Raw genomic sequence first — 72,089 nt, 5'->3', positions numbered from 1 at the left:
CTTTAGCACAGACCTGAAGCACGTTAAGTATACAAAAATATGCATTAACATTACAAATCATTTTAGGAATTGGAGCTGCCTCTCTATGCTTTGAGACTTTCTGTAAAATAATCCTGTTGTGAGAGGATGAACAATTTATGCTAGCTCTGACCTTCCAGTGAGAGCCCATCTGGTTTTGTGAAACCCCCCAGGGGAGCAGGGCAGTTCTCACTTTTAAAATCTTGAGAGAACCTCACTACTTTCTAACTCCTTTCCCATTGTAATGAGAGAAAGAAATTGGATTCCATATGAGGAAGGTTTTCATATAATCCAAATAAAAAAGTTTGAGTTTGGCCCAAAACAAGCATATTAGTAATAGTTCCACGTAGAAACGGTGTCAGATGTCTGGCTATAGAACCTCTCCTGGCTGCTTCCTGTAATTATCACCCAGTTTTCTCAACAAAGTAAGTGGCATTAATTTTGAGAAACTTTTCTCCCTCCCCCGAACTCCCTCATATCTTCCTTTTCTGTTATATAACACAATTTTGGTTATTTAGAAGTTATAAAAATCAAGCTCCAATTAGATTAAGTAAATACAGTAATTATTGATTAGATTAATAAAAAGATTGGAATATAACCAGAAATGAAAAGAATCAAGAGTTCAGTGTCACCAGTACTCTCCGATTTTCAACTTTCCTTCCTTTCTTCTTTCTCCCCTTCCTTCCTTCCTTCCTCCTTCCTCTCTATCTCCCTCTCTTTCCCACTTTGTCTCCTGCTCTCCCTCTCTCCCTCCCAGCTACCTCCTTCTCTCCCTTCCTTTGTTCCACTCATGTTCCCTTGTTAGAGCCACAGTTTAAAGAACAAGGTCCAATATAAATAATAGTTTTGTATACCTCATAACAACACTGTGAGGTAAGGAATATTACTATCCCCATTTTACAGATAAAGAAATTGAGGCATGGCTACCCAATTTCTGGAAACACTGAAAAAAGGAAAAAAGGAAAGAAAGAAATTGAGGCACATAGAGGTTATGTAGCTTGCCAAAGGTCACACACTTGTGCCTGGATTTAAATGGAGACAGTGTAATTCCAGGGCTATTTTTTTGTGTGTGTATGAAATAAATGACATCTCAAGGCATATTTCTTGCACAGGGTAAAATATGAGTCTCAGAGGAGGTTTTATAACTATTCCAAGATTCAATGATATTTCTAAGATCACATGGCCTAAACAACATTTGTCTTTACCCTTCTGCACATGCATCTAGGTATTTAGCAGGAAGTGCAAGGGGAGGCCCCTAGTGAGTTCTACAGTAGTGAGATAATCTGAGATGCAGCTTCAGGTTGCATTTTAGTTTCCTTAGATAAATCCCATCTATGCCACCACATGTCATCTGGGAACCGTCTTGTCATTCTTTAGCCATGTATTTCATTTTTGTGTGATTCCATGTTTATCCAAATGTGGAACTCAGCACTTTCACCAGGTTCAACAGGAAATCCATTACACCACACATTTGGAATTATCCATGGACAGCTGAAAGTCACAGGGAAATCTGCAAAGGGTCATACCATTCATTGCATACCCTCCGCCATCTAACAAATCGCTGTTACCGTCTCACCAACTCCTTCCTGCCTTCCCCTTTCTATCTGTTCTCTCCTCCATCTACAATATATCTCCTCTGTGCACAGCATTTTCCCACCTTCCCCTAAACTTTGATATCAGATAGTTCTGTGGGGCTCTTGAGGTGAGATCTTCTATAGCACATTTATTTGGAATTTTTACCTATAAAGACATCTCTCTTTAAGAAGAATTTTTTTACCCATCTACACAGAGAATAAACTTTCATCTCATTATAAATGATAATCTGTATGAATAAATGAATAGCTTTCATGTTTATTTGTATATGCCTTTGTGTATTCGTGTGTGTGTGTGAGAAAAAGAGAACAGCATGATGCAAATACGCAGGATAGTGGTATGACTTAATAAAGATAGATGATGGTGACCAATTATTTTAGCCAACATTCTCCAGAAAACATAGTCTGAGGCAAGAATAAAGATGCTGATACTTTATTAAGAAAATGAAAACCCAGAGAGGCAAGAAAAGATGCGAAGCAGTGCCAAGTAATGCGCTGTTGTGCTGTGCACTGCGTGTGATGGTCTACAAAGACACATTCATGAAGCTTCTTAGGACTTATTGACCCAGAAACTATGCCTTGGAGGAAAAAGGGTGGGAAAACTGACTCACACAGCTATGTCTTAAGTCCCACTATAAAGAGTTAACTTCACTTAGTTTTCTCCTTTGAAAGAGAGAGAGAGAAAAGAGAGACAACATCTTGCTTTCCGAAAAGAATGGCTTCCAATTACAGTCTCCTTAAATATAGAACCAAAAGTGGAAGGCAGAACGCTCACGGGGTGGGACTGTGCAGCTCATTCCTGGCATTCTTGGGCCTTGCTCATTGATGCAAGTTGCACTCTCTGTTACTGTGATGTCCAGAGATGCCCTCACACATTTCTTAGGGTTGGACAAGTGCCACCCTTGTTTGTGATCCATTGTTAATAATCTAAATCATTCTATATTTTAATTAGTGAACAGTTTCGATTGAATTCTGTTATTATTTGTAATTTCACCTCTAATATCTAATTGGTTATAGACCTTTTTCCAGATACAGTATTGCAAATTTATCATATTATCTAGTTAACTTAGGAACCAAAAGCTCTTTTTTCATCCTTTGTCTAGTCCCTAAAATGTTAATTTACCTTGGGATTCTATCTTTGGCTTTGATCTTATTCTCTCTACCATATTAAAATGATGTAATCTACTCTCCTAATTTTAACTTCCATCCATATACTGAAGACTCCTAGAAATAAATTTACAGCTGAGAATTCTCCACTGAGCTTAAGAAATGAATGCCTAATGTGCTCTGGACACCTGCACTTGGATATATCAAAAGCACCTGAAACTCATTATCTGTAAAGGCAAATTCATATTCCTTGCCCCTAAACTGGTTTATATTCCCATACTTTCTGTCTCATTTGGTGGAAAATACATTTTCTCTCTTACCCACATTAGACTCTAGAAAATTGTACTTGGCATTTTTTTTTTTTCTTTCCTTCACCTCCCACATCTAATCCTTCACAAAAATATTGGGAATCTTATTTTTGTACTGGAAAAGGCAAAGACCACTTTTTTAACAGCCATTAGTCACTATGCAAAGCCTTAAGTACTGTAAAATCAAGAGCTGTTAATTTGTAGCTGGATATTTATGATATAAACAGTATCCAGTTGCTGTTCTCTAATTTCACAGTATATCTGGAGTACTTGCTGTGTCCAGGTTTGTTTTACCCGCTACCAGGAGCACATACATTATAGGGAAACATTTTACAATTACAGTCAGCAAACACAATGTAAAACCAACATGAGAAGCATTATTAGTTTCTTTGTTGTTCTGACATCTGTATGTGGATCTATGAGCCAGGTTTGGAATGGACAGCTTTACTTAATTTTAAAATTTTTTGCTGTCTGTGATTTACTTATGCTGGTTTCAATACACTTTTCTGGAGCAATGAAGATACAAATATTTTAATTTATTAAAACAGACTATCCTTCTTGAACAGCTAGCCTATCATCAAAATTTATTATGGTTACTTAAGCCAGGCTTTCAATTTGTACCTGAAAGGCCCTCATGCTGGCCACAATAAAAACTTAATTGTGAACAGACAAGGAGATGAATGGACGTTTTTCTCCAGTTTTCTCTCTCCTAATATATATATCCTATTTGGATCCCTGTATCCAAGCTCTCATGCTATTAGGAAAAATAAGATTTTATTGTTACTCCTTGTATGCTCTTTCTTCAAGCGAACTAGCAACCTTTATAGTATATAGTATTAAATCAGGCAGAAGCTTCAGTACTGTGTTCCACAGCAACTTTACTTTTCAAATATAGCAAATGACATTATATGGCCAGTTGTTGCTGAGTCAGTGCAGTTTTCTGGTGGAACTGGGTAAATAATAGCAGAGATTCTTATAGTCCCAGAGATTAAAGAGAAATTTAGATAAGAGTAGCCTTTCTGCATGCCATTTTGCTGGCACTAGTTATCATCAGGGTAACTCAGAAGAGGCTGTCATCGGATAAAGGGTGAACATTGCTAAGCTAATAAATCATAAAAGATAAAATTTAAGGGAGGTGTTTTTGTTTTGATTTTCTTTTCCCCTTCAAAATACTTTACTAGTACTGGAGTCATATAGCATCCAAGGCTAGAGGAAGCCATTATGTTGTATGCAGGAAGCCATTATGGTGTATGCAAGAACATTCCTCAATCCTAGGATTAACCATTCACTCATTAGTAGTCTTTTAGAATGCTTTTAGACAAGAAACAACAGCATTAAAAATTGCAAGCACATTAGGTTATGATTGAGGTACTTTGGGCTTTAATTTCTTAAAAAATACTGACTTTGCTTTTGATTTCATTGTTTCTTTGGTTTGGCATTTACATCTAGGAAAATGTAACATCTGAAGATAATTAGATCATGAAAATAAAATATTGACAAATAAAAATGGCAAGTAATAGGATATATTGGAGTATATGAGGAAGCTGTTTGCTGTAAACCTAATTTGGCCTGAGCTTGTCTTTCCAAAAGGGCCTGACCAGGGCCATTGAGCATGCATTGTATATCTGCTTTAGATATTCCCTATGGCAAGAACAAAGACCCTTGAGATAAAGGTGCAACTTCCCTCCCCCTCCCAACATTGGCATTCCTTAAGGATTAAGCATCTTTCCTTAGGCTAGGAACTGACTGTTGTGCTCACCTGTGACCACCCAGCTCAAGACAATAGACTTGCCTCCTGCTACACCCTCCAAGGTAGCAGACCACTACCTGCTGTGTCCATCAAGCGCTGTGCTGACAGGGCAATCTTGTGACTATTGTGGGAGGGACATTTCAATCATATGTGAAATATCCTGCTTGGGGGTATATAACCACTCTGTATACCTCTCTTCTTCGGTGCCCTTTCTTCCTTCGGGAAGAAAGGCCCCAGGCCATGGTCCTCAGATTTTAGCTCAGAATAGACTCTCCCAAATTTTCACTTATAGATTGGTTATGGATTATGTTCGTCGACAATATTAGCTAGGTAAATTTTAGTTCATTAAAAGAAAAACAGAAATGGGAGAGTAAATTTTTAGGAGTTAAATTTGACTTGCACAATATTTTATTTACAATTCTCTGATTTATAGTTATAGATCATCCCCAGAGACTGGCTTACCTAGAATGAAAAGTCACATATTCCCTTCCTCAGGTCTCAGCTTCCCAGGAAGGAGAGGCTGTGGTTCTTGCCCTGCTGAGGCACCTCTGTGCTCTCTCTCTCAGCACGTGGTAAGGTTGGGCAGAAGCATTCGTCATTCTCAAGGAGCTGGAAAGCTTTATTATGCCCACTTGACAAACAATGAAAGCCTATTCATAATTTCTTGAATATGATTATTAGCTCATAGCCTTTATAGTTTTGATATTTTATAAATATTTGTAATCTTATTTGTTTTCAAACTGGAATACTTTAATTGGACAAAATCTAGGCAGTTTATAAAGATGCAGTTACTGTTTATTTTTTAACACAAAGTTATTTTAACACATCAATGTTAAATTTCACATTCAGTAAAGGATGAAATTATTTTTAAAAATACATTTCTTGAATGCATTTTTCCTAAGTAAAAAGCAGATGGCATATTTAATATGAAGCTATTTCTAAAAATATTTTATTTTACATATTCTAGCATATATTAAATTTAAATCATATTATCAATATCAGCATTAATTTCTGAGAAAAGGAAACATGATAAGAGGTCATTCTTAGAGAATTATTTGCATATTACAGCCTCTTTAAAGAAAAGAGAATTCAGCTCTGACTATAAAGATGGCTAAAAAAATTTTAGTATAAGTCAGATTAATATTGATTTAGCAAAGGCCTACCAAAGATTTTAACACTATAGATATAAAGATTATTTCAGTTAAATATAACAATATATTATTTAAATTTTTTTTTAGTGATATATTTATTTCTTAAGTGGAATTTATTCTTTAAAAAAACTGAAATGTCTCATGATGTTTGTTTTATTTCTAAGATAGATACAGTCCAAGACAAATCTTTTTGTAGCTTATCTTCTAGTCCATTTTGCTTATGCTTGAAATAATTTCTTTCTTTTATGGCAGGTAATTAGAGACAAAATATGATTATCTCACCCATGGGCCTTCACATTTGTTGCTTTTGTCTAGAATGCTCTTCTCCAATATATCTGCAAGGTTCACTCCCTCACCTCTTTTAAGCTCAAAAGGTTCGTTCCCACTTAAGCCTTCCCTCATAACCTTATTTCAAATTGCAACCCCTTCCATCTCTTCTTCCTGCTTTACTTTCCTTAAGCACTGAGCGCCAGCTTAGATGCTATATTTTATTTCTGCATATTATATAATATTTACTTACTGTCTCCTTCCTGCTAGACTGTAAACTTTATAAAGGCCATGATTTTGTCTGTTTTGTTCACAACTGTGTCCCATGACATAAATTAATTGTTCAAAGAATATTTATAAAATAGATGAATAAGTAAGTAAAAATACAAGGCTCAGGGAGAGACATGATTTCATTGCTAATTGTCTTTATAGGTCTGTCTACACAGTATGACTAAGAAGAGAATATGAGTCATGAGCTTTTTTAAAGAATTTTTAATCATTGGGTCAATGTTAATCATACTAAATTGAGATAAATCAATTAGATTATAATGTTTTAGACAGTATGCCAATTGTCTTATGGAATTAATTGCCGATGAATGATGATAATTTCAGATTTTATTGATCAGATTTCTTTTTGCTCCTGTTCTATTTTCATTTGCTTTTTAAGTGATATTAGGCAAGAAATATGGGGAGTCCGGTTTGTGGAGAGCTAGTTAACTGACCCTGGAATGCTATGGGCAGTTGGAGTAAAATGAGTATCTGGTCTTTCCCCCTTGGTGCAGTTTCTATTTTTTGTGAACTTGAATATGTGAGAAGGCTAAGTCTTCTTTGGGGAAACAGCTAAGCATTAAAACCTAAAAGAGTTTACTCGTATCTGATTCAACCTTGGTTGTAGAAATAGTAAAAATAAAAGGAATTTCCAAGGGACATGATGAGCACAAATTCTGTTGGATTTATATTAATAAAAATAACATTGAAAACAAATAACATGTAGAGGTCTTATAATTTCCAGAAGTTTAAATTTAAAACATTTTTCTCGAATTAAAAAATTTCCTTTAAAGTTTTCAAACTCCCAGAGTTTGTAAGCGGATCTGAATGAAAGGAGGGAGTCTACAAGCTGGATTTTTCATGGTATAGAAATTTCATTTATTTTAAATTTATAAGATTTCTAAAGCTATTTCAGCTTTTTTTCTTAATGTATTCACGTGAATGTTGGCATTTTTAAAGGTAAAAAAGGGCCCCTTTTGTGTTATCTATTACCCAAAATTTTACATCCATTCTAGTCATGACATGAATTTACAGAATTCTTTCCCAGTGACCTAGGTATTTTCTTTGCTGGCTCTTCCAAAGCGCATTGGATGCCGTTAAATTACCTGACAGAAACTTGACCAGAACTTGACTAATGTCGCTTCTAGCATGCTGGCACCCTGACCCTTGAGTCTATCTGGCATCTTTCTTGACAACTTGAGTTCACTCCTGGCGTCTCTCATGGGAGACCTGACAGCTCATAGATTCATGACAATCTTCCCATGAGTTCATCACCTGACAATTGTCTGACTGATATATTTGATCTCAAGCTTCAATTCCTTCCTGGCCTCTGGTTTGCTGACCTTCTGCAGGAATACCCAAGAGGCAACTGCTCATCAGTCAGCATCCACAACTCAAGCCCAAGTCGGTGTTGGCCTTGGTTGCCAACTCTCTAACCTGAAAAACCAGAAAAGAAAGCACAGAAAACTGGAACTGACAGTCACTTGACGGATGACTGCCCAGCTGTCTGTCAAGTGACACTCTGTGATAAAACCAGTGCATATCTGAGATCCCAAGTGGGGAAATTGTGAAATGGATATCTTGTTTATTTCTAAATGCACACTGGGGATATCCAAGATCAGAATGTTAACTTCTGGTGTATTTTCCCTATTGGATTCTTCTTTGCATTTTTATCAAGCTTCCTTTTTATAGTGTTGGCAATGCATTAGTAATTTGACTATTAGATACATTATTTTTTAAAAATGAGATCTGTACTGTAATCATCATCTTCTGGCCATCCTTGACTCTCTGATACATATTTGCCATGAGTTATCTTTGTGATTCATTGACTAGGTGAATCTAGGTTTACATTACCTGAGATTTGTTACTTTTTTTAATATAGTCTGCACAAAGTTGCAAAGGAATCATTTTCATAGACATGACTGATCAACTCATACAAAGAGTCAAATTTTCAAATAATAAGTTACAACAAACTTATTGCTCAACCCACCTGTCAAGTATTTGATTTAGTCTGATTCACTGATTGAAATCACTCATCAGAATTGATTATAAATATTTAGAGAGAATAGCTATAAACTCATCCTTGAGAATTTGTTATTTCAAAATGATTCAATTTCCTGAAGCTCTATGTAAACATTTGAATCTAATTTATAGAACTTTGAGGTATTCATGTGAATGCATAAAGAAAATTGGATAAATCACTGGGTGATGCTCATAAGGGAAGATATACATCCCATAAAGCTTCAATAATAGAATTCAATGGAAAAATTTTAGATAGTTTTACTGAAAATATGGCATATGCATCTTTTACATTATAACTATATCTTGAAGAAAATGTTATGGAATATCCACACTAGTAATTAATAAGGTCAGGAATGTATTCAGGAAGGAAACATTCAAGTTTACATTAATAAGTTCAGAAAGAATTTTTATCCCATATATATGTCTGCCCTTTAGATCTTACTATCAATTCAGAAAGAGTCTCTAGATTATTTTACTTCACATTTAGTATATAGTGAGTGAACAATAAAGTAACTCTTTGCTTTCATTTAAAAGTCTGAATGATTGATTTTAATGTTTAGAAAATTACAGGAATATTTTACTGTTATATTTCGTGTGTTCATGCTATGCTAGTTGAACACCTCTGCTGTGTTAGTAGCACAAAATGGGTAAGAAGAATTCTCTGTCCATAAGATGGACATTATTTTACTAGGATAAGAGGATAAACAATAAGGAAGGCAGGATTCGTGTCTGGGAAACTTGGTAGTAGCAGTAGTAAGATCCTGGGTGGATTTGTGAAGATTGGTCTCACTTCAAGGAAATACTTGCTTTCTAAAACCTGGCAATTATTCTCTGCAAAGGAGCAAACCCTGGTCCAAAATGGGATGTTTTGACTACCAGATAACTAGGAAGTTATGCAGATAGCACATCCTTGCCTGTTATTACACAAAGTCAGATATACTGTTTAACAAGCAATTTCTTATTACCAAATTAATTGTGAAAATACCCAATTTCATGTTTGATTCAGAAAGAATCATCATTTTCACTATCTTTAGGTTAAAAATCTTAAAAATATTAAATAATTTCATGGCATTTCTTTTTGGAAGTAAATATCTAAATATTGTATTTGTTTTTAGGAAAGGTGAAACATTTATTTTTATCTTTTCTAAGAAATTTAGGTAAACAATTTTATTTCTATGAAACTCTACAAAAAGAAAAGAAGCTTTTTATTCAGATGACAAAATGATATACAGTCCTATTAGATATGACAAACTTACATTGTGAAATAAGTAAATTAAATAGGAAACAGCTATAACTTATACCCATTCCAATTTAGAATTCTCATGGCCCCCATGAAGCAAACTGAGTGATCCATAATTGCATCTTAAATTAGACTTTTGAAGTGATTAACCTCTCTAGCCCTGCCTGTTTCATGAATATATTATTTTTGCATTATCAAAACAGTCTTCTCTTTTGAGAAATGTTAAAGACTTGTTACTATTTTTCTATTTTATGGAAATGCTTAAAAAGAATTTATAAGTGCACTTAAGAAAGGGCTAATAGAAATGTTCTTCAAGTTTTATCCGAACGAGCACAGCTCACCAGAAAAGCAGATGCTTTAACAACAGGGGAAGGGAAGCTGGAGTTTAAATCCAAAGGATTATAATGTGGGACATTTACTGAAGACATCCTCTTTGATCCCCTAATGCAGAAAGAAAATGTGAGAATTAAAAGGCCAAAGAATAAAAGCTGAACTGTGAATTTAATGACTCCCCATGTTTACATCCAAAGAGCTATGAAAAGCACAACTTAGAAATTCACTTTTCCTCCAGACCATGTTTGCTTCTTGGAAAACTGATGAAATTTTTAATGCTAAGTTTTAGGCTATTGAAATGTGAGTAAATTATAAGGGATGGAAGGGCAGTGAATTCCTCGTTATTATGATTATAAAGAAACAGGGTTTTATTCTAAGAAGATGACATCAAATTCCGTAATGTTTGTTTTTTATGAAAATTCTTTTTTGCTTTCTTCCTTACATCGAATCTCACCATATTAAGAAGCTGTCTCACTATAGATAAAAAAATGAAACCAGTGTTGACACAGATTGGGGAAAGAATTCTTTCCCCTAATACTTTCTCTCCAGCTGTCAATACTTTTATTTTGTTCACAGGTCTGTAGATGTCTTGGCAATTAAGCTGTTATAAATACCAGGTATACACTGAGTGAGATCAAAAAGAAGAACTAATGCAATAGTTTAAAATTACATGCTTATGAAAGGAAATACTTGAAGTGGGTTCACATTCATTTAAAATTAAGCATAATAGAGGAAGATAGGTAAAATCAGTAATACTTACAGGAGTAAGAGATTAAAAAAAGAGACAAGGAGCAGCCAAACATGAGTTGCAAGATGAGTTGCTTAAATTGGGTCCACCTTCCAAATAACTAATTTCTTCCTTTGTATTATATTGAATGCCAATGAAAGAGAGAATCAGGGACTATCTTTGTCATTGTTCTTCGAATCACATCAGAAATTTACATCCAGCAGGTGCAGCTATCTTTCAAAAACCACTGTAAATCAGAAAATGTTACTACTTTTGTCTTAAAATAGATATATGTATGCAATGTTAAAATACATGAATGTTCATCCACATTCGCATACAAATAGATAACACTTTTTAGAATGTTTATAATCATGACTATTAATTTACTTGAAATAGATATTTTATAGAAGCCCTGCAAGATATAGTAATTATAAAATAAATAACAGGTAAAAATGCTTAACAAATCCAGAAATGTTAGCATATACATTGACATAAAACTAACAGAAAATACATAAGAAAAGACTAATGTTCTTAATTATCATCGATCACTTTGGAATGAATATCCCTTAATACTGTAATTTTCTAATGTTAATATAGTTTAGGGCTATCTATTAGAAATAAAGGAGAGAGCTAGAGAATTTGAATAGACCAATCACCAGCAAGGAAATCAAAACAGTAATTAAAAACCTCCCACAAACTAAAAGTCCAGAACCAGACAGCTTCCCTGGTGAATTCTACCAAATATTCAAAGAAGACTTAATACCTATCCTTCTCAAACTCTTCCAAAAAATTGAAGACGAGGGGAGGCTTCCTAACTTATTCTATGAGGCCAACATTATCCTGATACCAAAACCAGACAACGACAATACACTAAAAAGAAAATTATAGGCCAATATCACTAATGAACATTGATGCAAAAACCCTCAAAAAAAAATACTAGCAAATCGAGTACAACAACACATTAAAAAGGTCATACACCATGATCAAGTGGGATTTATGTCAGGGATGCAAGGATGGTACAATATCCACAAATCAACAAACATGATACACCACATTAACAAAGTGAAGAATGAAAATCGCATGATAAAAATGCAGAGAAAGCATTTGAAAAGATACAGCATCCATTTCTCATAAAACCTCTGAATAAAATGGGTATAGAGGGAAAGTATCTCTATATATTAAAGGCCATATATGCCAAACCTATGATTAATATAATACTCAACACAGAAAAACTGAAAGCTATCCCTTTAAGAACAAGAACCAGACAAGGATGCCAGCTTTCGCCACTCTTATTTAAAATAACATTGGAAGTCCTAGCCAGAGCAATCAGGCAAGAAAAAGAAATAAAAGGGATCCAAATTGGAAAGGAAGAAGTAAAACTGTCACTGTTTGCAAATGACATGATTTTATATGTAGAAAACCCTTAGAAATAATACATGAATACAGTAAAATTGCAGGATACAAAATCAACATACAAAAATCAGTTGCATTTCTATACACTTACAGCGAAGTAGCAGAAAGAGAAATTAAGAATACAATCCCATTTACAATTGCAACAAAAAGAATAAAATACCTAGGAGTAAATTTAACCAGAGAGGTGAAATACCTGTGCACTGAAAACTATAAAACATTGTTGAAAGAAATTGGAGAAGACACAAAGAAATGGAAAGATATTCCATGCTCTTGGATTGGAAGAATTAACATAGTTAAAATGTCCACACTTCCTAAAGCAATGTACAGATTCAATGCAGTTCCTATCAAAGTTAAAATGACATTTTTCAGAGAAATAGAACAAAGAATCCTAAAATTTATATGGAACAACAGAAGACACTGAATAACAAAGGAATCCTGAGAAAAAAGGAAACAGCTGGAGGTATCATACTCTCTGATTTCAAAATATACTACAAAGCTATAGTAATCAAAACAGCTTGGTACTGGCACAAAAACAGGCACACACAGATCAATGGAAGAGAATTGAGAGCCCAGAAATAAACTCACATATCTATGGGCAGCTAATTTTTGACAAGAGAGTCAAGAACATACAATGAAGAAAGAAAAGTCTCTTCAATAAATGGTGTTGGGAAGAATGGACAGCCACATGCAAAAGAATGAAAGGAGACCATTGTCTTACACCATACCCCAAAATTAACTCAAAATGCATTAAAGACTTGAATGTAAGACCTGAAACCATGGACTTCTAGAAGAAAACAGAGGCTGTATGATATTTGACATCAGTCTTAACAGCATATTTTCAAATACCATGTCTGACTAGGCAAGAGAAACAAAAGGAAAAATAAATGAATGGGACTACATCAAACTAAAACCTTCTTCACAGCAAAGGAAACCATCAACAAAATGAAAAGACAATAGTACAATTGGGAGAAGATATTTGAAAATCATATATTTGATAAGGGGTTAATATCAACAATATGTAAAGAACTCATACATCTCAACAACAAAAAAATGAACAACTCAATTAAAAAATGGGCAAAAGATCTGAACAGAAATTTTTCCAAAGAAGATAAACAGATGGCCAACAGGCAGATGAAAAGATGTTCAACATCACTAATTATTAGGGAAATGCAAGTCAAAGCTACAGTGAGATATCACCTCAAGCCTATCACAAAAGCCATAATTAACAAGATAAAAACTAACAAGTGTTGGAGAAGATGTGGAGAGAAGAGAACTTTCATCCATTGCTGGGGAATGCAAACTGATACAGCCAAAATGGAAAACAGTATGGCAATTTCTCAAAAAATTAACAATAGAGCTACCATACAATGCAGCTATTCCTCTGCTGGATACTTATCCAAAGAACGTGAAAACATAAATACATAAAGATATATGCACTCACGTGTTCTTTGCAGCATTATTTACAGCAAGCAAGACTTGGAAACAGCCTAAGTGCCCACCAAGGGATGAACGGATAAAGAAAATGTGGTATATATACACAATGGAATACTACTTAGCTATAAAAAAAGATGAAATCTTGCCACTTGCAACAACGTGGATTGACCTTGAGGGTATCATGCTAACTGAAATAAGTCTACAGAGAAAGTCAAATACTGTAGGAGCTCACTCTCAAATAGAAGATAAAAACAACATCAACAATGAAACACATGGATGCAGAGATTGGATTGGCGGTTACCAAAAGGAAAGGGGAGAGGGGAGGAGGGTGAAAGGGGTGACTGGGCACATGTGTATGGTGATGGATGATTATTAGTCTTTGGGTGGTGAACATGATGTAATTTACCCAGAAATCGAAATATAATGATCTACAGGGGCTGGCCCTGTGGTGTATGGGTTAAGTTCACACATTCCTCTTTAGTGGTCCAGGGTTCACCAGTTAGGATCCTGGGCGTGGACCTATGCACCACTTGTCAAGCCCTGCCATGGTGAGCATCCCACATTTAAAGGAGAGGAAGATGGGCATGGATGTTAGCTCAGGGGCAGTCATCCTCAGCAAAAAGGGGAGGATTGGCAGCAGATGTTAGCTCCGGGCTAATCTTCCTCAAAAAAAAAAAAATATATATACAATAATATATAAAATTATATATATAAAAATATATATAATGTTGTCTGCCTGAAATTTATATAATGTTATAAACCAATGTTACCTCAATAAAAAACAACACAAAAAAAAAGAAAGAAAGGAGATATTTGTGTATGTGTATGCTTCTAAGTACTTTTGCTGTCAGCATCTTTGCCATACACATCTTTGCCGCAAGCATTTTTGCCTTATAACTAATTGGATATTAGACAATTTTGCTGTAAAAGGCAAAATAACAAAAAAATAAAAGAAGAACACTGAAAAGACATAATGTGATATGTAGTGCATATCTGGACCACATTTAAATGTTCCATCACATGCCCAGTCCTTATATTTCACCAAATCGTCGAAGCCAGATTCTGTGCCAAGTACCAAAATTCTGTCCACTTTATGATCTCCACTCTTGAACAGCAATAAACTTTCATGAAACCTATAAGCATCAAGAATTGCAGAATCGTTTCTTTTGGCGGGGGGTGGGGGGGGTGGGGGGGTGATAGGAGGAGGAGCTTCATTCCTTTTGTGCTTCCAACTTCTACTATTCTGTGACAAATTTGGTAAAGACGGCATTAAAGAACTAGCTGTTGTATCTAAATTAGCTAAATAATGGATAGTTAATGCTCTGGAAGACGGCTGTGAATGACTAGCTGCCTCTTTTGTATTTACTATAGCTTGGTGAACTTTTGGTTTCAATGGGTAGGAGGGATTACCGTGCTCACCCAAGGATATGCAAGCTGCTATCTTATCATTTTCTAGAATAGTATGCAATCTGGCTTTAAACTCTCTTATTTCACACTTTCAGTGAGTTTTATTACTGTATTTTCTAGTTGAAACCAAACTGTCAACCAGTTATTTTATCTTTTACAGCAAAATTGTCTGATGGCCGATTAGTTACGCAGCGAAAATGCTTGTTGCACAAATGTCTATGACAAAGATGCTTGCAGTGAAAAAGCTAGACATGGTGTGTGTATGTATACATATGTATGTACACAAATACAGAAGTGTGTGTGGCTGTATTTCCCACTTTTAAAAACATAATAAATTTATTTTAAGAAATTTTTAATTTTTAAATAAATGTATATTTTAATTTAACTTTTAAATAAAAATTTTTAAAATAAATATCAGAATTTTAAAAGATTACAGTAACCCAACATTCAACATCCCTGCTAGGATATAACACAGTGCAAATACATTGAAATTTGTAACAAGTGAATATTTCTCAAGTATAAATGCTAAAACCCATATTTAAAAGTACCTTTCCAAAATAAATAATATATTTAAACTCATTATTCTTACACAACTAATTCTGATGAAATATATCTTTAGTCTAAATTGTTTTAATATCTCAGATGTACAAATTTCATTAACATCCTTAGCACTTGTAAGAAAAAATTTTTAAACGTTTTCTTCAACATATGCAATTAAGGAAATACATTTTAACAACCCAGTCATTGAAGAAATCAAAACAAAACAAAACAAAAAGACTAATGGAACAAAATTGAGATGTGCAACCTCCCTTAAAATAAAGTGGATTTTGGACTGAAATGATTATCAGCATATTTGGACCTTAAATATTTTAGGTGAGGTATGGGGGAAAGGCACAGGGGAGTCAGTAAGTTAATAGAGAATAGACTTCAACATGAAAAACTACAAAGCTTAAAATATACACTGATGAAATGTCATCACTTTCATTACATCACATCAGTCTACAAAACTGACTGTAGAGGGGGCCAGCCCCCACGGCAGAGTGGTTAAGTTCAGCACGGTCTGCTTGGGTGGCCCAGGCCTCGTTCCTGGGTACACCTACACTGCTCTGTTAGCAGCCATGCTGTGCTGGTGGCCCACATACTAAAACATAGAGGAATATTGGCACGGGTGTTAGCTCAGGGTGGCTCTATCTCAGTAAAAGAAAAACTGCAGAGGTGACCCCCAGTAAGGAAAGAGGGGAAAGTTTTCTTGCTTAACCATCAAAAGTGGTGACCAACTGACAAAATCATTCAGGGAGCAACATACATTAGTTTTTAACAAGATAAGTGATAATAACTGGGACACACACACAATGAGCTTATACTGACAAGGTTTTTTTTCAAGATTTCAAGTTTTTATCTTTCATAATCTTTATGCCTTTTATCATATGATTCTTTCAAGTAGAGACAGAGGCTCCTTCTGTGGGCTCCAAAAGCATGCAATATGTTCTGCTTTTAATGAAATGTATCACTGCATGGTTGCCTTTTCCACAAGACTTAAATGTAAAAACTAACATTAATAATCCTTGACCCAGCATCTTCTTAGTTACCGGAAGTGAAAAAAATCATGTGGTAGGATGTTTAGTTTTAATCTTTGTTATTACTGCATAGTGGTAAGCTCTATCACAATCAATGAATTCAATCAATAATTCTGGAATTTCTTAAAGTTCCCACTGAGTTATATTAGTTAATCTATTTTTAAATAAATATTTTATTAGTGCTTTAGAAACAAAAACTGTATCTCAGCATGATCTTTCATGAATATTTATTATCACAAATGTATTATCATATTTATATTTGAGAGCTGGACCCGTCAAGTTATGAGAGATGTGTGTTAAAATGTGCTATCAAAGTTGTTTTAACAATTTCTTCTTAAAACTTCTAACAATCTGCAATTTATCAGCTGCAGTGCTATTTAACCCATGATTTTCATCATCGTTGTGACTTATACTCAGTGCAAAAATACAAGATTTTCTTTAACTAAGTTAATATTTTTGCTCTACCTTTTACTTTATCTGGTATCCATTATATAAGCATTTTTTTGGTTTTCATTAACTAATACATTCCCTTCAACCATCACCCTGCTGCTACTCTTAAAATTTGAGTATGTTTGTTCTACATCTATCTTCTGTAGGCAGTCTACATGCGGATATTAATTTTTGATCTGATGTGATGATATTAATTTGATATGCAGAGTGTGGGAAACTCAAGCTGAAACTCTCAGATTTATTGAAAATAACATTCTTGCCCCAAGCCGTAGAAGTGGCATTATAACAGTCACATTATTGTAAAATTGTTGATCGCATATATATTAGGTTGTTTTCTCCATTATGTTACACACATGCATTTATTTATTCTGGCACTAATACCACACTGCTTTCATTACTGCAGCTTTACAAGAAGTCTTGGTATCTAGCATCGTAAGTCTTCAGATTTGTCCTCAGAATTTTTTTGGCTATCCTTAGCCATTTCATTTTTATATAAACTTTAGCCAATTTTGAAAAAACTGCTATGATTTCTATGGGCTTTCTTCAAATAAATACATCACTTAATGAAGACTTGACAATTAGAATTTTCTGTCTATCAACATAACATATTCATCTTTTATTTACATCTTTAAAATTCTGTCCAGCGTGTTTTTTAGTTTTCCATGTAACATTATATCATATCAGTGTAAAGATGTTTACAAATTTTGTCAGATTAATTAATGTTTATTTCATGCTTCTGATGCTATGATCAATGGCTTAATTCATTTTCTAAAAGTTTGATGATAAATATAGAAATACGGTTGATTTTTGTATATTGATTTCAATTCTAAAAGCTGGTAAATTTATTTAAATTTCTTATAGATCATCTGTAATTTCCTTTGGAAATTTTCATTAAATATGAAAACTTTATTCAGTTTTACTGTTTACATTTTATTTCATTTGCTGGCCTAAATGAACTATCATGGACTTTCAGTCCTTTGTTGAATAGAAATGGTGAGGGTGGACATGTTTGTCTCATTGATTTCCGAGGGAAAGTTTGTAGTTTTTAATGAGTGATGGTATTTTTGCTGAGTTGTCTTATAATTTATCAAATTAAAACTTTCCATTTTATTCCTAGTACTCTAGGAGATTTAATCATAAATAAAAGATGGTTTGTCAGATGTTGCTTTCACATCTATTGATAAGATTGTATAAATTTCTTCATTATTCTGCAAGTATAGTGACATTTATTGATTTTTTAATATTAAAGCAAAAATAAATTTATGGAATATCCAAATTTAATCTTGAGATATTATTCTTTCTGTGTCTTTATTTTGCTAATATTTCTTTAGTCATTTGTGCATCTATATTCAAAGGAAAGCCTAAGATGTGATTTTTCTTTTTTCATAATGTTTCTATCAAGTTTTAGTTATGCTTATGCTTACCTCATAAAGGAAGTGGGGATCTTCTCCTTTTTATTTATCTGTTCCCTGGTGGATTTGTGTAGACTGGCATTAATTTTCTCTTAAATATTTATAACTTGTTAAACCATCTTTGTTCGCAGTTTTCTTTATGGAGACATTTTAAATTATTGACTCAAATTCTGAAATAAATATAGGACTATTCATATTATCTATTTTTACTTCTGTCAGTTTTAGTAGGTTTGCCTTAATCTGCAGTTCAGAATCTTGCTGAACACACCCTGGTGGTCTTAGAGCTCCAGAACACCAATCTCTGGCTCTCAGCAAAAGTTTTATATGCCCAGACTACTATTTTCCTCTTATTAGTGAGTTTAGAAGACAATTTCCCTGTTTTATGCATGAGTTAAAAAAAACAAAAGGCAATTTACCCAAAAGAAAAGTCAGAGAGAGTAACATGGAAAGCCACCACAGTGAATTTCACTCTTCTCTGTTCTCTTGATCACTAAGGTCAGCTTGCCTTGATTATATTGTGTTTAAGCAGTTATTTTTATGTTGTTTGTCCAACTTTTGTAGTTACTTTCAGTAAGGAATTAGCAAGGTAAAAGCTGTTCAAGGGGGGCTAAAATTTGAAGTCCCCAAACTGGTTTTAGTGGATTGTTATTCTGATGAAGTCTTCTATTCCCATTATCTTATTTTCTATTCTTACAACTCATTAATATTTATGTCTATCAACATGAAAGATTTTCTTTGCAAAAGCAATTAAATGCATTGCTTATTTTTAAAGCCCTTATCCGAGATCTTTTTCAGAGCCCAAGGAAGTAGAAACAATAAATTTAACACTTTTAATTTGCTCTTACTTTAGAAGCTTACCAACATCAACAAATGGCTTCAGAACTAGTTCTATCAATATATACACACCCCCATTAAAATTCTTTCTTCCTCACTCATATTTTTCAAAGTCCAAGAACTCTATGTACTATGAATTTTTATGAACAAGAAAAACAGCACTATTTAATGACTTTAATGTACAAAAAAAGGGAAGAGAAGTTATTAGCAACAATTGACATCTCTGTGATGCTGTATCACTACTCAAAAGATTGTGCTTTCATGATCTGTGAATTATTCTTCAAAATATACTTGTCTGGTGATATCTGGGATATTAATAAATCTTTTGAATCTTGACTTGTCAGTGCTGGGCCCATATTTTTTGTCATCATTTGACTGATTTCTTTTAATGACAGAATTTTAGGATCAATTTGGACTGAATGCATCATTAAAACATGCAAGGTGAGAGCCAGTCCTGATGGCCTAGTGGTTAATGTTCTGTGTGCTGAACTTTGGCAGCCTGAGATTGGTTCCCAGGCAGGAACCACACCATTCCTCTGTCAGTAGCCATGCTGTGGTGGTGGCTCACATAGAAGAACCAGAAGAACTTACAACTATATACAACTACATACTGGTGCTCTGGGGGCAGGGGGACAGGAAGAAAAAAGGAGGAAGATTGGCAATAGATGTTAGCTCAGGGTAAAACCTCCCCTGCAAAAAAAAAAAAAAAAAATGCAGGGTAAAACTGCAACAACCTTCTCTCTCCACTTGACATTCATATCCTTATAATGTGTGATGTCCTAACTCCCGGCTGTTAGGAGGCAATATCCTCATGACTGGGCAGTCACCTCTAAGTCTCTTATATCCAACGCATGAACTTTTCTTTAATGCATTAAAAGTTAATGTTATGGATGGAAACATTCTCTGGACAGAGCTTTATGGCCAAATGTTAAGTTATGTCTGAATTATGAAATATTTGAAAACAGATGGTATGTGTATTTATCCTTGAAATCTGTCTAAAACATCATCATACCTCCTCTCTGAGGATTTTCTTCACACTTTCTCTAACAGAAACTGCATTAATCTCTCATTTTCAATACACGATAGCCAAACATATTTTATGATAGACAGTTGTTAATATGTAGTTGCCTCCATTGTGTATTTACTTACCTGGAAAAATAACCATTCTTTATTCATCCTTATGTCCAATAACTTTGGACAAGGAAGAGTCCCAGAGTCAAAACAGCAGGAATCAATGAATGCAAGTTCTAGTTAGAAAGTAAGTAATTTATTCATGAAATGTCTTTTATACTGTCTTAACAGGTGTACTTTGCTAAAAATAACTGACCCATACATTTGAATGGAAAATTCTATGTACATCTAACTTCAGCCTAACAGTATCATGTGGCAATTCTCTGTGGTATCTGAAGGTTTTAATATAAAATTTAGATTGTCAACAGCAATCTCACTCAGTATAGAATGGAAGTTTAGATACTTCCACAAATGTTACTGGACAATTGAACTCAAATAAATAGGATCAGCAGAGCTGAAAAATGCAAATCAAATCAGAAAGCATTAATCAGAAGAAACAAAAAGCATAAACAACATTTCCAAAAAACCTGACATTACCTTGTTAGATAGATAGAAGGAGATAATTACGAGGAGATGATCATTGGCTGGTTAAAAATATACAAGAGAAAACATGTTTAAAAACCAGATGTGTTTGTTTTGGAACATGCAAAATTGCGCAGAATCGAATAAGCAAATAGACTCCCATTTGCTGAATCAAAATTTTTATTGGAATAGAAAGCATTATTTTTTCAGATCTTCAGTTTTATTTACTGCTTATTAATGGTCTATGAAAAATGTATCCTTTGGAGTACTGTAAAAGGAACAGTATATTCAATATAAATGCATATAAAAATAATTAATATATTTTTCAGAGTTATTTCCAAATATTTCTGAGATTCACACATGTTGTGAGCATTTAATAAAACTCATATTAAAAATCTTTGGGATTTAAGCATTCTTATAAAAGGCATGATTCATTTTAAAAAGCACACTACCAGCTCTCCTTGTATAGACTTCTTTATTTGCTAATTATTTTGTCCAAGTAACGACATGATTTGGATTCCATGAAACTTCATTACAACATTTAAATTCACGTATTTGTTTCCATTAACAACATCATTTATATATTTCTCTTAAGTATTCCATGCGAAATTTAATTAATGAAAAGGCAGTCATTTGATCAGTCAGCAAAGCATTTACTAATTACCTACCACGTGCCAGGCATTGTTCCCGGAACTGAGAATACCAAGTGGAACAGTAAGGGTTCATGACCTCAAATAACTTACATTTGATTGAGAAGGATAGGCATTGTTTAATGTAGTAACTATCTTAATTCTTTATTTTCTTCCCATGTCTAGAACACTGAGTACACCTAAAATTTGCAATGATAAAAATTAGCATTTGACATAATAAGATGCACATCGCCACATTTGGTTATTATATGGCTATAACTTCTTTTGATTTTAAAGTATGGTTCATTTATTAAGGTAACCAATGTAAAAATAAAAACTTAGAAAAAATAATATACTCATAAAAATAGAGAGATCCATTATGTCTATAATAAAGCTCTGTTATTTGGATGGATATATTATTACTCCAGTCTTAGTTTGCTTGTTAATTGCAGTTTTGTATGTTTCTGAATTTTGGAGAATCATCCTGGAAGTTTTACCAAAAGATTTGTATATGAGCAGTAAGGTCATTGGAATGCTGAGTAAATAATTCATTTTTCTCATCAGAGGATAATAAACTTGATAAAGCAATTTGTAAATATAGTTTTAAACCAAATAGCTCAATCATGTTCTGGACAAAAGGCATCTCTTTGCAAATATTACGAAATGAAAGTAAGATATGTTATAATGATTTTTAGCAAAGTGCATAAATACAAACTGCATTGCACACTAATTTTTGCAAATTGGTTCCACTCTGTTGTTTCTGTTTAGGGAATTATTTTGAATACAAGTTTTAATCTTCATGCTAAGATACATTTTAGTTTCATTGATCATTTTTATTTGCATAGAAATTTCATATTGTCTTTTATGGAAATTCTGTTTTATTAAAATAATATCTGCTTAAAACTCCCATGCACAACTGCAATTATCTAATAACATGTATTCCTTTCTGTCTTCATGCTTAAACTCTTAAAATGCCTGAATACATAAACTGATGCTGAGGGAGATTTCTGTACCTCAAAACAATTGCATATGAGTTGCCCATAGAGTGGGACACTTAAAGATTCTGGCAGATATTTCTAAAATAGAAATTCAAGTGCTTTAAATCATCAAATACTTCTCATCATTAAGTTTTCTAAAAATCATAGATATTTCTCCCACCAAAATACATGGAATATGTTTGTTCATCTAAAGATTTATGAAAACCAATTTTATTTCCCAACTATTTCTTTGGTGAATATTTTTCATCCAACACGACTTATCACTTAGCCAATCTTTCCATGTACTCAGCAGCATACAATGAGTAACTCAATTGTGCCAGAAATTCTTTTGGCACCACAGCAGACACACACTTGATAAATGGTGTTGATCACTGTTAACTAAACAAAGTGCTCTGCCTTCACTCTCTCGCAACACATTAATGTGCTATTAAAAATTTACAGCCTTGAGGGGGCCAGCCCCGTGGTGTAGTGATTAAGTTTGCGCTCTCTGCTTTGGTGGCCAGGGTTCGCAGGTTTGGATCCCCAGTGCAGACCTAGCACCACTTGTCAAGCCATGCTGTGGTGGCATCCCACATAAAATAGAGGAAGATTGGCAGAGATGTTAGCTCAGCAATAATCTTCCTCAAGCACAAAGAAGATTGGCAACAGATTTTAGCTCAAGGCCAGTCTGCCTCACACACACACACGCAAATTTACAGCCTTGAAACAAGTACTGTAACAATGATATGTCAAGTACAATGAAAGCAAATAGAAAAGTGAAAATATCTTTGCCCAGAAATGAGAAAATGAAATACATGAAGATGAATAGTAATACACCAGTTAAAAGGTGGAAGAGGATGGCATTCCAGATAAAGATAAGAACATGTTCAACAGCACTGTAAAAGAAACAGGCACATTCGTGAAGTGAGAGAGATTTTGTGGGTCTGGGTTCCATATCAGTGCCAGTTGTAATGCTAAGGGAATACTAACAATTTAGCACAAACTAGAAAATTCTACAGTAAATAGAATGCATATGGCATTTCAGTAACAGTAGTGGATGAATAGAAGTAAAAAAGATTTTGCCACTAAAGAAAATCTGAGGTGTTTTCTCAGTAATATCATCAAATATTTTCCAAAATTAATAATACATTTCTATTTAAAGCCACCTAATACATGATTGCTCTTTCCCTTTTCACATATAATATCTTGATAAATCTATCCACAGCTTTTAGCATTTGTAAGATTCTTTTAGTTACCTTTGAAAAGATATTGCATCTTCTATTGTTTTCACTCCTAAAAGCTACACCGTAAAGAAGAATGGAAGAGAGAAAGACAAAAAGTTCCGAACTGGGACATACCAGCATTGAGAATTTAGGACATAACAGAAATAAGCTTTGAATATTTGCAACTATTCTAGCAATTAGGGAAATTCAATGAATGAAATATTAATTTTAAAAGATTTAAAACCATTTTATATATGGGAAACCACAAAATACTAATGTTATCTTTTATTTTTTAATATCACCATATATGGACTATTTCCAGGTTATGGCACCAATGGGCCATGAATAAATTCAACAAATTCAATTTACTTCGATTTTCTGTCCTTCTAGATATTCACCAAACTCAGCAATAATTTAAGTGATAACACTAGAATTTACATAAAGAATTGTTAGCTCCCAGGATTCACCAAATGATGAATAAATATACTGCTTCTGCTTTATCTGTTTGAATAACAGAAAGTTTAATCTTTTCCAAAAATTTCCATCTTCAAATAGTGCTGAAAAATCAGCAAAAGTTGATGAAAGGGCTTGATTTATTCACTTATCTATCTATTTATTTATTTTAAGATCCCCTGTGGTGTGAAGGATTGTTTTGGTCCATAATCACAGCTACTTCCCAGAGCTGTGTTCTCTCTGTTCTGTTACCAGCTCCAAAGACCCATCATTCCTGCTTTGTCCACCACTGTCCAGGGAGAGCCAAGCATTCTGTCCGAGAGCGTTTAGTTTCTTCAGAGAAGTTCTACTCTTTGTAGGATTCTTTTAGCCCATGGTAACACATTCCTATTCTTTTTATCACAACTCTCTTCTTACCAGACAGTATTCTTCTATCTATACCAATACCACATTTCCATGATGGCCATAGCTTTATATTAAATCTTGAAACCAGGTAGTGTTAATCCTCCAACTTTCTTTTGCTTTTTAAGGTTGTTTAGGACATTTTAATTCCTTTGAATTTTCTTGTGAATTTTACAATGCTTGTCAATTTCCATGCCAAAAAAGAAGAACAACTGCTGAGCTTTTTATTAGGATCGCATTGATTCTACAGCAATATTTGGGGACAATCGATATCTTAACAGTAAGGAGTTTTCACATTACTCATTAACGTGGTTGACCTCCTCATTTAGCTGTCATTTGTCTTTTCGTGTCTTTTCGGTTGTGTTTTGTACTTTTTCAGTACGCTGGTCTTTCACATCGTTTGTTGTATTTATCCTGAAGTATTCAATTTATTTACACTTTGTTTGCCAATTGTACATTGCTAGTGCATAGAAATACAAATGATATTTACGTATTGACCTTTTACCCTGTATCCTTGCTAAATTAACTTACTTCTAGTAGCATTTTTGTAGACTCTATTGGATTTTATACATAGATTATCATATTATCGGTAAATAAAGAAAATTTTACTCACACACGGTAATTTTATCTCTGGAAGTATGATTTGTCACTGCCATACTTTTTGAACATATGGAATAAAATTACGATAACTGTTTTAATATCCTTATCTGCTAATTCTAACATTTATGTTAGTCCTGAGTCAGTTTACAATGAGAGATTTCTTTTTTTCTTATAGCTGGTGTTTTCTTGCTTCTTTGCATGCCCGATAATTTTTTACAGGATGCCAGACATTGTGAGTATTACCTTCTTGGGCTCTTGATATTGTTGTATTCCTATAAACGTTCTTCAGCTTTGTTTTGACATGAAGTAAAGCGATATGAAACAATTTGATCTTGGGTGTTTCTTCCTAGATTCATTAGGTGAGACTGGAGCAGCACTCGGTCTAGCGGTAATTATTCCCTGCTTAAACCAAACCCTTCTGGTAATCTACCCACTGTCCCATGAATCTTGAGTTTATCTGATTTGGCTCTACTCTTGGCCCTATGTGAGCACCAGACACAGGAATCTTTAATCCTTCCAGGCAGTTCTTTCCCTGGTCTCGGATCAGCGTGTACTGATCATTGTTTAGCACTCAGCTAAATAATTAAGGGGAAATCTCTCGTATCTCCAAGGTTTTTGCAAACTCTGTCAGTTCTCTCCTCTTCGGTATTCTGTCCTTCACATTTTGGCTGCTGTGGATTCCCACACTGTCAGTTCTGTGTGGTGTCCACTGCCTGGCTTTGCCATCTCTGAGCCGTGGCCCATAAACTCTCTCAAGGCAGGAGCTTCAGCAACCTTCAGCACCTCATTTGTTTCTCTTCTCTGAAGGATTACTATGCTTCGTTGCCAGATAGCCAGTATTTTGAAAACTGTTGTTTCATTTTTGTCCCTTTTTTGTTTGTTTTAGATAGGAAAGTAAATCTGGTTCCTTTTACTTCATCAAGCTAAACATGAAACTAACCTTTGTTTCTATTTTAACTATTTTTAAATTGCATGTCTTATAGTTGAAATTTATATTTAAAGTATTTCTTTTTTGTTATGTAATAAAACCCTTCTCTTTATTTCAGTCTTTCTTATTAGCAATTGCATCTAGAATAAAAGAAAAACATAAATCATATCAGAGGCAAATTTTCCATGCTAGAATTCTGTTTTGCTTATTTAAAAGAAAAAGTTCTATATACGTATCCTAAAGGAGCCTAAGTAAGCAGTCATTCTCTAAATTTAACAGCCTAGCACGTATTCTAAAACAGATGCACAAATTTCTTGACAATATTGGCCTCAGATGCCCCAGGAAATAAGCAAAAGTGTCCTTTAGAAAAAGAAATATTTAAATATATTTAATCATTTAAAAATGTACTGCAATGGTTCCCAGGACTGTCTCCCATAAATCATGAAAGAGACCATTGTGACTTAAACAAATGCAAAAATAATTTAACTTCTCCTATAATTTAGCAGTGGTTTATTGAGCTGTGCAACAAATCCCCAATGAAGAATCTTATTTCATGCTTTTCTATGTCCTCCAATAACAAAGAGATTTTTGTAGCTATATGCCTTCTTATTGTCAGTTTGTGTCTTTTGTGTCTGCGTTTATGTAAAGTTATCTAAAAAAGAAAACTAAACCGTGGTGTTAGAAGGTAGAAGAGTGGGAGGTGTTGGGAATGTAACGATTGGGAGGGGACACAGGGTGGCTTCTGGGATGCTTTCATTCTCTAGATCTCATTCCTGATGGCGGTTACATTGATATATTATACTTGTGCTAATTTATTGGGGTCACTTAGGACTTGCAAAATTTGGTAAAATTGACATACTAGAAACGTGTTAATTTATTGAGATCGCTCAATAAACTCTTTCTGTTTCCTATATATGGTGTTTTCAGCAAGTCTATAGATACATACTATATATAAGAATATACCTATATGTTATATGTAAGTCTATAGCTGTATGCTCCAGTATGATTTTACCTATAATAAAAGAAATAATTTGGCTTCTACTCTCATCTTTTCCAATCAATTGGCAAATATTTTTAATTTGCAGTATTTTTAGAATGAACGAGCTTAACATATGTTATGTGTATTAAAAGTGCACTTTTTTTGCTTTTCCAAATAAGCTCATGAAATGATGTTTATATTTTGTATTGATTTCTAAATCTAATTTGCATATTAAAGGCATTAACACCTGTCAAATATGAGTCTAGTATTTTTGCAATTTGTTAGCATCTTATTTTTATAATATTTGAATATTCAGAAGTTTTCATTTTAATATTGGAATTTTTAATTACTTTTTATTTATGAATTTTCCTTTTACTTTAAGCTTACAAATGATTTACCTTTCAGCAATGTTGTAATATTTTAATCTATTTAATTTATTTTAATGGTGTGATTATGTTTATAAAATTCGTTCATTTTGAAATAATTAACTCATTGCCTCAGAATAGCACACTGAAGAATGCAAGAAATAGACCTATAAGAGTGATGTGGAATGAGAGATTTATTTCAGGGATTGGACCTCAGGTAACTGTAGGAACTGGCTATCCAGTTTGTATATGGCTGTTTCTTCTGCATCTGATGCCAGGCCTAAAATCAGCAGAACAGGCAGTCCTGAAGGAAAGATGGACATAAAATCAGGGAGAGCAAAGGCAAACCAGAACTCACATGGATGAATAGAGCCCTCTTGAGTGTCTCACTACTCCTAAGTCCCCAACTTTGATGAGGTTGGAGATCTGCCAGAGAAGCTGGCATCCTGTGTCATGAAGCTAAACCTACACCTAGCCCTGGAGTCAGGGCAGCTAGTGCAAGGCTCTGGAAGGGGCTACATAAACTGTAGACCCATTTGCTGTTCCGGGAGCTGACGTGCTTGTCCATGATTCAGAGACGGTGGAAGAGAAGATCTGGCCGATGCCCAATGATCTGCCAGCCTGGATGCTGCCCACCTCAACAGCATAGGTCAGTATATCAGTGACAACACGCATGAACAGCAAAGCACCTGATGCCTCGTGCCAACCTTCCAAATGTAAAAGGAAAATAGGTGCTTTTAAAATTTACCTTCCAAATTGCATTGCTTGCAAAATATCTCTTGTGGCCCACTCGAACCTAGAATATTGCAGGGAAAGGAATTATGGGTACTATAGTTCTGTTCTCTAAAATAAATGTTTAAATGATATTCTTTTTGCAATCCATAACTATGTGATCAGTATAACATTTTAAGGAAAGCAGCACTGTTCGTATTAAATTTCTTAAAATTTTCTAAAACTTCAATCATTTCACATCACATCTTAATCCATCATCTGTATATTGCTCAAATCTATATTATTCTAATTATCATTCTCCCTAGTATTTCTGTGTCGATTAAGAGTTATAGTGAGCTTTTGTTTTAATAAAAGTTGATTTTGGAGCACAAGTTCAAAAATCTCCCTTATTTCAGTACAGGGCACATAAGGACTCTGAAAAATAGCTCCCTCAGACTTCGAAGGGGACATATTTAAACCTTTCCTGCCATACTGAGTCAATCTCCAAATTGCTTTATATATCCATTTCTTTTTTTTTCTTTCATCTGTCACCATTCTAATTAAAATTCTTACATGAGTTGGCATAACTTGTATACCATTTCCCCTCATCAACCAACCCCAACCATGTGTCTGATTGATATTTCTTACTTTTGTCTATCATCCAATCCTTCCTATATATTAACAGCAAACCAATTTTCCTAAATAATTTCCCTGAATAAAATATTGGCTAATTCTCTATTCCTTTTCTGGAAATGTTTTAACTTCCTGAACTGGCATTCAGAATTTGCTACAAATTGACTCTATTTCATAATCCCTTCCATTTCCATGCCAATTTCCTCTTCAAAGAGTCCTCTTTGGTCTCCAGAATTTCTAACTTCAGTGAAGGAAAGATGGATGGGACAGGTATGGACCTACCATAGAAATACAATTTGGCCAAGCAAGTCATAGGGAAACATATAGTACAATTCAAATATGTATATGATATATTAAAAAATATAAATATATAACTTACGCCTTAGAAAAGATTGGGAAATATAAAAACATCTTCTGCAATAAATATTCTAGTGTATATACCTTTTACTTTTCTCCTTTTAGTAGATTAAGGCATCCTAAAATGGAGATGGGACCCATGGTTGTAAAACAGTGTTGATAGACTGACAGCCATTGCCCTCAGGAATAAAATGCTCATTTAGTCCAGGAAATTCTGGATATTTTTGATAATGTAGCTAAGTTACCAGAAATGAAAGATAAAAGGATTCAGGTAAAAAGATGTTCCTTGTAGTACTTACTATAACTCCCTTTGTGTTTTAAATCTTTGGAAACCACGATGCCAGAAAAGATACAGAAAGCAGCGGAATCTCAATTGCCCTGACCAACATTTCCAGACTAATTCTTGAACACTTATCCAATCTACGCATAGACTCCTATGAACATTGATAAGTAACTGCCTTGAGAGGCATCTTCAACTTTTATTCAGAAGAGGAAATGTAGCGACATAATTGAGAAGCCAAATCAGATATGCTGCAAGTCTCTTCTTGCAGTATATAAAAAAAGAAAGAGGGAAGGTGTTGAAAAAGTATAGAAAATCATTGCCAAAAGTAAAATTTAAAAAGCTGCTCCTTGGGTAACTAGGAAAGAGAAATATAATAGCAGATGGTACTAAATAGGCAGTAACTTTTAATTTTCTTTTTCCTTCCATCATTACCCAAAGTGTCAACTCATATCAGAAAATCCAAATTAGATATATAAGGGATAAGAAGGCAAAATTTCAGAGAAGAATGAGGAAAATGTGAGCAATGGATCACTGAAACTACTTGGATATGCTTAATTTCTCGGCCCGAGTGGTTTCAAGACTAGAATATATACAATTACCTTAAGTTTTTACTGAGTCCTCAGCAATCATTTCTTATAAATCAAGGACATGTAGAGGACAGCACTAAACCTGGAAGTGCCAAAGTAGAGTTTTGTGTTAGATGAGACAAAATTGTGTCTTTTTTCATAACTTTACTTCATATTTAACAGATGTTCCTGAACATCTATTCTATTTCATGCTCTGAACTAGAAAATAGAGATAAGAAGAAGAATATATGGAGCTGACCTAAGAAGACAATAAATTTGTAGTAGATGTAGGTTTGTGAGATTGAGGATATAATGGAAAGAAAGTCCTCATGTGGAGACAAGTACAAAGTGTTGTGCAGAAGAGAAAGTAATCAATTTCACTGTAGGAGACATACAAATAAGACTTATACGAGAAATAATATCATAACAGATAAGTAGATATCTGAAGGGCAAAGGGAATAGCGTTAAATAAACATTGACTATCCATTACTTATTTAAAGAAAATGGGGTAAAGAAAATTTACTTTTTACGCCTGTTATCTACATACACATGGCCACGAGGGCTTCCGAAAAGGGTGTTGGAGCCAAAAGGTTGGCCTTTGGCATGGCACCTGAAAACTAGGGACAGACACACACAAGGACATGGACTCACAGCAGCTATGCCTGGCTGCCCACTCCATGACTGGAAACATGGGTAAGAGGCAAGCCCTGTGCCTCTATGCCAGCTGAGCCACTCAGCCTGGAGTGTCCAGGAGCATAGAATGGCAGAGGGTAAGCCAGGTGCTTGCTGAGGAGCCAGGTAGAATCCTATATTCCATGACGAGGAGTTTAAGGTTTTATCCTTGACGTTAATAAATCACTGCATTTTTTTAAGCAGATGAAAAATGAGTTTGTGGAAAATTACTTTGGTAGTATGGGTGGGAAGAATTACTTGACCCAAAGGGAGACTCAGAGTAGAGACATCTACTTAGATAACACTAGCATGAGGGTAACACTTATGTCAATGCAGAGAGAATGGTCTCTGTGAAGAGAAGGTGAAATGCAAGGTAATGCCTTTGGTCCATATGTTTAGCAGAATTTAGTCAGAGTTGGAAGTGAGGCAACATGGAGAATGGGCAGAGGAGGAGGCAGAAAAAGTAATGCTAGGTTTGTGTAATGCTTTTTGATGACAAAGTATTTTTGAGTTATGTAATCCTCATGATTATTATCACATTTTACACTTGCAGGAGAAACTGAGATTCAGAAAATTTAAGTGATTCAAACCAAATTTAATAAGTAGAAAAACCAGAATGTGAAAACCATTCTGATTTTCAGTTTAGCATTCTTTCACTACAATACATGAAGAATAAAAGCAAACAAAAACAGTCAAAAATCCACAAACAATCTCAAACAGTATTCATGAAAAAAACCTTTAATATTCAAAGTAGTAAGTGATTTTCCTAATTTTATGTTACTTGTTAGTAACCAAGAAGAGATTTTGCATAGCTATGATTGTTTTGTATCAGTTTTTGACAAACTATGAGCCTAGGCTGGTCACTTAATATTGTAAATGAAATTTTATTTTCTAATTCATTTACTTATTATCCATGGCTCCTCTGAAGCTCCAATGACAGAATTTAGTGGCAGCAGAAATTTATAGCCTGTAAAGCCTAAAATATTTACTCTCTGGATCATTCAGAAAAAATATTGCTGACCATTAATTTTGATCTTTTACTATAGTCGAACAATTTGTACCTAATGTAACCAGTTCTTAAATGTATTGAAATATAATCACATATCATTGGTTGTATACTATGGGAATAGAACTTAAGAAGGGGGATAAAAGAAATAGGAAATTTTATGTTTATTTAGAAGGAGACATAAAATATTTTCAGATTTGCAGATATTACTGCAGTTATTATGATTTGTTCTCCTCAAATCCTCTATTCCAGTGATTTGCTTTTCAGTTTTGATGGAGGGCAAGCTATCACTTTTTCTTTTATTAATTCTGCTGTTGATGTCATGTCTAAAAAGTTACCTAAAGTAACAAAGGTTTTCTATTATCTTTTTTCCTAGAAATTTTATCACTTTTTGGTTTTAAATTTAAGTCTAGGACCTATACTGCATTATTTTTTTATAGTGGCCTATATGAATCTCTCTTTCTCTCTCTCAGTTTTGCTTATGGATATCCAATTGTCCATATGTAATCTTTTCAAAGTCATCCTTTCTCCATTTGGCATCTGTTATAGGTTGAATTGTATCTCCCCAAAATTCATGTGTTGAGGTCCTAATCTTCAGTGTGACTATATTTGGAGACAGGCCCTTTAAGGAGGTAATAAGATTAAATGAGGTTGTAAGGGTGAGGCCCTAATCCTATAGGATTTGTGTCCTTATAAGAAGAGAAAGAGACATCAGAGACCTCTCTCTCTCCGCACTTGCACCATGGAAAGGCCATACGAGGACATAAGAAGGCAGCCATCTGCAAGCCAGAAAGCGATGTCTCACCAGAAACCTGCACTGCTGGCACCTTGATGTTGGAATTCCAGCCTCCAGAACTGTGAGAAAACAAATTTCTATTCTTTAATCCACTCCGTCTGTGGTATTGTGTTATAGCAATCCAAACAGCCTACAACAGCATGCTTGTCAAAAATCAACTGACCACATATATGTGGATGTACTTCTACTCTGCAACATTGATCTATTTGTCAATCCTTATGACAAAACCTTAGTCTGTTGATTATTGTGGCTTTATGGTAAGTCTTGAAATCAGGTAGTATGAGTCATTTAACACTGCTCTATTTTTAAAAATTATTTTTGTTATTCTTAATCCTTTACCTTTCCACGTAAGTTTTAGATTCGCCTTTTACATTTCACAGAATCTCTTCTGAAATTTTAATTATGATTGTGTTTAACCTGTAGATCAATTTGGGAAGGATTTGAAACAATGATACTGAGTCTTCTAGTCTACACACAGTGTATCTCTGTATTTATTTGTCTGCTTTTTTTCTTTAATCAGTATTTTGCACTTATCAGGATATATCCTGCATCTATTTGATTAGATTTATACCCAATCATTTCATGTTTTTGATGTTTACAAAAAGTACAAATGCTACATTTTAAAATTTTGAATTTCCTATTTTTCATTTAGAATATGTAGATTTTATTCATTTTTACTGACCTTCTATTCTGATTGCTTTGATTTTCACAGTTAAACATTCCAATTATGAGTCACTGAGGTTTTGTTAAATTTCATTTTTTATAAAAACATAATAGGTACATTAAAAAATGTCTTAGTAATACTGCCCTATGCTGAGACATAAAACGCTTTCTATTTGTTCCTATTTGACTTAATTACACTAAAAAATATGTTTGCTATATACTGCTTCTATCCTGAAACTTGGAAATATAAAGAAGAATAGGATATCACAACTTCCCCCAGATGCCACTGTAAATCAAAACTGGATATTTAACAGGAGGGTATTGAAAAGTTTGAAGCAGGAAAGCTGCCAAAAGGAGATGAACACTTGAGAAGAGTCCTAAAAGATGAGTAACTCAGTTAACTCACCAACAGAAAAGAACAGAATTGCAAAGAGCAGATAGATACGTGTCCAATATCCCAAAATTATGGGAATGCATGGTATTTTCCAGAATTTCAAAATTATTCATTATATCTGAAGTATATTGTGTTTTTGCTGGAGAGGGAAAAGATTAGGATGGAGAGGTAGACAGGAGCGGTGAATGGAGGGCCTTCCTTTCCAGCTATGGAATTTAAGATGTATAAAACTATAACCAAAACAGTTTATTCTGAGGGAGTATGTTGAATTGGAGAGAAAATTTGAAGGAGGCAGATTGATAAGGAGTGGTAGTCAAATGGATGTGAGTTAAGGGAATAGACTGTCAATAATTATTGAGATTGGGCAATAGAGTAATTTCTTTCAAGTTGTATCTGTGGACATATAAAGTTTCTATACTATTTCAATATTAGTGTAACTAAAATTTGTAATTTACTTTTCTCTACTTGGAGGTTTATATTCTAATCATTCTTGAAACTGTAATAGCTTCCATACTATTCCATTAAATGGCTATATCATATTTATTTAACATGTTCTCTACTTCCAAACATTTAATTTATCTCTAACTTTTCATCTTTATAAGATTTGTTGAACGTCTTTATACTTTTTCCACATTTTATATTTTTCTTAACCTAGGAGTGAGAAGTGTTGGGATGGGGAAAAGAAGTTCTAAATAGTTTAGGATTATTAAATTTCCATATTCCTTTCCTACTATGATGTATAAAAATCATGGCCACCCCATAGTCTCAAAGTTTTTATCTGTAATGTACCCTTTTCTAATAAAATGACTGGTCGAAAAATGACTTTCGTTTACTTATTGAGTAAGGTCATAGAATGCGGCTAATATATACAATAGTGAATAATAAGAAGAATTGTGCATAACTTTATTCCTAAAATTACTTTTTCACATGATTTTTTAAAGATTAGAATTCCTGAGCTCTAAACATATATGACGCACTTTTAAAGTAAAGACTGAGGAGAATTTAGACAAATTCACGCCAAATGCTCCTCCCCCAACTCCAGGTAAATCCATGGGATCAAAAAACCAAGAGCCTAATTATTGCAAGTATAAGCCAGAAAGAAATATCACTTGGTATTGACTGTTTTGGGGAACAATCTATAATGTATCCAATGGTTTTGTCCTAAACTTTTATATGATTAAATGCTTTCATCTTTTCTTAACGCAGATTAAATTTATAACAGGGAAAGTGGCCTTGGATATGACATTATACATATTTACCTGTGTCAGAGGGGCTTTGTGTGGTTTATCATTAGAGTTAAAAAACTTTTGATAAAGTATCTTGAGCTCCTTAGAGGAGCAAAGCGATAAAAATACAAAATAATAAATATAGATGATTTTACAAGGCTGCTTTACAAAGATGAAATATTTGTATCCCACTGTCTCCAAAGAAATGAAATTTATCATGATGAAATAACAATATATGCCATTTCATATATCTAGGTTCCTAAATATCCATGGCAGACATGTCTATATATAATAGGAGCCAATATGAACACATTTAAACTCTGAAGCTTCACTTAATCATAACCTTAAGGATACAGTTTAAAGAAAAATTCAAGAATCTTAAAGTGGAAAATACCTACTAGAGGAGAATTATGAATTATGATCTTCATATATGAGTAAAGAATATTGCTTGATTTATAGCTCATTCAGTCCACCCTTCTTTCAACAAGCATTACTAAATACCAACTTCATTCCACGAATGGTGAGTATTACTAAGAGACAAAGACGAATCACTCATTTATCTGTTAATTCTTGCTAAAAATAACTTATTGCATATGATAATGTTTTAAAACATATGGTGGCTGTATTTCGAAGCAGTAAGAGTACCCTTAAAATTTTAAGGTTGATGACTCACGGGATAACCATCAAGAAGAGGTGTTTGTATATTAAGCATAATGAGAATTCCTGGAGCAGATAACTTGGCATCACAGACCTGGCTACCACAATCAAAGAAGAGTAAGCAAAAGTAACATTGCTCCAGTGAAACTAGAGAGTGATTGCAAATAAAGGAGGACACACTGTTGTACCACAAACATAATAAATAATTGAATGCCTTCGCAAGGCCTTAGATAAGAGGCCTACTGCTCTAAAGCAAGTAGAGTGGAAAACAGAGGGGGCTGATCGCTTTCAGAACCAAAACATAGGATAAAAATTAAAAAGAAAATTCTCCAGTAGAAACATAGAGTAAACAGTTTGAAGCACTGCAGATCACTTCAACAGGATGGAGTGGGCTGAGACAAGAAAGGTTCATAGGAAAGAATTATAGGCAAGCTAAGCATTGATAGCTATAAATTTTATGGACTCTTTTACAGTATTTGGAAATTCATGTGATTTACTTTTATTTAAACATGGATGAACTTTCTCCTTTAAAAGTAAATTCTTGGGCATTTATCAAATGCTTATTCTGGGTTAAAGAAAATATAACTATTAAAATAAAAATTTAGAATCTGACACATTAATTCTTTTAATCAACAAAAAAGGAGCAAAATTTCCATATTTAAAACCCTCTGTGTGTTTTGCTACTTAAAGGAGGGCTACTATTCATCACCATGAGTCTCTGTGAGTCTAGTTAAGTCGTTTTAGAGGAAGAACTAAATACACATCTCAGTATGGACTGTAAATATCCACTTCTCTTAACGGTGATGGGAACAGTATAGCAGTGGTCAATTAGATACCTTTCACCTGAAAAATGAATGGAAAGAATCCATTTAAAAACAGCAGAGAAAAGTGGATACGAGAGTCATGCTGAAGATCTCCTTACTCAGATTATCTTCCGATGCTAGAAACCCTTGCAGGCTCAGCTCTCTCACTTGACAAATGAGGTAATTCTATGCATGTCTAAAATTCCTAATGGTTCTAAAATTCTGAAGCATGACCCATTTCTTTCCTTTCAATGAGTCCTTAAATTTTGTACTCAGGTCCCAACAAAAAGGAAGAACAATCAAAATATATCTTAAAAAGAGAAAATATTGCTTACTTTTTTCTTTTATTGTTTTGATTTCTCATTATCACATGTGGGAAGCACACTGAATATATCTCAAGGTAAAAACCACCTTGAATCTCTGTTAAAATTTTCCCTCGGCCCCTAATGCCAGTCAAAGCATGAGAGAGTACCCAGAACTTTCCCCCTCCTGCTCCACCTCCATGGAAGTCAATTATAAATACGGTACTTTAAGAACTCAACCAAATTGCCTCATCAAATGTCCTTGAATTATCTATAAAAATCTCCTGTGTATTCCCAAATAATTTAATCACTAATAAATCAATTAACATACTTTTTTATGTATGAAAGATGCTCTCAACTTAATTCAAGGAAGAAGAGAAATTTAAGATAGACTTCAAATTACATCCCTTACTGCCTTGATAACTAGACCATAGGAGCAGAGAAGATTAATAACAGAGAGGAATCATGGAAGAATGGTAGTTTGATCTTTATTAAATATCCCTCTATGGAGCATCATTATTATTACCTTGGGAGGGTGATATTTTTTAGACCTATCCTACATATCAATGACTTGCCACAAATTTGCCACAAAAAGTAATGTGATAATAAATAACAGGCAAAAAATTAAAGGAAGAAAAAGATAATAAAAATTTTAAAATATATCCTCTTTGTTAGTGAATCAGACACAAAAAGCTTATAATTATTTCATTCCTAGTGGGATTAAAACAAAGTAAAAATCATTCAGAATATGCAAACCATTATATGTAAGTTCCAAAGAAAATTTTCTAGCTACACAATTATTGCTTTTTCCCAACTTTTCAATTCTAAGTATAAAATCAATATAAAATATTGTAAAAATATTGTATAATAATAAACCTGAAAATTAATTGTATATTAAAGCTTTAAATAATGTGATTATTTAGCACTGTATAGAATCATTGTATACGTCTCTATATATTCAACATACATACTCATTGAGATATGTGAATTCTCTTCCAAAGGACACATGTGTAATTGAAAGGAGAGAATTGATGCTGCAAATTAGAAACAATATACAGTTTGTTCTCAAGTGGCAGTAGTAACAAGCTGATTATTTACATTTTACATATTTTATCTGGATGGCAAATTCTATCTGTCTTACCTTATTTGAATTTGTATTCTCAAAGAAGTCTGTTTCCATGCTTTTATGAAGCTTTGGAATATTTTGCAATTATAGGCAATTGTAAAAATAAATAAGCAAACTGAGAGAATCGCAATGAGGGTGCCTCACTTCTAGAGAAGTGAAAATTCTCAGCTTTGTTATGTTACACTCTTTCATATACATAAGCATACCGATACATATATAAGTAAATACATATAAAAAGACAATCTAAATAGTCCACTTCCTTTTTGAAGATGTGTGGTATTATCTGACAATTCTGCTTAAATTTTACATTCAGAATAAGACAAGTCTGAAGATGTCTTTTACACCCATAATATCTTTGGTGTTCCCCAGATAGCTGCAAGTTGGCATCAAAGGCTTGTTCCTTGACCTTACAGCCCGAGATGTAAGACATGAAACCATAAAACTGCTAGAAGGAAACATAGGGGAAAAGCTCCTTGACATTGGTCTTGGCAATTGATTTTTTGGATATGACACCAAAAGTACAGTCAACAAAAGCAGACATGAACAAGTAGGACTGCATCCTTTTCAGCTTCTGCACAACAGAGGAAATAAGAACAGAATGAAAAGGCAACCTGCAGAACGGGATGAAATATCTACAAACAATATATCTGATAAGGGGTTAATTTCCAAAATACATGCGGAACTCATACAACTCTCTAGCAAAAGAGTAAATAACTTGAAAAAAATTGGGCAAAGGACCTGAATAGAATTTTCTTTTTCAAAAAACGCATACAGATGGCCAAAAGGTGTATGAAAAGGTGCTCAACATCACTAATCATCAGGAAAATGGAAATCAAGACCCCAATAAGATACCACCTCACACCTGTTAGGATGGCTATTATCAAAAAGATAAGAGATAAATGCTGGCAAGAATACAGAGAAAAGGGAATCCTTGTGCACTGTTGTTAAGAATGTAGATTGATGCAGCCACTATAGAAAACAGTTTAAATGTTCCTCAAAAAACTAAAAATAGAACTTCCATATGATGCAGGAATCCCGCTTCTGGATATATATCCATAGGAAATGAAATCAATATCTTAAAGAGGCATCTGCACTCACATGGTCATTGTAGCATTAATTCACAATGCCCAAAATACAGAAACAACACAAATATTTGTCCACAGGTGAACGGATAAAAAAGATGTTAAATATATACATATATAATATGTATGTATATATATAATGTATGCATATATATAAATATTATTCAGCCATAAAAAAGAAATTTTGTCATTTGCAACAATGTAGATGAACTTGAAGAATATTATGCTAAGTAAAATAAGCCAGACATGGTTAGAAAAATACTGTGTGCTCTCACTTGTATGTGGAATCTAAAAAAGTTGAACTTATAGAACCAGAGAGTAGAATGGTGGTTGCCAGGGGTTAGGGAGTGGGGGAAAAGGGAAAATGTTAGTCAAAGAGTGCAAATTTTCAGATACCAGATACATAAGTTCTGGGGATCTAATGTGTAGTGTGGTGACTATGGTTACTTGGTATTTTCTAAGAAAGTGAACCTTAAGTGTTCTCACTACACACATGCACACCCAAACACACACACAAAGGGTAACTATGTGAGGTAATGAATATGTTAATTAGCTTGACTGTGGCAATCATTTCACAAAATATACGTATATCAAATCATCAAGCTGTACTTTAAATATGCACAATTCTTATTTGTCAATTGTACCTCAATAAAACTGGGAGAAAAAAAGAGTGATTGATTTGCACCATATAATCTTAATTAGCTTGAAAATTTGTTATGATCTGTGTTATTTGTTGACCTCACTATATGTAGAACGCTGTAAAATCAAAATGTAAAGCTCAAACTACCTTAGCTTACTATTGTTAATATGAATACATTTTAGTGATAGTAAATATAGTGATTGTTTTGTTTTGCTTTCAGGATTGTAGAAGCAGATTCATATTTATTTATAAGAGGGATGCAGTGTTATCTAAGAAGATTTCACTCCCAAATTTAAATACCTTCAGGCAATGTGAAGATACTTGGAGCCTTGAAGCTGTTTTCCATTTCCATGACCCGCCTTACTCCCGTAATGGGAGGAGCTGTACCGGAGATTTGTAACTGTTGATACTGCAGATTAAAGACTCATGGGTATCTCTTTCCCAATGCAAGCTCACATCATGATCAAACATCTAACAGATGGTACCAGGGGTCTATAATACCTGATAGGAACAGGTGACTTTTTGAAATTGATTACAAATCCAAAATCAGTTAATTACTCTGGATCCATCGTTTACTCTAAATTTCTTTACATGTGAAATAAGATGTTGCCTTACTTTCTTAAACCAGCTGATTTTGTGTGTGTTTGTTGTAGCCCAAGGCAAACTAAAGGATACATTTTCCAAAGTTTTGCTTCTCAGATAGAAAATGACCATTTTTAGAGTAAGTATTGTGATCTAATTAGCTCTAAGTAACATCTTAACAATAGTACAAAGAAGACCTAAACTTTGTCTAGGCATTAACTTATTTGTCCTTTCAGAAATTCTGGACTTTAGGGAAAAGTTAAATTCCAAATCCAGTCTGTCTGACTTTGGAGCCAAAGCTGGTAATCACTGTATAATCTACTTCAAATCTTAGAATTTACATGACTTTTCCCAGCAGACACAGCTTTTCATCATTTTTTTGTCTTTTAGTGGAGCATCCTATTTCTGTTAGAAAATTTTGTGTGGCAAAGCATATGTGGTTTCATAAGGGAGATTTTTCTGCTGGTTGAGTTGCTTTAGTTCTGAAAAGGGGGGCGGGAAATTCTTCCCTATATTGAGTTTAAATTCAATTCTTGACTTTAATTTACTAGTTCTAGTTTCATAACCATGAGAGACACAGGACCAGTACACTTTTAATGAACATAACCTCAAACATTTATATCTGTCAGGTCCTCCTGAATATTTTCTTCTTTTAGTTTATACCATTAAATGCTGAATTTTTATGCAATTGTCTATACCTGTATGCAGAGGGACTTAAGAAACTGAGAGATTCACAGTTCCAGAAAATCCACATTCTAGATTACTGCAAGAGATTATATATTCAGTTTGTCTGGGATAGACCTTGTTTCTACTATCTCTGAAAAATGGCCTGGTTTGAACTGGAAATTATATAGCCATCCCCTTTTATGCTCACCTTTAGAAATAACTGTCCTAATATTGCTGATAATTTTAAGAGTTAAAGGGGCACACATATGATAAATTTTGAAGTTATTGGGGAAATTTTTCAGTTTATATCAATATAGAGGATAACTAAGGGCTTATCTAAATTTTTTGGAGCCAAAACATTATCATTTGGAGAAAATTTTTAAGAATAAGAGTAACACATTATTATAAAATTAGTTATAGAATTGACTGTTAATCTAGAAGGGGCCTTAGTAAGTAAGGGACCCTGTAGTTTAAGATAGATTAACTTGAGAAGCTAAGAATATATATATATATATTACAGTTATGCAACACTTGATGGGAATACATTCTGAGAAATGCATTGTTAGGCGATTTAGTCAATGGTGTAGCCTACCACACACCTGGGCTACATGGTGTAGCCTGTTGCTCCTAGGCTACAACAAACCTACTCAGCATGTTACTATGAGAAAAACTGTAGGCAATTGTAACACAACGGTATTTCTGTATCTTAACATATCTAAACAGAAAAGGTACAGTACAACTATCGTATAAAAGATAAAAGATGGTACACTTGTATAGGGCACTTGCCATGAATGGAGCTTACAGGACTGGAAGCCGCTCTGGGTGAGTGAGTGAGTGAGTGATGAGTGAATGTGAAGGCAAGGACATCACTGTGCACTGCTATAGACTTTACAAACACCGTACACTTAGGCTACACTAAACTTATGAAAAAAACAGATTTTTCTTTCTTCAGTAATAAATTAACCATAGCTTACTGTAACTTTGTTACTTTATGACTTTTTAAATTTTTTAACTTTTTGATGTTTTTTGTAATGACGCTTAGCTTAAAACAAACACATTGTACAGCTGTATAGAAATATTTTATGTCTTCTATAAGCTTTTCAATTTTTTTTTTTTACTTTTTAAACTTTTTTTGTTAAAAACTAAGAAACAAACATACACATTAGTCTAGGCCTACACAAGGTCAGGATCATCAATAACACTGTCTCCCACCTCCACGTTTTGTTTCGCTGGAAGGTCTTCAGGGGCAGTAACATGCACGGAGCTGTTGTCGCCAGTGGTAACAATGCCTTCTTCTGGAATACCTCCTGAAGGACCTGCCTGAGGCTCTTCTTGAGGAGGTGTCATTCTTTTCAAAGATGTGTCCATGGTGGGTTGCTTGGTTTGTTTCTTTTTTTCATCATAGATTTGCTTATAAGCAGACAATGCACCATGAACATTCCTTTCTATTAATGAAAACTTTTTGGTGTTGGGGTCCATGTTTTCGAACTTTTTAAGGAGCTTGTTGAGGTCTGCAAAACCTTCTGCTAAACCCTTCACTGTGAATTTTCTTGGGGGGTCTACTTTTTCTTCTCCTGTAGTGTTCTTTTCTCTTGCCTCTTTTTCAGCTATACATTCCTGTTTCAACCCAATGGCTCCACATTTGTCAATTCCTCAGGAACCACTTCTGGTAGCATCTAAATGTCATTCTCATCCACAGCCAAGTTGAAGTTGTTTGCTATCTCAACCACAGCCTTTTGATTTTTGCAACCTCATCATCCTTGGCAAATCCTTTGAAGTCATGGCGAAACCTCTTGAGTGTCTTCTTTCAGATGCCATTCATATACTCCTTGGTGATGTCACCCCAAGCCCAAGCAAGGTTCTTGATGCAGCCATAGACGTTGTAATCATTCCAGAATTGCATCAGTGTCTTCTTGATTTGCAGCAATAGCCTGGGCAAAGGTCCTCCTCAGATAGTAGGCCTTAAAAGCTCCTATAATTCCTTGATCCATTGGTTGGATCAAAGAGGCAGTGTTTGGAGAGACAAACACAACTTGGATAATAGGATGAAGATCACCAATAAAAGAGGGATGTAGAGGATGTCCAGGAGTGTTATCAACAATCAGGAGTGTTATCAACAATAAGTAAAATCTTGAAATGTATGTTATTCTCCAAATAGTACTTCTCTATTTCGTTGGCATAGTAATTTAGGAGGGCATCTTAGAAGAGGAACTGGGTCATCCATGACTTCTTACTGCTCCTGTGGTACACCAGTACTATGTGCTTATAGATATATATGAAGGCCTTGGGGTTCTCAATGTGCCAGATCACAAAAGGTTTCAATTTGTAGCCTGCAATGTTACCCTCAAACAAGACTGTATCCTGTCCTTAAAAGCCTTGAAATCTGGCCTTGACTGGACCTCCTTATGGATGAAAGTCCTTTTAGGCATCTGTCCTTTTAGGCATCTGTTTCCAGAATAGAGAGGTTTCATCCATATTGGATATTTGCTCTGGCTAGTAATTTTCCTCCACAATCAGCTTATCTAGAGTTTCCAAAATTCTTTAGCTGCCTTCGCATCAGCTCTCGCAGACTCACCACTCACTTTCACATTATGTCGTGAATAATGATTCTTGAATCATTTAAACCACCCAGAGCCAGCAGTAAATTCGACACTGTAATTGGGTCCAGCCTTTTCATTCAACAGTGCAAACACACCTTTTGCTTTGGCTGTGATCGTCATGGTGCTGAGAGGGATACGCTTGGGGGTCTGATCTTCAGTCTAGGTCATCAGAAGTTTATCCCTATATGATATAGGCCTCTCTTGAAATTTTGTTAGTTTTGTTTCCTTCAATGAAGCAAATCCTTTAACAGCTTCTGACTCTTGTTTTTGTTCTTTAGGATTGTAGCTATGGTGAAATGGGACATGCCTGACTTGCAAGCAACACCTATCACTGGTTTTTCAACTTCATAGAACTTAATCATTTTTAGTTTTGTTTCCAGGTCAATCATTCAATATGGCCTCCTACTGGCAACATTAGCAGTGGATTTTTTGTGCCTGGGGGCAATGATGAGCAAAACAACATCAAGCACAAGAGAAAATGATTTAATCAAGAGACATAGTAAACATGAGATGTATAAGGCTGCTCCTGGTATAACATGGCATGCTGTTTTACGGTAATTTTTTTAATAAGTGGAAAGGGTACCCTCTAAAATAAGAAAAGTATAGTGTATTAAGTACATAAACCAGTAACAGTCACTTATTAAGTATTATGTACTATGCGTAATTGTACAGCTATACTTTTATATGACTGGAAGAGCAGTAGGTTTGTTTACACCAGCCTCACCACAAACACGTGAGTAATGCATTGCTACAACGTTACAACACCTAGGACATCACTAGGTGATAAGAATTTTTTAGGTGCATTATAATCATGTGGGATCACCATCGTATATACAGTCTGCTGATGAAACATTATGCGGCACATGATTATATATGAAATGGAGTTTGTGAAATATCTTTGAAAACTAGAAAAATGTGCAAAAGGCAGGTGTTAATTTTAACCTTCTCGAGGTCATACAGATGACAAACTCAGAATAGAACACGTAACTCAAACTGACTTGCAATCATCTGATCTAACGTGTGGGCAACTCAAATCAATATTGTGGCCTCATCAGCTTGGCAGAATAGCTTTAAAGGTGACTTGGAAAGGGAATTGTCAAAATTACTTCAACTGGAGCCATAAATGATGAATGTTCCTAAGAGCTATCTAAAGAGCACATGTTCAGTACCCTATTTAGTATAAAACTCATTTTTTCTTTCTGCTTTAAACTAATAAGGTTTTAAATATCCTTTTTAGTTCCTTTAATAGAAGCATTCAGGACAGATTTTGCCACAGTTGAGGGGTCTTTGACAATTCCCTCAGCCAGTTACCTTTAAAGGTTACCAGGCAGTTGCATTATAAACTCAAGATTTTAAAGGTTTCTACAATTCCTATTATTTATCTCATCCAAAGGATCATTTATTTAAAGAAAGAAAATCACACAACTGCTTATTCTTGCACGGTGGTTAGTGCTTTTGAAAATTTTGAAACATTTTTTTGAACAGATGGGATATTTTGCTTAGGGAAAACTTGCATTTTGCTAGCTTTTTTTAAAACATATTTCCAAGATTGTCAAAACATTACAAAATCATTAGGAGACTCCCATGTTACAGTCTTGTCAGACATTTCATTATAAACTTACATTAGGACTCCAGCTATTTTAAATCACCGACAGCTTCAGCCGAGCACAATCTGTTAGTGAAGTTGAAATTTGTTTGGGGAATGTTGTAAATGAATTGCTATAGTTGTAGCTCAGAAGTGTCAAAATGAGTTTGCTGATAGAGCTCTGCGAAATTAGACTGGAACTATAAATCAAGGAAAGGTACTAATTCTTTAAGATTCAGTGACATACTGGGAATAATGTAGTTTGCGGTCAATTCTTTTTGATCATAAGGTACGCCGAAAGGAAGTTAAGTATAACCAAATTTGTCAGCAAATTTGCAAGTGTATTTCAGCCTTTAATTATTTGTGTGTGTATTGTCTAAAGAAAATGTGTAAATTTTATCTTGCTTTCCAATAGAGGCGTCAGATTTTTACTTTATATCAGTAAATTGAGCCAAAGGAATGCAAGTAAATGCTGTCACATAAATATAAATGGAATATTTTATAAGTCAGGTTAAGCTAAGTTATGCAACTATAAAAAAAGGGTACCAAGTTTTAGTGATTTTATAATAATAAAAGTTTAATTCCTATTATTAAATGCGTTTTTATTGTTCGGCATAAGCTCCATATCCTCCACTCCAGAATCTAAAGTAAAGAAGCAGCTAATATCTAGGACCTATCTCAGACCCTTGGCATTTTGAGGTCAAAGGGAAAATAGCAAGGGCAAAGAGATGTATCTACATAATAGCTCTTAAAGTTTGCATCCCATTGGTCAAAGCCACGTGACAAGCCTGAAGTCAATGTATGGAGAGAATTGCTTTCCCTTACAAAGTGTTGCATAGACAGAGTTTTGGTAAAGGGGATCAATAAATATATTGAACAAATAATGCAAACTACCACAAAATATGGGGGGATATAATTTACAGGGGAATTTTAATGTTTTATCTCAGAAAGAAGTAAAACAAAAGTTTGAAGATTAGTTTATAGATTAAGATTATAGGAAGTCCCTTTTCTCCTATTGGATTAGCTTTTAAATTTATGTTGTTGATTTGAGTTACTGCAAGATGAAATTCTAGGGTTAATAAAACATTCATATACCTTCAGATCTCTTCAATTCCTTTACAGTTATGTAAAAACTCTTCAGACTAATGAATCGCTCTGGACTAGAAAAAAGAACTTCACAATAATTTTTTATAAAAGACATTTAATAGTAAGAAAAGAATTAGGAAAGCACTTTAGTTTCAAGCTGGATCTGTGTTCTAATTCTAATCTCAAATTCTTATAAAGGGACATAAAATATATCCACTTGGATTAAGATGTAACATTTACACTATAAATATAGCAATGTCAGTAATTTATAAAGTCATATCTATGTCATAAAAATTATTCTGGTTGTGAATTATAAACTCAAATTAATTGTGCAGGTATTTGAAATTGATGGTGGTTATCTACCTGTGTTGAAATAAAATAAATAAAATAAAAGCAGCATGGTCAGGGGAAATGAGTTTTCTGATCTAACAGAATTATATTCGAATTAATTTTAGTCTCTGAGATGTTTAAAATATATCTTAACTTCTCTTTCAATGTTGCGGTATGTAAAATTGAAATAATAAGGCTTTTTCAAGATTGTCTTACAAGGTACATGCTCAATAAGAAATTTAGCTCACTCTCTCCTTCGTTTTCAATGTACCCCATCAATAGAAGACCTTTTTGTTTTTTTTAATAAAGGTTATCTTATGGGGGAGTGTATTCCTGTGGAAATCCACATGAAGTCTACACAGAAGCATATCCCAAAGATAGTAATTTGAGTTAGTGAAAGAATTCATAGACAACACCCTTCAAGGAAAATACAAAGTACGGAGCCTATTTTGTACTTTCTTTAGGTAACACTGTTTGACATGAGTGTGAAATGAAGAGCTGGTAATAATATCTGAGCAGGTGCGATAGCTGGACAAATGTGCAGCTCTAGCTTTCCTCAAGTTAAGTCAAATTAAGGAGTTAAATTTATTATTTCCATGTATCACGTACTTTTCAAAATCACACACACAAGTAATGTTCATAATTGCAATTCAATGTCAAATGTTATTACATTGTCCACAAATCTACCTACTTACATTAACACCTGGACTGCACAATGCACCCACTAAGAGATGGGATTCTAAGATTTTTTTATGTTTGATTATGGTACAAATTTAGAAAGGTGATGTATTTCAACTCTCTATCATACATGCATCATTCTTCTAGCCTACTCTTAATCCCTTAAGGATTTTTTAAATTGGACATTTTAATAAATTATTAGTACTTCCACAATAGTATGACATGTCTGGAAGGAAGAACAATGAGAAAAATACAAACAATAGAATTTTATGAATTATCAACAATGGTGAGGCATTGTTTTACAGAAGAGAGGCAAAGCTATAATATCATTTGGTTCATCTCTTAATTTTTTTTGCAAGTATAATAATCCACTTATCAGTTTTTTCCCTCTCAGAATGAATGCACATATTGTTGAGGGTCTTCAAAACTCAATCTGCATAGAGAATCAGAAAAAACATTCAAACGAAGCAATAGAAATCCATTAATTTTTTCTAAGAGCTAATTTAGAGAGACCACTTATCATATTGTTAGTTCCCTTCAGTGACTAATTTCACATTATTAATCATTTTTCTGTAAAAGAAGTGAGTGTAGAGACCTAACAATGGTCGTACAATTGGGAATACAATTCAAATCTTCTAAATCTCAGTGCAGCTCACACCAACGCTCAGCAAATGATTTAATTTTATTTGAAGTGTAAGCAGATATCCAACATATACTTCAGTGACCTTTTTTCCTCCTACATGCTTTCACTGTTAATTAGGATGTCAAGGGTAAACAAAGTCCACTAACTGTATTTTCTCTGAATTATAAGAACTAAATACTGAATATTTTAAAACTGAAAAGCTTAATTAGCAATTAAAAGATAGCAATATTTTTGCCTTTTCTTATGTGCTTCGTTAATGTTCATTGAGGATGTCTGTATTTTAAAAATTGCTTTGGTGATTATTCTGTTTAGTGAATAGTCTCGTGTTAAACCTTGTGTAAAGAGACAGAAGGATATTAAGTTCTTTCATTGTTCTTACTCAATATGGGCAATATTCCTTTTGAAAATGACTCTATAGATTATAACACATATAAGGCAATATTTGTTCTCTTTTGATTTTCTCTAAATTGGCAAGGCAAGATTTAACAATAAAATCGGGCACTCAATTCTACAATAAAAATTCAGAGTTAAGCAATGAAAAATTAAGAAAGTATTTTCTCTAAGAAATAAGTTTACTTGGATCTTACACGTGATTGTCTAATAGCAAAAATCTTGAGACATTCTTGGATATTTTATAAAACATTTCACAAAAGCAAAGGACAAATACATGAGAGAGAATGGAAAGAATGACAAAACATGAAAAATGGTATTTAAAATGAGTTTTGACACTTCATTTTTATGATAATTATGTCTTCATACCTTTTACTTAACGTTATAATTTAAATTTATACTGATATATGCCCATCTGCTGCTTTTAAAGAACAAAGTCATCTGTCATTAACTTAGAGTTCTCAGGATACTATTTAATTATATTTTTGCGGTTAATACCAGGCAGGAAATAAAATTCCTGGCATTTTCCTAATATTCCTACTAGAATGGCAAACACAATTATGTATCCACATTCACTCCTTTTTCTAAACTGAAGTATAGTTGACATACAATATTAGGTTAGTTTCAAGTGTATAACATAGTGATTTGACATTTACATGTATTATAAAATGATCACCATAATAAGTCTAGTAACAATCAATCACCATACAAAGTTATTACAATATTATTGACTATATTCCCTATGCTGTATTTTACATCTTCATAACTTATTTATTTTATAACGAGCAGTGTGTACCTGTTTTGCCCAACAGGTGGCAAACTTCACGTGTTTTGCCCAATCCTTGATCCCCCTTCCCTCTGGCAATCACCAGTTTGTTCTCTGTATCTATGAGTCTGTTTCTGTTTTATTTGTCTGTCTGGGTTTTTTTTTAGAGTCTACATATAAGTGAAATCATATGGTATTTGTCTTTCTCTGTCTAACTTATTTCAACTAGCGTAATACCCTCTAGGTTCATCCATATCATCACAAATGGCAAGATTTCATTCTTTTTTAAGGTTGAGTAATATTCCATTGATGAATGGATAAAGAAGATGTAGGATATATACACACTCATTCTTAATTTGCTTCCTTTCTTAAGATTATACGTTGTGGGATAAAAATGTCATTTCACTCTCAAATATAAAATCAACATGCCATCAGAAGACATTTATTCTGATTATTTTTTAAAATAATAAGCATAGCTATTTCCTGTTATTAAAATTTTTGTTTAGTTTGCACTTAATATATTTGAAAATTCAGACAAAGAAATTAAGGAAAATATCATATACAGATGCTTCACTTAATAATTTAATGCACTCATTTTTATTTTGACTCATGCTTTAACTTTTACGTATCAAAGTAAAACTGGATTCTATTTAGAGGTTAACTTGAAAAAGTGTTTTAAATATGTAATTTAAATTTTCCCAAGTTGCGTCAGCCTGTGAGTATTTTAAAGTCAGAGAGAGAGTATAATCCAGATTTCATTCTTTCTTGTCTTATTTGTTGTTAGAGGAAATCAGCCCCACACTGAGTTATAACAGCCCCACAGCCAATGATACATGCTAAAAACATTCAAATCTGTCAATAATAATCACTTTACTGTGGGCATTTTTTCCTTCCCTTTTCTGACCCTGTTGTTGATGAACTCTGATAAAGATGCTACATAAATGCACTTTGCTTCCACCAGTATTTCTAATTCCTATGGTGAACATTGAAACAATGCTAAAGATGCAGTCTTGACGCTTCCAGATCTGCTTTCTCAGGTACCAGAATGACTCTACATGGCTAAAAGAACTTGAGAGGTCACCCCCTCATTTTCTCTTTTTCACACATTTTCACCTTTGAATCTAAGCATCGCCAACTGCGTTTTCAATGCGTCTCCTTAGAAAAATAAGTTCATCAGCTCCTTAATAGATCTCAGCCAGTCATCCATCTGATGAGATAGGGTTGGTGACCAGGCTTCATTCTCCAACCTTCCTTTTTCTTTTCTCTCCTTTTGGCAACACAAAACTCTTTAAACAAAGCCAACCGTATGTGAATTTTCGAAGCTAAGCTGACTCAAACAACATAGTCGTGTCAAATTAAAAGAAAGTTGAAAAATAAAATTTGGAGTTATTTTTGAATAAAAAATTATTTGTGACTTCTGGCTTCAGCTCCAACGTGAAAAGAACTTGGATCTTGCCACTTCTGTACTTACAACAAGAAGAAAGTTGAATAAATTGAAATTCAAGGGCTTTTTTGGACTCAGAGGCTTGCAATTCCCATGGCAAATCATTATTCCAAAGTCTGGAGAGACAGGTGAATATAGAGAATCACATGGGAGATATGCTGAGCTAGAGCAGAAGCTACTGGAGCCGTAAACTGGGAGGCCAGCTTAAAAGATCACTTTGGTGAACTGCTGGAGGCGGAGTGTGGATTGCCACCAGGTGGGCACTCCTAGACATTGTAGTATTAGATGGGCCACCATTTTTTATGAGTTTTGCCCCCAGGAACCCACCGGATCATGGTAGTGAAGAGACAAGAAAAACCTCCTCAGATTTCTCGCAGGATAGAGGAAAAGTAAACATTTTGAGATACATTTAGATAATTCTGCAAAACAAAAGCCTATTCTGCAGGGTAAAAGATTTTATCAGTCTTATCCCACCTGGGGGAAGGGCGGTTTTACAACTCCAGTCCCAGCAGCCAGACTGTCTCAAATAAAGTAAGAGGAGACGGAAAGCTAAGAAACACTTGTGAAGGTCAAGGCAAGAAGGAAGATGCACTCTGACAGGGAGATTTGATAGTAAGATTACAGATTTCTACCCATCACCTACAGTTTGCCGCCACATCAACAGGGCTCCAGTACAATAGCAGTGGATCAGAGCTCAAAGAGCTACAAGGCACAGGCTGTATTTAAGGAGGGGTTTTTAAGAAAACTCAAAGACGACAGGGGCAATGAAAAGAAGGACACTAAAGGAATTTGAAGGTTCTGATACCGATTACTGCAGCAAATATTAAACATAGCCCAACCACTTGTCAGGTTCACATAGAACCTCACACTGAAGTCATTTATTTTGCTTCCTATTACCCAATTCAACATGTCTGTTTTCAACAAAAATTATAAAAACCCCACAAAACACCATTTGAGGAGACAAAGCAAGCATCAAACCAAACTCAGATATGATACAGATTTTGGAATTATCAGACAGGGAAATTAAAATTACTATGATTTAATATGATTGAATTGTAGTGGAAAAAGTAGACACCAAGCAGGAGAGATGAATAATGTAAGCAGAGAGATGAAATCTCTAAAAATGAATCAAAAGGAGACAGTAGAATTAAAAAACACTGTGAAAGAAATAATGTTTCTGATGAGCTCATTAGTAGACTTGAAATGGCCATGGAAAGAATCAGTGAGCCTGAAAATGTCAGTAAAATCTTCCTGAACGAAACACAAAGAGAAAAGAGAGTGAGAAAAGCAGAAGAGTAGATTCAAGAACTATGGAACAATTTTTAAAGGTGTAGTATACATAATTGGAATATCTAGAGATTAATGTGCAGAAGAAATATTTGAAATAATAATGCCAGAGAATATTCCAAAATTAATGGCAGACCCCAAATCATAGATTCAAGAGGCCGAGAGAAGACTAAGTGGGATAAATATCCTAAAAATATATACGTAGGCATACCATAATCAAACAGCAGAAAACAAAAGACAAAAAGAAAATGTTGAAATAAACCAGATTGTAACAATACCATTCCTATAGAGGAAAATGGATTAAGAATTGCGATAAACTTTTCATCAAAATCCGCACGAACAAGGAAAGAGTGGAGTGAAATATTTAAATACGGAAAAACAACAAAAAACAAAGCAAAAATAAAACCCACCAATCTGGAATTATTTACCTACTAAAATTATCCTTTACAGGAAAGGAGAAATAAAGACTTTTTAGGACAATCAGATACTAAAGGAATTCATCCCCACGAGACCCATCCTGCAATATATGTTACAAGAAGTTCTGCAGGAAGAAGGAAAATTAAATAGTTCAGAAATACAGATCCACATAAGGAATGGAATATTGTTAGAGAAGGAGAAAACAAAGGTAAAATAAAACCTTTTATTTTTCTTATTTTTAATCTAACGGATAACTTTTCAAAGTAATAATAGTAAAAATGTATTAGGTGATTATAGCATATAATGAAATGAATAATAGAATGTTATCAGAGATGGGAGGGAGCAATCAAGAATACTCTGTTACATGGTACCTGCACTACTCCTGAAATGGTGTAGTGTTTTTTAAAACTGGACATTGATTAGTTGTAAATATATATTGGAAACTCTAGGGCAACCACTAAAACTTTATATAAAGAAATAAAGTTGATATGCTGAGACAGGAGATAAAATGGAAATCAAACACTCCTGGTCAACTGACTTTGTTCTTCTTCTGCAACATTGTTTTGATTACCGTAGTTCCTTTGCATTTCCATCTGAATTTTTTTTTTTGGAGGAAGATGAGCCCTGAGCTAACATCTGCTGCCAATCCTCCTCTTTTTGCTGAGGAAGACTGGCCCTGAGCTAACATCCATGCCCATCTTCCTCTACTTTATATGTGGGATGTCTACCACAGCATGGCTTGCCAAGTGGTACCATGTTGGAAGCCAGGATCTGAAACAGCAAAACCTGGGCCACCAAAGTGGAACGTAGAAACTTAATGGCTGCACCACTGGGCCGACCCCTCCATTTGAATTTTTTAATCAGTTTGTTAATTAAAAAAAACTATGATTTTAATTTGTAATGTATTGAATCTTTAGATCGTTTTGAGGAAAATTGAAATCTTAATATTACTTCTTTAAATTCTCTCAAGAATATTTCCTAGTTTTAGTGTACAGGTTCTTGCTTGCTTTCTGTCATATTCACCCCAAGTATTTCTTATTTGTAATGCTATCGTAAATGGTATTATTTTTAATTTCAAATTCTGATTATTGATAATATAAAGAATTATAGGGGTTTTTTTTTTTGTATATTGATCTTGTATCTATAGCCTTGCCAGACTCAATTACAGTTCCGGTAGAATGCTTTTGTATGATTTTAGCCCTAAGCTTTTTATAGATGCCCTGTTTCACGTTGGATTGTTGAGGAAGTTTGCTTCTATTTAGTTTGCTGGCAATTTTTGTCTTGAAGTGGTGTTGGATTTTCTCTAGTCCTTGTCCCATGTCTCTCAGGATGATCACGTGGCTTTGTTTTTCATTCTGTTAACAAAGTATAAAAGAATGATCCAGGGCCTGGCTTAGGGTGAGTCAAGTGAGGGACGTGGGCACAAACTTTAAGGAGATCCTTGCTTTCAGGGTCGTAAAAGACTGGATTCTTCTTTCAAGCTAGCATGCTGAGCTCCACACTCAGCTCACTCTAGTCCTAGCCCTGATATTGATTGATGTTTGAACATTATGTCACCCTTTCGTTGCTGGAGTGACTCAAATTGGCCATGGGTATACTCTTTTAAAAAATATTTTGTTACATTTATTTTGCTAATATTTGGTGAAGATTATGAGGCTTGTATTTCTAAGGGATATGGATCAGGAGTTTTATTTTGTTGTGATGTCTTAGTCCTCTTTAGGTATCAGAGTAATACTGGCTTCACAGAGGGAGTTGGGAATTGTTCACTCATTTGTATTCTGGTGGAGTTTGTGAAGAATTGTTTTCATTTTTCTTTCCTTTAAATGCTTGGTGGAATTAGGGAGTGGGGCCATTTCAGTCTTGGCTTTTCTTTGTGGGGAGTTTCCTCTTATTTGTTAACTACATTTCCTTATTGGTTTTAGGCCAATCAATATTTTCTATTTCTTCTTGATGAAATTTTGGTAATTTTTGTTTTCACAGGCATTTTCCTATTTTATACAATTGGTATAATTTGTTGCCATAAAGCTGTTCAAGGGATTTCATAATAATCTTTTAAATTTCCGTACTGATAGTGATATCCTTTTTTCAGGCCTCATTTTTGTCGTTTGTGTCTTCTCTTTTATTTTTTTGGTTAGACTAGTTACAAGTTTGTCAATATTGTTCATATTTTCATTTCGTTGATTTCTTCAGTTGATTTTCTGTTTTCTACATTAATGATTTCTACTGTAATCTTTACTATTTTCCCCGTTCTGCTTGATTTAGGTATAGATTTCTCTTCTTTACCTAGTTTATTAAACTGGCAGCTTAAATAATCAATTTTTGATCATTCTTTTTTAATATGAGTGTGTGTGTGTGTGTGTGTGTGTGTGTGTGACGTTTGAAGATATAAATTTTATTTAAGCACATCTTTGGCTGCGTTCCATAAATTTGGATATGTGTTTTCCTTTTACTTAGCTCAAACTAGTTTCTAATTTCTCTTCTGAGTTCTTACTTGATCAACATGTATGTTGTTTAATTTCCCATATTTATGGATTTCCTATATTTACTTATTATTAATTTCTAAGTTTCTTTCATTTTTAGAATATATTTTATATGAATTCAATTCTTTTAAACATATTACAGCTTGTTGAACATATGGTCTGTCTTGGAGAATGTCAGACGTGACACTGAAAATCACATGTATTGTGCTATTGTTGGGTGGAGTGAGGCTGCGATTTCGGTTAGGTGGAATTGTTTGATGGTATTCTTGGTGTCTTCCATGTACTTGCTGATTTTCTCTCCAGTTTTTGTACAAACTACTGTGAGAAGTATATTCAAATCTCTAACTATTACTCTTGAGTTGTCTGTTTCTTGCTTAAATTTTGTTTTTGCTTCATATATTTTGTGGATCTGTTGTTAGACGCGAATATGTTAATACTTGTTTTATTAATTATTTATGGTTTTAGTAATTGTTTATCGCTTGTTTGATAATTATTTATTTACTAATTATTAATTATTTATTAATATCTTGATTAGTTGATATTGTATAGTGTGTTTATAAAACGTGCCTGTTTTTCTCTGGTAACACTCCTTTTTTGAATTCTTTTACCTTTTTTTCAGTTGGTTAATTTTTATGGATTTATCTTCTAGTTGACTAATTCTTTAAATATAGTTTTCTTTAGGTCTTTCAGCATATTTATAATAGTTGCATTGAAGTCTTTTTCTGCTAAGACCAAGTTTGTAGGCCCTTCAGAGGCACTTTCTATTGACTTCTTTTTCCTGTGTATGACTCATCCTTTCTTGATTCTTTGCATATTTTATAATTATTGGTTGAAAGCTGGACATTTTTTATATTATATTCTAGCAACTCTGGATACAGATCCACTATCTCAGAGGTGGTTGTTTTTGTTGCTGTTTGTTGTTTAGTGATTTGCCTAGCTTAATCTGTGGCATGTGTCTACACCAAAGTGTGCAACCATTGGCTCTTTCTCTTTTTTTCTTCTTATGTTTTTAAGGCTAGAATCCTAGGAGTTGCACCTGGATTATCATAGCTTGGAGGGAACCCAATAGTTGGTCAGAAGTTGTTCTGAAACACCTTCAGCAGATAAGCCTCCCACCCTTTGCTTATAGATATGTATATGGATTGGGAAGGTAATTCAAATTCTTGCAAATTAAAACTCTGTCCCAGCTTTTACTTTCTGCCAGACCTTCTCATATCACCTCTGTTCATGTATAAGGCCTCAAAACCAGCCAGATATGTGTAGATAACTATGCCTTGATTAGAATGAGGAAAGCAATTCTTTCTAACAGAATCTAGAAATAAGATAAAATTATGTGCTATGAAGAAGAAAACATGAAAAATCAGTGAACGATCTTGACAATTCACATTTTACTCTTTTATGTAACATTTTATTTATTTGATGGCTGAACAACACTAGCAGAGATTTTCAGCTATTAACAACAAACATGCTCACATAACACCATGTACTCCTTCCTAGCACTTATCACAGTTGTAAAGTAATACTTATTTAAGAAATTCTGTTTTTTGTTTATCTTGCTCACTAGACTACAACTCAATGAGGGCAAAAACCATACCTGCTCTTGCTCACTACTTTACTTCTAGAGATTAATAAGCTAAGGGGCACATGGTAGATATTTGTTAAATACTCAATTAATGAATAAATGATCCTCTTTGTATACAACGGCTTGTCTCAATTTCCAAATGAGAAAGGAGTGTGTTGGTGTATTGTCACAGCTACTATCCATGCCCACCAAGATCCTTACATCATGTAATATCTCTATGCATTCCAGTCCATATCCCCACTCACAACACTCATAACTCTGTGTGACAGTTCTCTCTGACTGCTGGTGTCTGTGCCACAAAGGTGAAAGCCTAAAGTGCTAGGGAAGAAATGTTCCTTCCTAGGAATAACCCTCAATCGATATCTGATGGGGTTGGTTGGTAGATTTGTAAGCTGGCTTGCTGTTTGGTGGTCTAATTCTGAAAACCATGTTCTCTATATCGGTAGCAGAGTTCACAGCAGGATTAAAATTCAAATTGTCCACAGAGGGAACTTGTTAGATCACAGCGTCTCTGTTGGCTTCTGTTTTCCTTATCTCAATTTCCCTCTTTTGTACTGGCATTTTCTTGGATCACATCCTAAAGAAAGCACTTGTATTGGAATCCTTGCCTCAAGACTAAGTCTGAGGGAACATAAATTAAATCAGACCAATTCTTAGAATTAGCAAATAGAAAGACTTTATAGAATGAGATTTGTCATCATAATCTTTTCCCTGCCCAAGTATTTTTGTTTGTGATAAAGCTATTTTCTTAACTAAACAAATGAACATTTTGAGGGATAGCATATATTGATTATTTTTACACTAATAATAGAAAGCAGTAATGTACATATTCTTAGAAAAAAGTATCTTCCAGATCCCTAGACTTTTTAAGAACCTTTTTAACAACCTTTGAGTATTTCTTTCATTAGTTTTTTCACTAAAACCAAATAAGTTACTATGTCACTCATCTTTCTATTCGTCAGTCCATCCATCCAGTGACCCATCCATACAATGACACATTCATTCATCCATCCTTCCCAATAATGTTTTCTTGAGCAACTAATGTGAGCTAATGCTTATATTTTTCTAATAGTCAACAATGCCTTACTGCGAGTAGAAAACTAGAAACTTGTTGATTATAGGATAGAGAAGCTACATGTACCAGTGTTATTTCATTCCACAAATAAATAATTTGTATTTTTCATTTTAATGTGAATTTTCTCAATAAATGTGCATTATGTATATCAGCATATTCCATTAGACTATGTCCCTCTTTAAAACTACCATGAATTGTAAAAAGCATACTGAAAACCTATCTCCAAAAACCATGTCAAAGTTCATGTTTGAACCCATAACTGTAGCTCTTCACAAATCAGAAGTGTCTTACTCATCTAATAATTTAAAATAGGCCAGAAAGAATTATAAAAAGCCAACCATTACCTTGTGAATATCTAAACTCTTTCCTGATAGATATGACTAAAGTGGTCTTGCCTTTGATGGAAAGTGGGTGTCCTCTTGATAAAGCAATACTTTATGAATCACTTCCTTACTCCAGTGTATTCAATGAAGCAAAGACATTTCCATACTGGTATATCAAACTTGCAATTTTGACATATACAGTAGTCATGTAACATACAAACTTCATTACTAACAAATGGATGCATGAGTTAGGATGAATATTCCCTGTAATAAATTCGTAAAAGTTATTACTGCTAAAGTGAAATGTATGAACTACATTTCAAACTTTCTATTTGTCTCTATATCATTCACTTCATTACACAGCAAATTATAGTTTTTAAATGTTTTCTAGTTGGCTTTACAAAATAGGTAACATTAAATGTACTTCATGCTTAGAAAATACTGAGGAGGTACATAGAGCACTTATGATAGTGTTGAGGGCACCTTCCAAAAATATGTTTCCAGGAGTATCAGATATTCTTTCTTGCCTTGTGGCTGTAAATTAAGATAGTTAATTCATGGAGTGCTTTAAAATGTTGTATGTATATGTATATCTGTATATGTGAATCACTACGGATCGGTAATAATGATAAATATTGATATTTCTTAAATTTTTAGAAAGACAACTAAAATTTTGGAAGGCAGGTGTGAAAAAAAAAATCAGAATTAAATGGAACTTCCGTTAAACCTTATGACTAAATTTTTGCTTGTGTTTGTGTTTTGCTATGTTTTTAACAAAAGAATGTTAATCCAAATTCTCAGAAGAATTAAACGCAAATGATCTGGGATATTTTAATTATGGGAAACGTGTTTCTAAAGTAAAATTATAAGAATAAGTTTCTTAGATGCAGGATTTAGTGAAGTGTCACCAACCCAAAAATAGATATATCAAGTCACTAGGAGATACTTTTCATGTTTGAAAAATCTGATCTTGCAGCAATTTACATTTAACTTTAAAACTTTTTTTTCTTATACATGTGAAATTGTCAATTACTAAGACAAGGCCTGTCCATCAGAATGTCACAGTTCTTGTACAGTATAGTATAGGTCTTCCAAAAGATTCTTTAGCAAGTAAGAAAACAGGCAGGAACAAAAGAGCAGAGATTTTCCACGGCCTGTCTGGAAGTTCTGCTTTCTTCCTCAGAAAGGAAGAGATCAAACAAAAGCCAGGGGTTGGTGGGGGTAGAGGGCAGGGAGAATAAAGGAAGCATCTGTTACACATAAGTAAATAGATTTGGACTTTTTTCAGAATGTGTGGAAGGAACTAAAAGAGTGACAGGTAATGGTTTCAGATTCCCAAATGTCAGTGTTTGATGTAAGGTAGAATAGGAAGTTATTTCTTAAGAGGTGAAAGAGGAAACTAAAAAATGAAAACAATTTTGGTAGTTTTCTAGTTAATCCAGGGGGAGAGAGAGAGGGAGAAAAATCTTCCCCAGGAAAATAAGTACTAAAGCATAAGGTAGCTGACTAGATGAGTGTCCCTTCTGAGTGCTGTCACCTGAAATGTGTCTAATAATGATTAAAACAGTGCATCTTTCCCAGTGTCAATCAGCCTAACCAGTGAAATCATCATGGAAATAGTCTAGGGAGAATGTGGAAGAAAAAAATGGATAAACGTTTTGGTCCCCCCAAATGACTCAACTTCTTTGCTTATTTTTCACATACATCAGCTTCTTTAACAACTCTGTAAGCAAGGAATAATTATCCTGCTTTATAGATGAGGAAACTAAAATGCAGATGGTTTAAATAACTTTCCCAAAGTGAGCTGTATTTTAATGAGTTCTGACTCCAAAATTCCTGCCTCTACACTATCCTGTCCTCTTTCCTTCTTTGGTGGGGAACATCAGTTATTTATCATTTATATTTTTCTGTTACAGAAAACAAAAAGTTATAAATATTTAAAATATTAACATACAGAATAAAAATACATGTATTATAGCTCTGCAGAATTTTCGCATGATTTATTAAACTCTCAGATGCTAAGGCCCTTGGTGGATGGCCTGTTTTGAAAAATAGGCATGTATAGCACATGGCCTCAAACAAATTTCAAAATGCAGATCAGAAGCCTGGGAAAGTGTTGATGATTGCGTGATTCAACCAGAAAGTTTGTCAGATGATGTAGGGTTCATGCATTAGTGACCTGGCATTGATACACCCATTAAACCAGATTATCACAGAGTTTAGGGAGGACTGCATCCTTCTGTAATCCAGAGAGGCAAGCAGAGAGGACTGGCGTGGGTGTTCACAGCTGCTGAATGGATAACTGAGATCTCTTTCTAATGACACTTTAGGGAGAAGACTAGGATGCCCTTCTCCAGTAATCCTATAGCTCATTGCTCCCTAATCACACCATCTCAAGAGGAATCTTGAAGGCTAGCTGGTAGACAAATGGATCTCACTGGAATCCCATCAGAAGCGTACACCAGAGGTAGACTCTTACTCTTGAGAAAGCTAAGAAAGACTAAGTGTCTCAGTGAGAGAGTTTATGCTTCTCTCTGGAGGAAAAGAAACAGAATTGGAGGCCAGTTGGCAGCAATGGAAGGAAACAAAGGCAGTCTGCCCAAGCCTTGTGGCAACAGCAAACCCCAGGACAAGATCCAAACCCAGAGACCAGGTTCTTATCAGCTATGGATGAAACTGGATTATAATGCAAAAATTGAATTTTGAAATGTCAGAGGATGGATTGGTTTTCAGAAATACCTGAAAGGCTACTTCAAAGCCTCGTCTGTGTAAAATTGCTTCATTCTCTCCACGTGTATGTAAAATAGGCATTTTAGAAATAAGAAATATAGTGGTCACGTTTGTAATGTAATTTGAGCGGCACCTCTCCCAAGCCGCATATCATAGTTTTGAATGTCTACCATTAGAAGACAGGATTCTTTTTTGTAAAAATATTTTCTTAATATCACTACATTTTTTTGAAATGCAAATATTCTGGTCAGGTAAAACCTATTAAAAAGTCAACACTGAGATGTTTTGACCTTACGTCCTGACAGGAGACCAGAGAATATTTCTTATGATTATCTGGGAATGAGGAGGAAATTCTGAAAGCTTTGAGTCTGTTGTAGTGAGGAAGGTAGGCAGCCATCACATCATCAATGGATACGTGATGGTTGAAAACAGACTACCAAAGTCTCGTCTCATTTATTTAGATCCCCAACAATAACCCCAACTTCTTCGAAGGGCCTGCACAGTACTTTGAGTGGAGAGTAAAGTTGAAATTCCAAAGCTGTACTGAGTGACTTCTAACTGCCGTGAATAGTGAATAAAATCATGAATATGACATGCACAAAACTCTTGGTTATTATCTCAAAGTTTCTATTATTTCAGAGAACATTAGCAGCAATTTGTTTGTACTTGAATTGGTTTTGTTCTTCTGCTGTTTTGAAATTTTACAAGTAATGGCTCACATTTCTTACTTCTCCTTTCTTAGACTATATTAAGAGTTCATTGAAATATGATAAAAACTCAAGCGTCATATGAAATCTTGAACATAAATGGGTTTGAAGGTGCATAGAGGAGGAGAAAAGAGGAATGGTCGGATGACAAGTGTTGGGAACAAATAAAAGAAGCTCTTTGTGGCAAAGATACTACATTCAGATCCCCGAAAGCCCTAATATAGTCGATATTTGTTAAAATTTTATTCTGCCTGCACTGAAAAAGAAATGCAAGAGCATACCTTCTTTGGCCCTCAGTGAAGACATCCAAGTGTATTTTAAGAGGTTATTCATGGCTCTATGAATGTAGACAAATAAGGGGCTACCAAAACATTAAAGCTACGTAGTTCACCATGGCTCATTTGCACAGAAAATTACAGAATTTGGAGATCCTGGGCAAGTGCCCATTAGCAGTAGACAGGCACCAGACACTTCAGTCCAGAGATAATTGGGCTGCAGTATTCTTGCCTAGAGGCCAGTGTAACACAATGGGTATAATAATAATTTAAAAAATATATTTGTTCATCAGATTGTAAATTTATAAACATTTTAAATAGCTTGCAGCTGTGTAATGGCTCAGAAAAAATACATTTATTTAGCCAATTTTATGTTCAAATCACCTCTCATAATCAGGCTCTCGTCCCAAATTTTTCACAGAATAATTAACTGTATGACTACAGGAAGATCAGAAAAAAACTAAAGATGACTTTATCACATCAGACGTAAAAAAGTCAAGTTTAGAATAGTTGTTTCACATGAAGGATTGTATTGAGATAAATTGAAGTATTGGAAGGCCATACTAATAAACTCTGTTGAGCGTTCCTTTACTAAATCGTTCAACAAAGTCTCGCGAAACCACTTATGTGAAATTTGTGATGCAATTTGTTAAAAATAAGAATATTACTAAAATCTTTTATAAACTCAAGGAGCTATATTTCTGTGGTTAATTAGCAAAGGATAAACATTTTTCCAAAGATGAAAAAGAATGTTAGAGGTAAAGGTGTTCTTTAGCTACAGGGTCTATGGGTGCACAGATTGTAGAATTCCACACACATGAATATGGCAGTAGTAGGTGTTTATTTAATCTGTCTTAATGAAAATGGTAGAGTACAATAGAACTATGACTTATCTTTCACAATCCACCTTTATAAATTTCTAATATTTCCAACACTTATATTGCCATCGCTAATACACCTCCAATCTCCAAATTCCTACAAGATTTCAAGAATTTGTGGTTGAGAAAATATTCTCTTTGGATGTTAAACAATGTCATATCATAAAGAAATCCTCTTGCTTTAAAGTTTTATTTGTGGTTTTGCATTATATTTACAAGAGTTAACCAAAGGAGAATTTCAAAAGTTGTGTGCTAGGCACATCTAAGATGGTCTCCAATGATTCCTGCCTCATTTTATTTACAGCCCTGTGTACTCTTTTCCCTTTGACTATCAGCTGGATTTATTAATACTTCTAATGAATGGAATATGGCAGGAGTTTGGGATGTTCCTACTAAGATTAGGTTACACAAAGTCTATAGATTACATCTTAGTCCCCCGTCTCTCTCACACACACTTTCTCTAAGGGAAGCCAACTTCCACATTTTGAGCCACCCTATAGACAGACCCATGTGGCAAGGACTGTAGGAAGCCTCCATCCAATAGCCAACAAGGAAATGAGGCCTTGGGTCCAACAGCTCACAGGGACTAAATACTGTGAACAACCGTGGCAGTGAGCCGTGAAAAGTGGATCCTCTTCCAGTTGAGCTTCAAGTGAGACTCCAGCCCTGGTTGCCAATGTGAATGCAATCTCATATGAGAACCTGAGCCAGAGACACTCTGCTAAGCTTTGCCCAGATTCCCAATACACAGAAACTATGATGTAACAAATGTCCATTGCTTTAAGCTGCTAAGTTTTAAAGTAGTACATTTGCAGAAATGGATAACCAATACAAGTTGCTTGTAGGATATATTAGGTTTACTTTTTCCCAGTGATGGCATTTCCTGACACTGGCCTTCACACTCACAACCTGAGTACTCAACAACTTCAAAGTATATTCAACATAGATGGATTCAGATTAACCGAATTTATAAGAAATCTCAAAATAATGCTTTCTAATTTTAATAATTAAAACTGCTAAGAAATGGAGCTGTCAGGACTTTGGCATTATGTTGTTGCTGTATACATATTACAAACTTCAAATCATCTCGATTTCAAATTTTCAATCTTTGGAAAAAGGCAATTTCCTTTTGGTTTCCCTCAATTTCAAATTTTGAATATTAAATGCTTGGAGTCAAAGTCTGAGAGATAATTATGCATTATGCTTTTAAAAAATCTACATAATTCCAAACAATTTGTTAAAAGAAGCACCAACCAAAAATAGTTTGGTGTATTATTTTGAAAGAAAACTTGTAAATGCTGGTAGATAGAAAGTACTCCCTGTGTCCACATTAGGCATATGGCTTCTGTATGCTTTAAGAAGGAGACTGGTAGAATTAAATGACAAAAAAGAGAAGCAATAAATAAGGAAAAAGCACATGAGTGCTTTTGGTTGATTTTTAAGGTGCTAGTAAAAGCGGCTGTGAAGGCTGGAAAAGGGTCTTACTAATCAAGGTTTGATTTGTAGCTCTAGCAAATAGACTTATGTGACCAGGCTAGACACAAAGGTAACAGAAAATGAAAGGCAGAAGTAAATGCACATTTTAAGGGAGAAAGAAGAACGTGTTGCTTAAAGGAAGAGGATTGAAAAGACTCCACATTATTCAGAGCCTTGCAGCAAACAAATAACTTAGTTGAAGCAGCTAAAAAGAATAGCCCGTGGGGAGAAGACAAAGGGGGAAGGACTGAGGTTGGTACCTGGGATGTGTGACTAATTCAATTCTTTGCCTCTTTGGAGTCTTACAGGCGTGAATCTTACTCCATAAACTGGGGGACAAAAATACATGTCAAGTTTTACTTTTTTATTTAATCTAATAAACTGCACTTTGAACTACAATCTTGCATGCTTGCTGGGAAACCCAACGTTACTATTAGAGCTCCTTTGTCCTCCCTGGGGTCTCTCCAACAATTCAGAAAGTACTGCTTCAGTGGGAAAATTAAGCACAAAAGTTTTCACTGATCCCACTATCCTTGAATCTTAATGTCCAGTGTACCTGGATGAGTTAACCAACCATTCCCCTCTGAGGCCTTGCTGCCTCCTTAGGATATGAATGTAAAACAGGGTATGAGTCGGTGATACCAGGGGCCTATCTGATCTCAATAATCTTACAAGAAAAAGCAGGTAAAGTAGTAATCTATCCTCTTTTCTGCTATTCTAAAAGGTTTTCTAAGAAAAAAAAAATTGCCTTATTTAGTGGATAATGCCCCACAGAATGAAAATGAAAGGGAAAAAATGCAGGAAAGTAGGTCATACAAAAGCTTGAAAACTTCTTAAACATTAATACTCTCTGAGGTAAGAAAGTATCAGAGACAAGGGTACCATATTGGAATAGGGTGGAAAGAGGGAAAAAAAATGCATAGAAGAAAACATAAATTAACATCAAACAAACATTTATACTACACTTTTAAGAGACTGTAATACGTGTGATGAGTACTAGAAAGATGAAATAGATATAACCCTTAGCTTTAATAAACTTGAAATACAGACAGAAAGAATATTAACACAATTTATAAAATTTTTTTAATAGATTCTGAAAAATATTTTGAACGAATAACACAAGAGATCAGAGAAGGAATTCTTTAGGGGCTTGAAGAATAGACAGGATTATGACAAGCAAGATAGAATTTAAGGACAGATAGGATTATGACAAGGCAGAGTTTAAGGTATTTAGAGTATAATGCGTCTATAGTAAGGTATTTGAGGACAATGCCTCAATCTCACATGGTGCCATCCCAAAGCTTTCAATTTATCTTGGCATTTCTTAGGCCATCCCAACATTCTATCTCTGTAGCTGTATCTGGGTGACAAAGTATAAAGCGCCAGCATGATGTTCTTCATGTCAAGATGATCAAGGTTAGCAATGACCTGAAGGAATACTGATATAACCTAGAGACAAGAAATTGATAAAGCACTGCTGTCCTTTCTGCATAAAAGCAAATTGATTTTGATCCTATTTACTAATGTAGTTTTAAAAGAATGCATTCACTAGATTAATAGCTGCATAACAATTGCCAGAGGCTTATATGGATTTGTTCCATTAAAGATCCTACATCTGGCAAAATAAATGGAATTAAGTCTGCCACTTGGTTAAATTTAAGATAATGTGGACTAATCTACCACACTCCACCTTTTTTCCCCCAAGGGAGACATACAAATGAATTAAAACAGACACAGTAGGACAAGGAATCCTGTCTCCTTTAAATATTTGAGGATGTTCTCTGCCATTTCACCAAGGATACACAGCATGACTTCTGGTGTATTACCTGGGCTGGCATAGCGCGAGGTGAACGTGGGGTGGTTCGGGAACTACTACTTATTCCTTCCTACCAAAAAAGCTCTTATACTACATATTAGGGAACCTGTGCAAGTGTTCTGCCAGCTATTTGGTATAATCATCCTAATTTTGTTCTCAAGTACTAAGCATAGCCTAAGGGTAGTAAAGGTGGTTTTGATCACCACATTCTGATATGGCAGGAGAATGTTTCCCCCCATCAACAAGCAATGCTCTGGACACAAGCTGAGTGTCCTACAATTCAACTCAATTCTCTCAATTCTGACACTCTCTACCTGGAGATAGCATCAGATCCCACAGGTCAAGGGTTTGGTCTTATGAGACAGCCCTCCACCCACTTCAGATGACAATTGCAAGCCCAAATTGTTACCTGTGCTTCTGATCAACACCGACTACAGATTCGAGATTCCCATGACTCTCTCCTTGGGTTCCAATAATTTACTAGAGTGGCTCACTGAACTCAGGAAACCAGTTTCTTCACTAGATAACTGATTTACCACAAAGGATATTAAAGGATACAAATCAACAGCCAGATAAAGAGATGCATAGGGCAAGGTATAGGGAAAGGTTGTGGAGCTTCCATGACCTCTCCAGGCGTACCACTCTCCCGGAATCTTCATGTGATCACCAACCCAGAAGCTCTCCCAACCCCCTCCTTTCGAGTTTTTATTGAGGTCTTATTGCATAGTCATGATCTATTAAATCACTGGCCGCTGGTGATCGATCTCAATCTCCAGCTCCTTTCCTCTCTCTGGAGGTCAGGGGTGGGACTTAAAGTTCCAACCTTCTAATCACAGGGTTGTTTCCTCTGGTGATCAGCCCCAATCCTTAGGTGTGTTCCAAAAGTCACCTCATTAACATAACAAAAGACATCTTTATGGTTCTCATCAATTAAGAAATTTCAAGGGTTTTAAGAGTTCTGTGCCAGAAATGGGGAGGAAGACCAAATATATGTTTCTTATAATAAATCGCAATATCTCAGGTAGGTCTGAGAATTCACTGGAATGATTGCGAGATGGACTTGGATCAAGATTTCATTTATCATCAGGTCTTTAGGCCTCCACTCTAACTGAACTACCATGAGGAATTTTACATCCTCTACTGCCAGTGTCAGATCACACCCTGGATCCAACAGCTCTGGTAATTTTCCCCAGTATGTATTTATGTTGATAAATGGATCAGGTCCTTTCAGGGAAATGATTGGAGGAATATTTACTTTATATTATTCAATGATATTGCAGAACCTATTAAGGGACATAGCTTTCCCCTCAGCTGGTTGACTCAGGATCGGAAAACTAAGTAAAATTAGCTTACAGGTGAAACAATGTCGTTTTTCATTTTTGAAGTTGACTCTGTTTACTTTCTCTATATCTAGCTGTTTTTAAATTTTACGAAGAATCAGTAGGACTATCATATGTAAAAACTGTCATTTCTTGATCAATAAAAAGGAAATTATAATAGAGTTTGAAGACTTACTGCTTACCAGATAAAAGTATTTTATGCAGAAAATTGTCTCATCAAAGGAGTCTTCAAACATACAGTGGGAATTCTACGGGTCCTATATGAATGTATCTTCAATGACTTTGAAATTTAACACAGATTACTGTATTTCAATTTTTTCTAGTAGCTGAAGCATTTTGCCTTTGGGTAAAGATGGAAGATATGGAAATTGAACAGCTAGATATCAGAGGGGAGAATTTTATTGTTTCTTTACCAAAAAATTTCACCTCATGAGAAAACTGAATTAAACCAAATCAAACATATATGTCAGTAAAATCACCAGCTTAAATGAATTTGTATCTGAAGAGGAAGGGGACCAATGCTCCATTAAAAGTGTGAAACAGATGATTAGAAAAGCAAGTAAGTAAACGTAAGCAAGAAAGTTTTTCTCAGAAACGATCTCATGGAGATGTTGATGCAGAGCAACACTTTTCTTTTGTTTCTTTTTGTTCGTTTTTGTTTTGCCTAAGATGATTTATATAGCACTGTTCCTAATTAAGAAACAAAGTGTTTCAGGAATTCTAACACAGAGAAATGACTATGATTAAATAGGTATCATTGAAATGTTATGGATTGAATTGAAACCAGTGATGAGAAGAGAGACATTTTTCAAAATACTCTATATAGCTGAGAAGTGGTGATTTGGCAAGAGTGCATGGCAATGAAAGAATGCCTATGTGATAAGGTATAATTCTGACAGGAAAGAAACAGTTGCAAGTATTTTGGTTAGGAATAAAGGAGGGACACCATAAATAATGTCAGAATGTGCCTCACATTTTCTGATTGGAAGAAATAGATTGTGTTTTCCCAATCTAATGAAAAATAACAGCTAAAAAGAAAGTAATGACTGATATTAAAATGCGTGGTTTATTTCATCATTAATTCGTAAAATATTTATAAACTTCTACATACCAGGAGTTTCTTTCACAGGGAGCACTAGAGCACAGTGCTTGCTCTTCAGTTCCTCATTCTAATGGGGGAGGTAGACCTGGAAACTTTTTAGTACTAGAGTTTTATAGCAAGATTTTATGGAAATACTCAAGAGGAACTTTGTAGTACTGCATTCAGTTCTGTACATTGGCTATTCAGACGAATATTAGCAAATTAGCTCTAAAATACGTAAAAAAGACGCTAAAGGTTAGAAAAGCATGTCATAGGATAACCCGTTGGAGTGAGTGGGATTCATGAGACAAAAGATTTAAAAAATATATATATATTTATTTACAAAGTTCTTAAGGAGAAACTTTCATTAAAGGGTCATTGATATAAATTCTTTGGAGAATGTAAAACACCATGTTAGATAGTATCCTTCATTTAGAAAAGGATGGAAGATGTTTTGAGAATATTTAATTTCATATTTATACTGTAACCTCTTATCAGAAAGTAAGTTTTGCCAAATAGGCTTCCAAAAAGAAAGAACTTCCATGTAAATACTCAAGATTACTTTTAGTAATTATCTCGCAAATATTATTACCTTCTAAACTTGAGACTATCGATGTTTTTAAGTATTTCTAAAATATTTTCTTAAAAATGATATTTGTTAACTTAAATTATATTTCTTAGAAAGTTAATCTTGCTCACCAATTTTCTTATAATTACACAAATTATTATGATGCTACTGATGCAGGTACAGAATTATGTGACCAGTGTATAAGAATTATCCAAGCTCTTATTTGTTTCAAAAGTTATTTGGACTCATTCCTTCTTGCAAAAGTTTATGCAGTGAAAATAAATAAATAAAAACGTGGAGAGAAGGGAACCCTTGTTCACTGCGGGTGGCAGTGCAAACTTGTGCAGCCACTATGGAAAGCAGTTTGGAGTAGCCTCAGAAAATTAAGGATAGATCTACCATATGATCCAGTTATTTCACTGCTGGGTATTTTTCCAAAGAACTTGAAAACACAAAGACATAAAGATACTTGCACCCCTATGTTCATTGTGGCATTATACACAATAGCCAAGATGTGGAAGCAACCTAAGTGCCCATCAAGGGACGAATGGATAAAGAAGATGTGGTATTTATACACGATGGACTACTACTCAGCCATAAGAAATGACGAAATCCGGCCATTTGTGACAACATGGATGGAACTTGAGGGTATTGTGCTGAGTGAAATAAGTCAGAGGGAGAAAGTCAAATACCATATGATCTCACTCATAAGTAGAAGATAAAAACGACAAAAAAAATAAAACCACATAGCATTGGAGATTGGACTGGTGGTTACCATTGGGGAAGGGGGGAGGGGGAAGGGCAAACGGGGTGATTAGGGTCACATGTGAGGGGATGCACTGTGATTAGTGTTCGGGTGGTGAACATGATGTAATGTATACAGAATTCGAAATATGATGTACATCCACAAAAAAATAAAAATTAAAAAAAAAAGTGATTCTAACACCTTAAGTTTCAAAACAGAATTCAATACTTCAATAGAATTTCAAAATTTATACACATTTTTTTAAAATAAATAGAATATATAGATAAAATATTTTCATACATGCCTAAAATGCGTATATTTGTTAATAATACATAAGTAATATGTAGTTTGTATAAATGTTTGTACAAATCATACTGTTTTATCGTCTGCCCTACCACTAAGTAATTTATCAAAAAATATTCCTATATTCATCAATACAGAAGAGGTTAGTATAGATGCTAATAGTATGGATTCCAAAGTTAAACTGCCTAGATTGAATCCAGGCTCAACTGTTCACAAATTATTACTACAGTGTGCATTAATGTTTTTTCACCTAATGGTCACATGCTTCCATATTTTGAATATGATTTAATTTATTTATTCAATTCCAATATATTAAGAGGTATAGTCTGATTTCCATGTTTGGTATTAAAAGCTATAAATTTTCTAACAAGCAACTTCGTGCACACATGTTTATATGCATAACTGTCAGGTCAATTTGCATAAATAATGCCAAAAGGCAGATTTGTAGGTGAAATAACATGCACATATGACAGATAAATATATTTTTGTCTGCAAGTAACAGAAAAACTGACTATACTGGATTTTAAATATGGTTTGCTATTCTCAGATACAAAGGGGGTTCAATACTTCAGGAATGTCAGAGCCCAAATCTCTGTAGTTCTTATGAACTTTCCAAGATGAACGCCTAGAAGCTCTTCCAACTCTTGCTTTCGTGCTATGTTTAAGGAAAGAATAAACAAGAAAGCCAGTGTTAGATAAAGCAAGCAAAGCAATAATATTCTTAGGAACCTTATTTTTCTTACTTCTCATTGACCAAATCCAGGTCATATGAGAGTACTTACGTGCAAGTCAGTGAGGCCAGGGAGGACCAAGGCGGGCACTGCTGAGGAGACACGGCGCGACTATGCAGCTCACGGTGACTGCCGATGCTTATTTGTTGTTTCTTAAGTAAACAGTAATAAAACTACTCACAGTTCTTTGAACCCAGTGTACAATCCCAATTCTGAATGTATTCTTTTTTAAAAAAGAATTCAATTTAATTTTAGGACTTTGAATTCTTGATGTGCTAGCTTTTCAATATGTCAACATGCCTACCAGAATACCGTTTCTAGTATAAAACCTGTTAGGTCAGGCTACCAGGGACATTCTTTCAAGAAAGTTGAAGGACAAAAGGGAGTAGGAACCATTTTATAGTATCCACATCCCTTCTCTCAATTATTCAACATATAGTAACCTAGGTGCTGGTGTGAAGTGATTTTGCAGATGTGATTAGAGTCCCTAATCAGTAACTAAGCTAATCAACAGGGAGATGATGCTGGAGAGGGCTGACCTAATCAGTAAGAAGGTCTATTTAAAGAGGGATTAGGCCTTCACTAAGGGAAAAACTCCAAATAGCCACTGGGTATGCAATTGCTCTTCTTTTCAAGTGAATCCTTCTTTCTGACCACTGCCTATGAATGACAGGTTTCAGATGATGCTGTAGGGGTCCAGCCTGCTTGTGGACTTCCCTTCATGCCTGCCCAACATAAGGACTTTGGAATTGCTTAGTCAACCCCCACAGTTATATAAGGCAATTTCTTGCAATAAATACAAATACAAATATAAATATATATTCCTAAAGATTCTGTGATTCTGCTTCTCCAATTGAACTGTGACTGAAACATTAGATATAATAATTATGAAGCCATCAGATGGTGCATATAACATTAGGAAGAAGAAGAAGGAAGAGGAGGAGGAGAGCAAGAAGCAGCAACAGCAGCAGCAAGATGAGGAGCATGGAAGGACGAGGAGGAGGAGGAACAGGAGAGGGAGGGAGAGGAGGAGAAGTGAGCGTGAATTTTGGTACTCAGGGAAGCATTCATTGTATCTTCTTTGATTCAGCCTGATGGGGAAATACTTTCATTTAAGTTTTAAAAAATGAAAAATATACAGCCAATTTGAAAAAGAAAAGAAAAGCCAAGAGGAAAGTAATTCTGTAATTGACAAGTAACTAGTGAAGACCTTTGTATGCTGTATAAAAAGAAAGCAACCATCAAATATCACTATTTAAGACTTTGGATTTAGTGTAAATTTTAAACATAAAATGTCCCTGACTTACTTCCCCTGAGAAGAAATAACCAGAAGAATTTTGGAGCGTGTACTGCTAATTATAATACAATAAGATGGGTTGAGGGAAAATGATGTGTATGACAGAAAAAATAAAAAATCTGGAGAACTCTAGACTGGATAAGTACACAGATCAAAATGAGGATCCTCAAAAGCTTGTTTGTATAGAAAGAATTAAAATGCAATGCAGAGGTCCCACTGTATATCATTTGCATTCAATAATATGATTACCTGCATCGTAGATTGAATATAATTCCCACTCCATAGAATATCCTCATTCTGAAATAATCTCTTTATTTTCAATCATAAATTTCTCAAAGATCCCCAAAATAAATTGTTCCAGGAAGATATATGAAGAAGGCAGAGCTTACCTGATTCTAGTACTCAGAGGAAGTAAGCCAGGAAAATATTAACTTTTTTTGAATGTTTCTTTGAAAGAATGATTTATTTCTGGGAGTGAAACATTAAATTTGTGTGTACAGAATGTAACATGAGAGTTTGTAAATACTGAACAAAACCAAGTAAGGATAGTGAAGTAGCACCACAGAAAGATAGAGATGGAGTTATTTTAATTTACATATTTTTAGAGAGTGTGTGTATATGGGTGGACACTGGGAAGTAATGGAATTCACTAATTTTAAAAATCTAGATTTTTTTAAGTATTCCAGCTGTGATTTGCCTTTGGCAAACTAATTGAACTCTACTTCCTCATGTCCTTATCTGAAAACAAAGTAGGGATACAAATATTATTACCAAATGTGTAGGGCTGCTTTGTACAATGCCAAGAACACAGTAATAACGAATCTGATGTCAAG

This window comes from Equus przewalskii, chromosome 16 (genome assembly GCF_037783145.1).
Source record: "Equus przewalskii isolate Varuska chromosome 16, EquPr2, whole genome shotgun sequence".
Taxonomy (NCBI): Eukaryota; Metazoa; Chordata; class Mammalia; order Perissodactyla; family Equidae; genus Equus; species Equus przewalskii.
The sequence above is the reverse complement of the archived record's forward strand: the minus strand, read 5'-3'. Positions refer to the sequence as shown.